General features: G+C 37.4%; 2 pseudogenes; both read right to left on the reverse strand.

The window, feature by feature from the left end:
- Nucleotides 1-45,940: 45,940 nt before the first annotated feature.
- LOC148041807 (5S ribosomal RNA) lies at nt 45,941-46,059 on the reverse strand (annotated as a pseudogene).
- An 842-nt stretch (nt 46,060-46,901) lies between these two features.
- On the reverse strand, nt 46,902-48,389 carry LOC148041808 (25S ribosomal RNA; annotated as a pseudogene).
- Nucleotides 48,390-72,089: the final 23,700 nt, after the last annotated feature.

The raw sequence follows: 72,089 nt of genomic DNA on the forward strand, positions 1-72,089 counted from the left end.
AGAATCAAGAGCATACTTCAATCAGGTAACATTTGAGGTAGTTGGAGTTACACAAGCTAAGAAAAGAGAATCAATAGTTCCAAAAGAAAATTTGCCACCTACAAAAGCTATCAAGTCCAAGCTCCCAATAGAGCCATAGATCAACACAATACAAGATAATATAGAGTAGAATAGTCTAATCCCATAAAAGGATATGGAGACAGAAGAGGTGGATGTACCTCCAGTGATAGATGAAGTGGTGATGCAGCCCTTACTTGAAGAAAGAGAAAAAATGAAAGTGGATATTGCCCCATTTCTTACCAATTGTGGAGAATCCCATGGATCCCATAAAAGAGTATGATTTGGTGAAGGACTTGGATATCTAATTTGACATTCCAACAACTCTAGATGCTCTTGCCTATTTGTAGAAAAAGATTCAAAAGCATTCTCATGTGGACGTGGCCTAAGGATTGCCAACCCTGCAATTGTTACCAAAAACAATAAGGCCTTAGAGCCTATGAAAGAAGTGGATGTGGTCAATGCCTTCTTGGATCCTCACACTCTAAAGATTGGATTCTAGATAGAAGGTTGCTTCATTGCAAGTGCATTGACAGATGGAGGCTCTTTAATGAGCATCACGATGGATGTGATGATGAAATATCTAGGCTTACAAGGCATGTAACTTAGTGTCTCATCAGATTGGCTGATTAGAGTACAATCGATCATTTAGGCATCCTTCCTTACATAAAGACCACAATTTCTAGAAGAGATTACTAGATGAAATACCTAGTGGTAAATCCCCATTCTTATGGAACCTCTTACCCCTTGTTGGGAAGACCATGGATATTGGTAAATCCCCATTCTTATGAAACCCTAACCTTAAGTAAGGAACCTAACAAAGTGGTGTTGAAGCTCTATGGTTTGCAGAAAGGCCATGGATCTACCTCCATAGAAGTCTTCTCAAACTCTCTCAATAAAGCAAAGGATAGAACATAATCTCGAGACAATTCTATCAAACAAAATTTCCCAAAGGAACTTGAAGCACAATCCCTAACAATAGGTACTGAAAGCCATCTCTCATAAGATGCAAAGTCATTGTCAATGGGTAAATTAACTCCTAATGAATGACTTTTGAAATTACCTTAGATAGTGAGATAGAGGCATGGATGTATTGATCTCCTTGTTACATGGCCAAGCCAGAGACAGGACTAGAAGATGAAGTAGAGAACCAGTTCTTCTCTTACAAAGCCCTTACAAAGATAGAGACAGAGTTTGAAGAGGACGATGATAAAAGTAAAGATGTAGATTATGAAAGTGAAGGGGAAGAAGCTATACAACCAAAAGAGAACACCAATGACAAGGAAGTCCTAGAGGCCATAGAAGTTGAAGATCCCATGTAATTGGATAGAATGACTACGGTACCCTTTAGACTGTACTGGTAAATAAATCTCATCATGTGCAAAAGATTTATAATAATTAGATTAAGTAAAATAAGCCTTCCTTTAGTAGTGGCTCTTATTGCCCTAATCTATCCTTCTCGAGAAAGGATGATGATGATGCACCCTGCCAACAAGTACCAATCCTGTAGCCTAAAGATAACTTAGATGGTCCCTATTATGTGACATTCATGATGCATCCTCAGAAGATAAGTTCTAGAGTCAAGATGTAATTAACTCTCAACCAAAATCTAAAACAACCTTGATATCATTTTAACATCCCAAAGAGCTAAATGAGCCCCCACTGAAGGCCAAAGCTAGTTCTAGTGAAGTATCAAATGAAGATACCACTCCCTTGAATGAGTCAGATTTGTACCTAGAAGCAATTCGTGGGATCTTCATTCGAGAAGTGGAAGGTAAAAAGAAGTTGACTTTTATTGATGTAAATAGCATGGAAAGACATCTCAAAGTGGGTAGCAACCTTCCAAAAGAGGAGATGTTAACCCTTCATAACCTATTGAAGGAGAATTTTGATGTCTTTGTTTAGCCTTATGAAGACTTATAGGGGATTGATCTCACTGTATGTCAATATCACATCGACTTAGAGCTTGATGGTAAGCAAATACAACAACATCAAAGATGCATGAATCCCAATTATTTTGCCTTAGTCAAGACAAAGTTGCTGAAGCTCCTAGAAGCTGAATTTATCTACCTAGTGGCCAACAATGAATGGGTTTCACCCATCATGATTGTATATAAGAAGAATGGAAAGCTGCTATGGTTTTAGTAGATATAATCAAGTGTATATTGCAAAAGAAGACGAGGCCAAAACAACATTCACCACAAAATGGGGCACCTTTGCCTATAGAGTAATGCTATTTGGGCTTTATAACACCCATGTTACCTTTCAATGAGTCATGCCACATTCTAAAATCACATGTATGATTTCATTGAGATATATTTAGATGATTTTTATGTTTTTAGTTCGCTCTGCATGAATTGGGGACACCTAGAGCAATGCTTTGATCGATTCCAAGAGTATTTGATCCCCCTCAACCCTAACAAATGCATCTTTGGAGTCTATTTAGGCATTCTATTGGGTCACATTGTCTCTATATAAGGGATAGCGATAGATCCTACCAAGATTGAAAAGATTGTAGCTCTAACAACACCAACTAATCTAAAAATATCAAGAGGGTTTCTTGGCCATGTGGACTACTGTATGTGATTTATCACCCACTTTGCAACTAAGGTGGGCCCTACACAAGATCCTCAAGAAAGTTGCCAAGTTTAATTGGATCGATGACTGCATGAAGCTTTTAATACCTTGAAGTAGTGCCTGATCTAAGCACCCATCATGAGACCTCTTGATTGGACAAAGGAATTTCATCTACACACTAATATATCAATTGAAGGGCTAGGCATAGTTCTATGTTAGAATGGTTCCTCAAAGCTAGACCAACCAATTTATTATACAAGTTGAAAAGTCACTAATAGAGAGCAAAACTATATAGTGACCAAACTCAAGTGCTTTGCAATGGTGTTTGCCTTGGAGAAGTTTTGACATTATTTTCTATCAACATATTTCAAATTTAATGTGGATCATGAGGCTCTATCATTCCTTATGAACAAGATTGATGTCAAAGGAAGAATGATGAGATGATTACTTTTGTTCTAAGAGTTTGGTTTTAAATTGGTCACTAAACCTAGTCGTTCTCATGTCCTAGTTGATAATCTATCATAAATCCCTTAAAATGACGAAGGGGAGCAAGATAATCTAAATCTTCTTGATGCAGCTATGTTTCTAGTCAAGACTATAACACCATGGTATGCAAACATTGCTAACCCCTTGGCTACACAATAGTACCCCCATGGTATCTCTAGTAGAGAGAAAAAGAAGCTTCTATTGGAGTACAAGAAAGGTAAAGACAAAGTATTGCAAAGATGCATAGTAAGAGATGAGATTGGAATCATCCTAAAGGCATGCCATGATGAGCCATATGGTGGACACTTCGCAGGAGAAGTGATAGTGAGGAAAACTCTACTACTCGCACGAGGAAGATTGCTTCATTTGATTGGTATTAGAGCTTAGTCTTTACATCCATATCTAGGGCCATTTTTAGTTAAAAATTTTATGTTAAAAAAGGTATAAGTGATCAAGACCTATGGATAGGACCTCTCCATGACAAACAAAGCTTATGTAGATAACCATGGTATTATGTAACACTATTTGATGAATATCTAGATTAAAAAATGGAAGAATCTCATATTTGGCATCCCATCATTATCTTCCAATAAAATTTGAAGATCATTTTATCAAAATGGAGGCTACATGACTTGGAAGAGACTAAAATCTACCTCTTTCTCATGTTTTTCAAGCTTTTCTATAGGCTTCGATGGTGGATTTTTTTTTCATATCTCTTCTCTGAGTCATCTATGGCATTAATACATCATGTAGAAAGATTCTTTACATCTATCTTATTACTTGAGAGTTGACTATGGAGGCCAGCACACCCAAGGAAATTTGCACTACCTCCTGGGGTTGAATCCCTTGTAGAAAACAATTATGTTTCGACTACTTGATCACAATCCCCTCCCTAACGTTTTGAATACTCTCTAACCAATATTAAAACTTATACTTTATATTCTTGACCTTATTCCTTCTTTCAAAATCCTAGGTTACCAAGGAAGACACAATAATAACCATTGATCTACTTGAATTGTTATTCTTCATCAAGCTCATTCTCAAGGCATTCTACCTTCAAATGGCAAGCCATTTGGCATACATTTGAGCCCTGTTCTCTTAGCATGAACACTCTTCTTCTATAAAATCCTAAATCCTAGTAATGGACAAACATTAAGGCTTCAAGAGGGCTTCAAGGTTTATGAGTACTTCATTTCTTAAGCCAAAGGTTTCTCATAATCAAGAACCATTGAATATGCTTCAAGGATGGCACGATTGAAGGCTTACTTTGCCAAGATTGAAGGCTTACCTTGCCAAGATTGATATCTAGAGCTTAGAGATTTGAAAAAAATAATCCACTTCAGTCGTACTCTTTTATTGAGGTACTTATTTGCATTCTGGAGTATCATGGGATTATGACAAAGCTCTCTATCAATTCTCAAGAAAAATGGATAACTCTGTGGACACATTTTGGACACCAACTAGGCTTGTTATATGAGGCATTTCATGGCAATTTCTCTTTAACCTCTCTTAAATCCTCTTGATGAGCCAATTTTATTGTTGTTAGAGAGATTTATAGTCATCCTTTAGGCTTTTCTTCATGAAAATTCACTGCTAGAATCCATTAAGCATCTCTTAGGATTTCAATCCAATAAGAACTCTCTATATTTCTATTCAAATCCATAGGAATTTTCTTCAAAATTTTTTATATTGTTAATGAACTCAACCTAACCTTGATCTTTAGAGCCCCCCTTTGAATTTATCAAATTAATCATGAGAGGGTAAGTCAATAAGTAGTATCAGTGAATTCATTGAAGTACATTGAGGCAGCCTACCAATCCTTAAAATCTATTTCAATTTATTTCCATTGGAAAAAAGGCTTGTTACCTTTAATTCAACTTCTCTCCCATTCCAAAAAGGCATTTTCATTTTAATTTTTTTTTCTTAGCCTAGCATTGTTGATGCCATGCATACATTCCCATTGAGGAAAAAGATGGATGTTGAATAAGGTAACAGGACAAAAGAGAGATGGCTCTCTATTACTACTAAAGATTTTAAAAGGGTGCAAAGCACCGCCTAGGGGCTCCCACTTTACCCATCCCCTAGTGAACCTACCCAATTATTCACATGTATAGCATGTACATTTGGTTGGAAATGGGTATGGATTGAAAGTTGGGGATGAGAAATCAAAGTAAGGTGTTTTTCTCCCATAGTAAAGCAGGATAAATTTTGTATTTCTCAATTTTGGGGTAGCAATATTGCATATTTTTTAGGTACATAGGCGTGGTTTTGAAGTTACGATGTCATATTTCCAATGATCCATCATAGACCTTTTTTGGATATATAGCTGACGAGATATTTAAGTTTTGTTGTGAGTCACTATCATATATAACACCCTAGACATTATCTACTAATATTGGAATCAAGAGATGATTGAATCTACCTTTTCCCTACATATTAAGCTCCATTGGCTATTACCCTCCTTATTTTTTGTCATATCAAGTGAGATATTGGCCTTTATCTAACATGTTATATGTAGACGTTTGTCTATCCTTCTATGGCATGTAACAAAAGAAAAGTGCAAGGGGAAGAAAATATGAATGAAGAGTTGAAAACATGTTCTCCTAAGCCTAATCCCTTCGAAGCCATGAATCAAGGCTAAGATGGTATAGAAAGGAGCACTTCAAATGGGGAAGGAGGTTCATATATAGCACCTTGTGTTCATCATCCTATGGCTGCACAAATGTATCTCATGGTTCTAACAAGTATTTTTATCTTTCCTAAGATATTAAAAATATAAATAAGGGCATCATCTAGCTAGACCAAACCATAGAGATATTAAATTATCAAGCACTCAATGTATGAATGGTTCAATTCCAATTAAACAACCAAATCAGCTCATGCACTCCATATTTGAGGTTGGAAAACCATCAAGGGTTAAAGACTCAAATCAGTTATTGCCTTCACATATAAGGTTTCCTATGAAGAGTAGACCACAATTCTCCCTAAGGAATCAAGTTCATCATGAGGATCGTCAACACCTTCTAGAGAAGAAGTACATGGCTACAACCCATCTTACACATTGTTCTATCCTTAACCAATGAAAGTATGATGTCAAGTAGACACTCACCATCACCCCATTCATGAATTGAGGCACAAAGATAGACCTTATCATAGTCATCACCCTTTTGGCTAGCCATTTTATGGACAATATTCTTATGGAAAACCATCTTTCTAGAAGCATTTCTATGGATAGCCTTCTTATTATGAGCCAAATTCATACGGACAATTTTGTGGGAATGATTTTTGTGACCAACATTCATATGGATAATCTATGGTGTCAACATTCATTTCGACAAACCTATGAACACAATTTTCATGTCTAATATTAATTTGGATAGTCCATTTCTATGGATAATATCCATATGATCAAGCATACAAAGATGAGATTGTGATCACTAATTTCAAAAGAAAGAATGTTTATGTATGATATTAATTTGGATAGCCCATTTCTATGGATAGCATCCATATGATCAAGCATACAAAGATGAGATCATTATCACCAATTTCAAAAGAAATAATGTTCTTCATGCAAATAATTCCTTAAAACAAAGGCTTACTTTAGTCTTTAGCGAGAAAAAGACTGGATACATGCAAGATGGAGGTCTTCTTCTACATCAAGCAAGATACATACCTACCTTATTTATTATGCAATGAAGCAAGGTACAAATTGCGAATCTAATGTTAAAGCAACATATGGCTGCAAGCAAACTGATTTTATGGACAAAGCATCTTCCAAAGGTTTACAACTTGATAATAAAGATAAATGTAAGGAAAATGAAGGTAGTCTTCAAGAGGCAAAGGACAATAATTTTCAAGTTGAGGCAGCTCCAACCACAATAAAGAAGTGCATGAGTCTATGGGAAAAGATCATGAAGAGTTTAATTATTCTATGTTTTTGTTTGATCCCATTGATATACATGATGTTTTTCATAGTTCTCAATTCAAGAATGATCTTATATTTTCATTTAATCCAAGTGATTATTATATGCATGTGTTTCCATTTGACCTAGACTGTTGGATGTATGCTCATGAGGGGATTCCCATATGATTTGGGTGGTGGCTGAATTTCTTTTCACAATAATAGTCACCTGAGGGGATTCCCATATGATTTGGGTGGTGGCTGAATTTCTTTTCATAATAATAGTCACCACATGGATATTGGCATGCCTTCTATCAAAGATTGTCATGGTTACATTCAAGTTTACTCAACCCTTTGTCATCGAGATATGAATCCTCAAGCTAAAGAAAATTTACAAAGACAAAAGCTCTCATAAAGTAGTGTGGTTACATAGCCTCTCTACTTAGGATGATTTTCTATAAATCTTTTCAACAAATTAAATTTCTATAACTTCATTAGGAATTGACTTTTATAGTATGGATAGATTGCTCTTGGTGTCTACTTGATAAGTACATGTCCTTTGTGCAAATCGAGCTCTCTAACAAAAGTTATGGATCTTTGATCAAAGCAACCCTATTTTTCGTGTGCAAAAACTATTTAGGAATGTGGATCATCACTTCTACTCCTATTCATTGTAGAGTTACTTTCATGGCATATGATTAGTAAAGCTTCTTAATAATCATTGTCAATTAGTAAAGTTTCAATTAGCATGATATTTTATTGTACTTTGTACTATATTGCAAGTTCTAAGGATAAAGAGTAGGGAGGGCTTGTAATGTAGATATTTTAGGGCATGCTATATACACTAAACCTAGACCATTAGGGTCTAGTATTAAATGTGGTAATTTAGCATTGTGCACATATTTTGATCAATTGGAGTATTTTAGTAAGTTTCTCCCTTTATGGAGCTCTTCAGGTTCTTGGATCCTCCCATCTAACATGAGGATGAGTTTTCATGTCCATCCAGCATGAAGGTGAATATTCATGCATGAGTTATTGGCCCCCTTGATCCTTTGTCTTGCCATCTCTGATATTCGATCATGAATTTATTTTGGACATCAAATAATACTAGATGTTGCTACTATAGTGTCCCTAGTTGTTTTCTTGCTATGGCTATGGTTTCATGAATTTATTTTGGACATCAAATAATACTAGATGTTGCTACTATAGTGTCCCTGGTTTATTTCTTGCTATGGCTATGGTTTCTTGATATTCATGCTTGGTATTAAGGCTCTTTTTTAGTTAGAAGATTGCTTCATTTCACTTTACATTAAATTAGAGGAAAAATATAGGGCCTAGGTTATAGATAGAATCTATTTTAAGAATGAGTGTATGGAAACCTTCTACAAAAAATATATCTCTTTTGAATAATAATAACATAGGATTATTAGGATCCACAATCATATGATCATGAACCTCAAGGCTGTATACAATCCTTTAATTACATCATGAAAGGGCATGCAAGTTAGTAGCAACCATAACAATTCGTATTAGAGGGACTTATACATAATAGGTCATAATCATTCAATTCACCATAAGATAAAAGTCTTGGAAACTCCTAGAGTAGGCTTGATACAAGGGGAAGAGACTTAGGGCTAGTGCATAGGAAGTTGTGAGTTTTCTCATGTGGACAATGATTTTTCATAAAGGAGTGATAAAAGATGGCTCAAAGATTCACCTAATTTTCCCAAGTTGACAAGGATGGTTGATAGATGTATAAGATTATGTGTATTCAACCCCACCTAATGATTGTAGGAAGCATCATTATTGAAGATGGGGATCATACAATTGTATCTTGTGCATGCATGGATGTACTGCCATCAAATATAGGAATTATGCAATGGTATTGTATGGATAGTTGGAACAATAAGATGTATTTAAGTACAATACTTTTGTTTGACTAGGGATCATACAAATGATATCTTGTGCATGCATGGATGTACTGCCATCAAATATAGGAATTATGCAATGGTATTGTATGGATAGTTGGAACAATAAGATGTATTTAAGTACAATACTTTTGTTTGACTAGGGATCATACAAATGATATCAGTTTGATCATATTTGTAAATGAAAGATTGTTATATTGGAATTACTAGTTGGTATGGCTATTGTAGATGTGGTTGAAGAGGGATATCATGGATTTGGAATGTTTGAATAAAGAAGAATTATGATTGCCATTGTGCTCTCCTCTAACTCTTGCTAAGGTTGGCTTTATCACCCAACTAGATATTACTACCTAGAGTATGAGATCACCACCTAGGACAATGATGTCAAATGTAAGAGGAAGGTTCTCTCTTATGGTAGCATGGGGCCAAATGGGGGTTTGCGATCATATTAATGTTAACCCCAAGTTGGTCCTATAATGAGAGAATAAATCCTCAAAGAAATGGTTTATGAGATCTGAAGAGACCTTGACTCTAAATAAGGATAAGTGTAAGGGACCTAGAAAGGGGTTGACGTATCCAATGATGGGATATTAGGGCTTGGATAGAGGCTAGATAAATTAATCCACTCATATAATGGGATAATTAATGAAGAATTTTTTATGTTCCTCATAGCATGGTAGAACCTTAATTAAATAGCTAAAAATAATAGATATGTGGGTAAAAATTGGATGGATAGCCATCATAATGGTACTATTCTATCGACAAGTGAACCACATAAGTTGGGTGCTTTCTTATAGGAAGGGTTGATGAATCTTGACAATCTAAATATTGTTGAGATTCGAGCTCTACATAAGCTAGCATCCACTACGCTCTAGAAATAAACAAAAGACAATAGAAGACATATAAAACACCATACAGAACATCATAAAACCTTATAACTCAAACCTAAACCAATCCAATCCATGAAAAAACATTCAACATATATTCAACCACACTCAAACCTAACAATTCACAATCTCAACCTCTTGAACAAAAAGACAACAGACACCAATCAAGCATAACATAACCAAACAAACATACCAAACAACCTAACATAATATCATAAATCAATCAAAAATCAACCTGAGCTTCTAAAAAAATTTAACTCATCCCCAAACACTTTAAAAAATCATCAATTCAACCATAAAATTAATCATTCAACACCTTTAAAAAACAAAAAATATCCAATCATTTTATTCATCAACATGCATGTATAGTAAGAACCATAAAGAACAATACTGAGTCTTCATATGATTCACTTCTTCTTTAACGAAAATTATCTATATATGCACAATATAGGAACACTTGTAGTGATCTCTCAATTTTTGGATAAAAAATGGTTTCAAAGACTCAAAAAAACATTGAGAAATTTAGATATTTGTACACTTTGCCTTGAATTTCATATATTATTGTTAGCAATAAAATTACCAATAGAAAATTCTAGATTACCAACTAAAAGAAGTTAGTACCTCTAAGGACTACATTCATTGGAAATGTATTACCTACAAAGTAACAAAATATAAAAAGTAAGAAGCCACCACAAAAAAGTGTGATGATACCATTGCCTAGTGGTTTGACACCACAAGAGAGTGATGCAGAAATATTAAAAGCAATATTCTAATTTTTGAAAGTGATGTTGGCAACACAAAGAAGTGAAGAACACCTTCAAAAGATCAAGAAATGGTAGGGGGTGACGTTCAAAAATAGTGGTCTGTGAGTAGGTATCTAAGAGTGGTGAGGTGTTCAAGAGTGAGCACATTTTAGTGTGACAAATACTACTTTTTAGTGTTTACGAAATAGTTAACCTACTTAAAAATTACTTCAAACTGGGATTCAAATACTATTTAAAAAAGATTGCATATTTTTACTTCAACGTGGCAATTTAACTATATAAAAGTACTCAACACCAATCATTGGAAAGAGATGACCAATCAAGAGAATGACATGACTAAGAATGAGCAATCAAGTGCTAGAAAATGTGATTTACCACTCATGAGTGGAAAAAAACCACTTGTGAGTGGTTTTCTATCACTTTGACATGGTGATGATCACTTCAAAGTGTTAATTTACCACATTTTACTTATTGTGATTGCTTTTTTATGGTAGCATACAAAGTAAAGGTGCTTGCCATAAACAAGGAATCTGCCTCCACAAACAAGTAGTGATCATAAATAGATAATATGTTATCATGTGATTTTAGCCTCCAATAAATATTTATAAGTGGCTTTCATTGGTTAGTGGTAAGAAGATTTATTGGAAGTGGTCTGCATCACTTTGAAGTGACAGAGAACCACTTGGAAATGATGGTGCATTGCTTGTTTGTGGTAGGGATCTAGTTGTAAGTGGTAGAGAACCACTTGGAAGGAGGAAAACCACTTGGAAATGGTGGTGCACTACTTGTTTCTGGTAGGGATCTAGTTGTAAGTGGTAGGAAACTACTTTCAAATGGTAGCACACCACATGTAAGTGGTAACACTTGCACAGTGGACATCAAGCTTTTGTAAATGGTAGCAGAGCACTTGAAAGTGATGATGGACCTTTTATAAGTAGTAAAAAACCTCTCAAGATTAGTATGCAGTAAAAAGGGGTATGCAACACTTTTAAGTTGTAAGGCTCCTCCAAAAGTTGGACTAGATGTTCTATATATGAACAACTAATGAGTCTTTTATTATACACATTGTTTTTGTTAAAGGACACCCCTATCTCATCCATCCAAAAATGAAAAACTAACTCTTAGATAGTTTGAGTGATGTGAGTTCTCTATCCATGTTATCTATGATACATAAATATAGGAAACAAACCATTATCTTCACTTTCCATTGGCAAGTGATATTTCATTGTATTTAGGTTTCTTTTGTGGATTCACATAAATTTGGCAACTTGTGGTACATTGATGCCAATATTTTGTTCCCCACTTTCTCCATTGATTAACATCGAGATTACTCATTTCTTCACAAAAAGCTCATTTGAAGATCTTGGGATCCTCACATGATTTGAAGTATTGTGGATATTTCTCAATATAAATGCTTCCAACTTTTTTGATTTACTCTACATAGCATGGAAGAAGGGATAAAAAAGAACTTGATCAAAGTTTTCCTTCCTAGCACAAACATCTGTTTCAATGGTTAAGTTCTCAAAGTAGTTTATCATAGATTGATATATCCTATGTTTCTTTTGTTCATCTAGTACCCCTTATTGCATTACATTACAAAGTTGATCATTTCTACTTATTATTCCACTTTTGAGAAGCCCAATATTTCCTTGTTTTTCTACACTAAAGTTTAGTCTCTCTAATGGAGAGCTCGTAGATTCCATTGTTGCAAGCGACCTTCTTGAATATAAAAAAGATAGACCATTAGTAGATGCTCAATTTTCATCGAAATATGAAAATTTCTTGCACTAATTTGCAATAATACTCACTATATGTATAGGAGATAGCTGTATCCCAAGGAGGATGTAGAACAGGAGTTGAGAGAGTGCATTGGTAGACTACATTAGAGTGTGTGTATGTGTGTCACTTGTGGTGCTTTCATAGGCTTCTCACATGTCAAGATTTTACATTATATATATATATATAATGAGTGTGTGTGAGATTCCAGGAGGCATATTCCATAGTGGATTTTGTGAGTTTTTTATTTCACAGTGGATTCCATGAGGTTTTTTGGTGGATTATGTAAAACTATATTTATTTGCCAGGGCTCGTACACAAGGTGGATTCCTTGTGTGAGAAGTTGACAGGGACGTCTGTCCCTTTCGGGTGTCAAATTAATTTAATGTGCACGTGGGTGATTCCGAAAAATACATATTTAAATTAATGGACATTTATGAGTTTAGAGTACACTTATATAAAATTAAGGTTAGGACAGAGTTCCAACCTATTTTATTATTTTGTAGGTGAAAATTGCTAGGTATTCACTTTTGTTGATTTAATTTTATTATTTTCTAAAAATTGTGAATGATTTAGTTAATGTGTACAGCAGGCAGCGGGTGCATTAGAAAGCATCGAGCGATGGTGTGTATTCAGATTACCTTGAAGAATTATCTTTTTTTTAATGGACATGCGTCTTATCATTAAAGATATGGTGCTAATATTTATTTAGGTACGGTTATTTATTAAAGCACTTGACAAATATTTATTTATTTTTGTATGCACATAGGTGCTTGGTTCAAATATTTCATTATTGAACATTGTATTTGGACACAGTCCGATTTTGGGGATGCCCAATCGCTTTATTCTTTATTTGGGAAAAAGTAAACACAAAAACCAAAGCATGCTAATGGTAAATTGGGCTATTTTTTAGCTTAAAGATTAATAAATGTATAAATACATGCCTTGTGAAGCACTCACACAAGGCATGAGGGAAGATTATATCCAATTTATCTTTTTGTCTCATGTCGTGCAAATCTTTCTTCTTGCTTTATGAAATTTTATAGAGTTCTTTGTTCTTGGGGACCTTCCAACATTCACTATGCACGCATACAACATTCGATTTGCGCACCAGTGGTGTCAGAGTGAAGCTGAGATCAAAGGCTTCCAATCGCTTACCATCTAACACAAAGGCAAAGCTCTTAGAACGAACGAGCTCTACAAGCAGTCTCGCGACAAACTGTCAATACCAGCGTGTTCCTGGCAGTGAAGAACCTCCTGTTGTGTTATCAGATCACGAAGGACCACTCTCAAGAGAGGTGGAGGACCACTCGAGAAGCTCCTTCATAAATACATTTTTTTCCCTCTCTCTCAAACACAAACTATAAGTCTTATATCAATTGTTAAAGCTTAAGCTGTAAGTTTATAAAGCCGAAGATCCAAAATTCAATTGTCGATGGCGGTAGCATGCACTAAAGGACGCTAAATCTGACGATGACATCCTCTTGTCTTGCGCGCTGCCAACGATTCCTTAAAGTTATTATTTTCTAAAGCTTAAAGACTTCATTCTTTAATCTCTTTCTCAATGGATGTTCACACTGAGCTCTTTCCGAATCAATCCTGAAAACTTCAACAAGCCCCTGTTCACACCTGCACCTTGATAGAGTTGATTTCCAGTAAGCAAACTGACATACACAGACTATTTCTTGCTTGGAAGAAGACCATCATCAATTACCATACCTGCAAAAGAAGCAAGATTGCAAAAATTTATATTTTTTTAAAAAAAGTAAGCATTGTAAATCCAAATTTGAGCTACGCTCATCCCTCTAATGAGATTTCAAGTGTGTAAGGTTGTTTGAGATTTTACAGGATGTCCTATCAAAACATGGAAGATTTTATAGCTGAAGGTGATTTGCCGGAACCAACCATGGAGCAAAAATTGGACGTGATTATGATGCAACTTCAAAAGGAGCGAAGAGCACGTCAAAATTTGCAAGCATAACTAGCTACACTTCAACGATCCTTTGTTGATTAAGATGGAGTGTAACCCAAAGATGTTATTCGACGTATGATTGCTGCAACACTCGAAGCACAGTCCCTCAAGAAAGAAGCCAAGATAAGTAAAAGAAAATTCAAATTTCCTACTTTTAATAGGTAATGTGACAAAAAAACTATTCTCGCTTTTATCAATCAGTTTGATGATTATTTCCATGAAGAGCAGTATGCTGAAAAAGATAAACTTAAATGCATCACTAACCATCTAGCAAACATAGCATCGTTATGGTGGACTGTTGTCCGCAAGAGTATTGATTGTCCTACTACTTGGGGAGGCTTTTTAAAAGAAATTTTTGAAGAATTTTCTTTCACCTCAATTCCATGAAAAAGCAATCAAACAGTAGGATCTTCTGCAACAAAGAGATCATGAATCCATACCGCAATACATTGAACATTTCTGGAGTGCCTTATTGCAACTTTGAATGCTTGAAGATGTTCCTAAGGCGATCCACAAGCGCAAGTATATGTCTGATTTACTTAGTCACTTCTATGCGAAAGTGAACATATTTAAGCCAAAGACTTTGAAAGATGCAATTTCTTTAGCGCATAATGCTGAAGACCAAATTCGTAGACGAGAAAAGTGACTGCAACAATTTTTGACTAATGGTAACTTTGGTGCAAATCAATTCAATTCTTTCGAAGATTCAATCAAAATCACTTTGTTCCTTCTTCTTTTTAGAAACCCTAGACTCAACCCCCTGCTTCACTATTAAACACAAATTCAAACCCTATGCCTTCTCTCCAACTAAATCCCAACATACCCAAATTTTCAACCATTGCCAATAATGTTTCCAAGGCAAAACCTATAGTTTACTATAAGTGTCAACAACTTGGACACTTATAGCAATAAATTGTCAATCCAAGAAGCTAGATATTCATATCAATTACTTGGGAGCAACTGAAGATGAAGACATGAAGATATGGCAGATTTTATTGAAGATGATGAAGATATCAATGATGCTTCAGATACTTTGCCAGATATACCAAATTCACATTCATGATTAATGATGAAATATTTTATGCATGGTCAAGAAAAGATTGTTTTGCATAATGATGGAAGCACACATGATTTTATTTTTGTAAAGTTGGTAAAAGAATTGAATTTACCTATTATTCCAACTCATTATCGCATAAAGGTTGCATTCTTAGGCATTAGATACAATGGTACACAAGAAGTCCATGATTTAGAAATTAAAATTGGCGATTATGTTGAGCGTTGAAATTTCTTGATTGTGCCTTTATAAGCTAGTGATATTATTTTAGGAATGCCTTGGAGTCACAAATATAATCCTGATATAGATTATTCCACACATTCCATGAAAATTCATTCTAACGGAAAACAAATCACATTACATGGATCACACACCTTTGATCATTTTTCCTTGCTTAGTCACACACATGCTAAATGTGCATTGAGAAAAGGTAGCAAATCATACTTAGTATGGGTGAATGAAATTGAAGCTAAGAAAAATCAGATGCATCCTAGGCACACACAATTTTGTTTCACAATTTAAAGATTTTTTTGATGCTAATTCACCCTGGTTTACCACCTACACGTCTTGAAGACCATAAAATAGACTTAATCCCAAGTTCTTAACCACCATGTAAAGCACTTATAAACACAATTAGATTGAAAACAAAAAGAAATTCAAGCACAAGTTGAAGAACTGTTAAATTGAGGACTCATTAAGCCTAGTAGTTCTCCTTTTGGTGCACCTATCCTATTAGTTAAGAAGAAAAATAATACCTATATGATGTGCATTGACTATCGTGTTCTAAATAAGATCACTGTTAAGAATAGATATCCAATCCCTAAGATAGACGACCTCATGGATAAACTACAAGGAGCTACTATTTTTAGTAAGATAGATCTCAAATCTAGATATCATGAAGTACGATTGGATATACCTGACATTTTCAAAACTACATTTAGAACTCAATTTGGTCATTATGAATTCCTTGTTATGCTTTTTGGTTTGACTAATGCACCAACTATATTTAGTAGTATAATGAATCATATATTTTTGAAATATCAGAATTGTGTAATTTTTTTCTTTGATGTTATATTAGTTTTTAGTAAGAATGAGAATGAGCATTATGAACATCTATTTTTAGTTTTTAAATTGTTGAAAGAGAATCAATTATATGCTAACCCTGACAAGAGTGAAATTTTTCAAACTCAAATTGAATATTTAGGTCACATTGATTCTTTTGATGGTATTTGTGTTGATCTTAAAAAGATAGAGGCAAATTTGAATTGGCCGATCCCTAAAAATGTGTATGAGTTACGTTCTTTCTTAGGTCTTCTTAGCTTTTATAGAAAATTTGTGAGAAATTTTTCATTACTTACATTACCTTTGACAAAATTGTTAAAAAAAGGTGTTGTATATCATTGGTCTGATAACCAACAAAAGTCTTTTGAATTATTGAAACATGCTTTAACAGATGCACCTGTTTTGCAATTACCTGACTTTAATCGACCATTCTTTTTTGTAGTTACTGATGCTAGCGGGTCAGGAATAGGAGCTGTCCTTATGTAAGATTGGCATCCCATAGCCTAATCTAGTTGTAAACTTAAATCCTCTAAACTAAAGTGTTCTACCTATGATAAAGAATTATTAGCTGTAGTTCAAGTCTTACATCAATGGAAACACTATCTTATGGGATCCGAATTTATGATTAAATCTGACCAACAAAGTATCAAACATCTCCTTACTCAGTCACAAAATTTTGAGTGTCATATTAAATGGGTTGCTTTCATTCAAAGTTTTCATCCACTTATCCAATATCAACCAAGAAGAGAGAATGTTGTTGCTGATGCATTGAGTAGAAGACTAAGTATCTATAGTATTTTCATTTTATCTTTTGATTCTCTTATTCCTATGAAGGATATCTATGACCATGACCCCAGTTTTTAAGCTAATTGAAACAAATTAGTTGCTAATAATTGGATTCCAATTGATTCTTTGTCTTATTATGATGGATTTATATTTTATGAGAAAATATTGTGTGTCACTGTTCCATTTAGATAATTGTATTACACGAAATTCATTGTTCCCCATATCAAGGCAATATAGGCATTATTTCAACTTTAAGAACGTTGATTGAAGATTTTTACTGGTCACAAATGGAATCTAATGTTTCTAACTTTATTTCTGAGTATTTAATTTCTCAAAGAGTCAAGTGACACCATGGTAAGAAATATGGTTTGTTAACGCATTTACAAATTCCTGAACAACCATGGGAATATATTTCAATGGATTTTATAACTGGTTTGCCTAACACACAAGCTAATCATGATATGATTTGGACTATACTAGATCCATTTAGCAAATAAGCATATTTTCTACCATGCAAAAAAACATTAACTATATCTCAAGTTGCACAATTGTTTTTGAAGACTGTTTTCACTAACCATGGTTGTCAAAAGTTATTATTTCAGATCGTGATTCTAGATTCTATAACAATTTTTAGACTACTTTGTTTGCTAATTTATGTACTAAGATTGATTTCTCATCTACATTTCATCCTAAAACCAATGGACAAACATAAGCTAACAACAGTACAATTCTAGATCTTTTATGTGCATACATAATTTCAAAACCACAACTTCAATTATTAAGACAGAGTTTCAACCTATTTTATTATTTTGTAGCTGAAGATAGCTAGGTATTCACTTTTGTCAGTCTAATTTTATTATTTTCTAACAATTGTGAATGCTTTAATTGATGTGTAGAGCAGGCAGCGTGCCTTTTGGGAAGCATCAGGTGATGGCATGTATTCAGATTACCTTAAAAATTTTCATTTGTTTAATGGATGTGCGCCTTATCATTAAAGACGTGGCACTAATATTTATTTAGGCACACTTATTTATTAAAACACTTGATAAATATTTATTATTTTATATGTGCATAGATACTTGGTTTAAATATTTTCATTATTGGACATTGTATTTGGACATAGTCCAATTTTGGGGATGCCCAACTACTTTATTCTTTATTTGAGCAAAAGCAAACACAAAAGCCAAAGCACACTAATTGTAAATTGGGCTATTTTTTAGCTTGGAGATTAATAAATTTATAAATACATGCCTTGTAAAGTACTCACATTGGGGGAGGTTGTACCCAATTTGTCTTTTTGTCTCATATTGTGCAAATCTTTCTTCTTGCTTTTTGAGCTTTTGTAGAGTTCTTTGTTCTTTGGGACCTTCTCGCGTTCACTATGTGTGCATACAACATTCGATTTGCGCACCAGCACATGCACACACTTAAGTGTGTACAAGATAACTCTCAAGAAAACCCACTACATCTTAAAGCACGAGGAGGAAGGGAGAGAAATATAGAGAGAGAGAGACACACACACTGTGTGTGTGTGTGTGTGTGTGTGATTTCAAACCATCAGACATTATTCATTATGAGCTTGTAACTACCAATCTCTTTCTCCATTAGCTACTATAACTAGGTCTAGATTACTAGATTTATCTTTTAAATTAGATTTAATATTGAGATTCTCTTTGTTGGTATACATACTTTCAAATGCCTACTTTTAAGTGACAAAAAACAATGTTCTAGATATTGCTTTCCAAGCACCTATACATGCTTTCACCTTTAGACTTTCATAAACACATTATGTGAACATAGGAGTTAAAGCAAGTAATACACTTAGCAAGACTTGAACCACAACATCACAATTATAAGCCATTTCAGTTTCGAGGCCACCACCTTTGATACTTTGGAAAGTATTTCTCTATATGTTACACGTTAATTACATTTGGAAACATGATCCCTTTTAACATATGACAATCATCTTTGAGCTTTTTCACATCGCATAATATATAATTCACAAAGCTACATTGCACACTTGATGAGAGGTAGCAAATGTTTATCCCTATAGTTTTGTTGAGAAAAAACAAAGACTCAACACAAACGGGACATGGATGGAACTTTTCTTACTTTATGAGCTTCTCCATGCTCTCATGGTATCCTACCTCTCACCTAGGATGCTTCTCACTCATTCTCTCTCAAGCTCAAGAAATCCAACCTCTAGTTATTATCGAGCAAGAAACCAAGCAAGCCAAATTATAATCTAGATGCTTACCAATTTCATTACTTCCTCGATTAAATCCAAATAGTGGGATAAGAGCCAATGCTCCTCAATCCTTGTGTAGCTACCAATAGCCTTTGTTCTCCAAACTCCAAGCTCCTATAAACAAGAAGAAGGAAGAATGAAAATGAGGAGAGAAGCTCCTCTTCTTTCAAAATTACTCACTCAAACTCCCTCCCTCATATGCTCTCACTCTCTCTCAAGATATGGTGGGTGGAGAAGAGGAGAAGAAGAAGGGAGAGAGTGGACTCCAATAGCTAGTACACACAAGAATACATTCTTCCATTCATTTTATGATAGATTTATATAGTCTCTATTTGGGTGGGCATTCTTAATCCGCTTGTCCCTCTCTTCTACTTAATTATTCCTTCTCTTTAGCTAAGGCCCTTGGGCTTATTTTTAGGATTTTTCTATTCTGTTCTGATACAATTTTCAAGAAGAGAGCTTTGGATTAAAAAGCAGAGTTAGATTCACTTACCATGGTCCCTTGTTTCTTGTTTCTTACTACGTGCCTCTATATCTTGATTTGCTCTGTAATTTCCTTGTTGTCTTCTTTGTTTTTTTGTTGTTGCTTTTACTATTGCTCTATAAATAGGTTGTCATTCATTTGTGTGCACTTTAGGGCATGACCCAAGTTTTCATGGATAAATTATGCATAATCTATATAGCATGTGTAAGATTGAATTGCATATATGCCCTATAAAGCTTTTGTAAATAATAAATCAATACTTTTTACATGATAACATTTTTCTAATTTATGTATAATATTTTAAATAAAAATAATTCATCAATACGTAGCCCATTCATTCATTTCTTTTGATATAAATGAGTGGAAAACCTAGGCAACTTCAACTAAAAGTAGATTATCTCAGTTAACAATACATATTATGTGCATATATAGTTGTAAATACAAACAACATGTACCTATCATGAAAATGATACAAGTAACATTTTGCATGCTTGTCAAATAAAGGAACTTGGTTGTCATGAATTATAGCTATAGATATAAACATCATGGGCATATCATGAAAATGATACAAGTAACATTTTGCATGCTTGCCAAATAAAGGCACTTGGTTGTCATAATTTATAGTAAAAAAGATGATAATGTCACACTTGAGTAGCTAATCTAGTTACTTCCATGCATGCATCCATGCATCGCTCTCATTTATTGTGGCATTGTATTAAATCAATAGTTTTATTACATATTATCATTGCAAGATTCCTTGGCTTTCAACAACTTTTAGAGGCCTAGTTGATTATGTACATTCTCTTGTCATGAAAAATCTACACTTCTAGGCACTTTAAATTGATACAATGAACTTGCATTTCTAATGTCTAAAATGAAGCTATATCCAAGGAAGTTGACTATGTTTCAAAATTCATCTTATTCTATAAATTTTTGTACTTGAAGGAATATACATTTATTTCTAGGCACACTACTTTGTTACAATGAACTTGCCCGCATTTACAAGTTTTTCATATGGCATGTCTCTTGGTGTATCCATATTGTAATGTCCAAGGCCCCTTGCTATTCTCATAAGGAATTGCACCAAGAGCACATACCATTAACCAAATCCCTTTTTAAAGTTTCTAAACGAATTGCATCAATCTCACTCCATTCTAGTTGTAGCATAAAACAAATGTTGTTGATTTGAACTCTTGGGCAAGTTTTAAATTCAATTGTGCTTGTGATGGCTAGCATTAAAAAAAAAAAGGTAAATTATTCAAGACATTAAATTTTCACACATCTTATCAATGAATTGTATTCAAGCTAAGTGTAACTTTTGGTCTGTGCTCATATAAAATTGATTTTGATGACTACTAAAATTCCCTATTGTTAAAGATTAGATAAAAGGGCAAGTGCAACTACTAAAACATTTTTTTAATGCATTCCTTTTGTAACATCATCTTTACCATTGGAGAGGACAACAAAGACACTACTTTATTATAGTGCTTAAACAATGTTACACTGTTGGTCGAATAGCTATAGTAATCATCTTCCATGTGCATTGGAGTTTGGGATGTAGTGTTTTCAAAATACAAATGTAGAAATACCTTTGATAGCATCTTCCATGTTTATTGGAGTCTAGGTTGTAGCGTTTTTGAAAATGTGTATTGGAGTCTAGGTTGTCACTTTTTTGAAATGATTTGTAAATAAGATTCATAGATTGGTTGTGCATTGTTTTCTTGCACATAATACTCATCACATTGATCTTGCTTTAATAGGCTTGTGATTCTTCAAGTGCCAAAGTCCCTCTATTTTCCCACTAAGAATTCAAAATCTTGTCACATTGGTCATATTGACATAAAAAAATATGATTTAACATTAACGCTCCACATACCCTTGCCTTTAGATATTTGTGTTATGAGGATTCTCCTCACTTTTCTCTTTCTACATACCCTTGCCTTTAGATATTTGTGTTGTAAGGATTTTCCTCACTTTTCTCTTTCTACATGTGTTTTGAATGACCAATCATCATAGCCATTTTTCATAAGTGAACTTTCAATCATCACTAGCCATTATTCATAAGTGAAATTTTGATCCAATTGATTGATTCACAAGAGAGAGAGAGAGAGAGAGAGAGAGAGAGAGAGAGAGAGAGAGAGAGAGAGAGAGAGAGAGAGAGAGAGAGAGAGAGAGAGAGAGAGAGAGAGAGAGAGAGAGAGAGAGAGAGAGAGAGATTCTTGTGTTGTCATGATTGTTTTATTATTGTATGTATTCACTTAAGCATATAGTGAGCCTTGACCTTGGAGTTGTTAGATCATAAATTGAACCAGTTCTGTAAATTGGTAGACATTTCCATTCATAGATTTTTTATTCCAAATTAAAACGTTTTTTATTAAAATACTTTTTTTTCAAGAAGTCACTATTAGACATGGAAGACATCTTTGATTCTCTCTCTCTCTCTCTCTCTCTCTCTCTTTCTCTCTCCATGCTCACATAGCTAGTTCAAAGTGTGAACTTTCTATTTAGAATGCATAAATCTTAGTCATGATTAGATATGGGCATTGCCAAGGCCAAAATAAACCCATTCCAATTAAAATTCTCATAATCAATTACTCCATGCATTTGTGTAAATCCCAATTGTGTATTTGAATTATTCTTGGTGAAAAAAAAGATTTTGTTGAGTATCTCTCTCTCTCTCTCTCTCTCTCTCTCTCTCTCTCTCTCAACATGTACTCACATTTCAAACCTTTGTTTCTTATGCAAAAGTAATTCTTAAGTACAATCAATACTTTGTCTTTTACAAAAATAAATATTCACTCTCTTTCTATTCCTTTCGTTATTCCTTCTACCACATGTACACATATTTCTATGCAATTATGCATGAACATTCTTTGTTTTTGAGGTCTCACCATAGGTAGGTAGGTAGGTAGGTAGGCAAGCAAGCAGGCAGACAAGTAGATTAGTGGTAAGTAGGTAGATAGATAGATCGATAGATAAGTAGATAAATAGATACATTCTGTCAAGAATCATGTGGTGGGGAGACTTGCTTGAGCTATTGTGCCAAGCACATAATATACACAAAAGAGGAAGCTCACTTAAGAATACAATAATGGAGGCCAAAATGTTTTCTTGCTGGTTTTTTTCTTCTTTTTCCACACACTATATAATGTATACAAAAAGTATAGATAATATACAACATAAAGGAAAGTGGCCTACTAAGTCAAACAGTGCATAACTAACTATACTAATCGATTGGTGCTATATCTATATCAACTATAGGTAGGTGTAACAAACTTAATATAATAAGTGATAAGTCAATGGATATATGAGGATCATAATGACCATTGACATGCTAAGTATAGATGTGCAGACCCATCTAGCTAGGCAATCTATCATCAATGTCCACATGTGTTGAGCTTGTCATCTCAACACTCCCGCTCAAGCTTAACTCTCTCTTCAACTCCAAGTAAGCTTTGAAACTTTCAAAGTTTCTCTACACCCAATGCCTTTGTGAAAATGTCAACTATTTGATCCTATATGCTGACATATACCAAGTCAAGCTCTCTTGCAAGTATATTCTCTCTGACAAAGTGGTAGTGCACCTTAATATGTTTTGTCCTAGCATGGAATACATGGTAGGATCCTGCACATGTTGTCACAATGAATGACAACAAGACCATTCTCCTACACATCCAAATCACCCAATAACTTTTGCAGCCATACAACATGATATGTTGCTATAGCAACACCTCTATACTCAACCTCTATGCTCAACCTCTGTACTTGATAAGACAACTGTAGGTTGCTTTTTGCTACTCCATGTAACTGCTATATAATTGCTGTATTACAAAGGGAAAACATGAATCCACTAGTAGATCTTCTGTGTAACATGCTACCAATCCAATCTGCATCTCTGTATCCAAGTACTTGTATATTCTTATCTGCCTCATAAAAAGGTCCATAATGTAAAGTGGACTTCACGTACCTCAATATGCATCTAATTGCATCCAAATGAAGCTTTCTAAGCATCTGCATAAAGTAACCACTAATAATATAGCTTAAGTTTGGCCTTGTGATAGTCATGTAAATCAGATTCCCTACTATCTTCGCGAACATAGTAGGGTCGTCTATCTCATCCCCAACGTGAGCACTCAACTTTACATCTTACTCCAATGGTATTGAAAGACGCTTACATATTTTTATACCATACTTGGATAACATATCCAAGACATACTACCTTTGGAATAGCCATATACCACCATCACATTTGATCACCTCAATACCAAGAAAATATCTCAACTCACCCAAATCCTTCATCTCAAACTTCTTCTTCAAGAAGTTCTTAACTTTAGCAATCCCATTGTCTCTATTATATCTATAATAATCAAATCATCCATATAGATGACTAAAATGAGTGTGCATCTCTCTTTCTCACATAAAGTGAGTGATCAACATCAGAAATATAAAAGCCAATATTGACAAGATACTCTCCAATCTTGTTAGACCATCTTTGGATGCTTGCTTTAGTCCATAGAGTACATTCTTTAACCTGCACACATACGTGGGATACTTTGAATCCTTATAACCTATTGGTTGCTCTATATACACCTCTTCTTGCAATTCACAGTGCAAGAATGCATTTTTAACATCCATTTGCTGCAAACTCCAACATTTGGATATTGCCAAAGCAATCACACATCTAACAGTTGCCATCCTATCAACTTGACTGAATATCTCTTCATAATCTATACCATATACTTAAGCATAAGCTTTTGCAACCAGCCATCTCCTCATCCATTTGTTGCATCCTAATGAGCATGAACAATAGCATCCTCAAAAGAAGTGGGCTCAAATCTTTAACTACTTTCACCAAATAAGCATAATGGTGAGCTATGTAACCTTCAAAAAGAAATCTTTTAATAGGGTATCTGACATTGCTAGGCATGCATACCACTAGATCACTCAGTGGAGCTTTTACATTACTATGTGTTGTGTATACACCTAGTGTCCTAACTGAAGAAATGCCAAGATTATCATTTAAACTCTTTGAACCACTAGAATCTCCATCAAATCCCAAATGACTAGTGGAAGCATCATTACTATCTAACACTTTCTTCTTTCCTTTGTCTTTACCTATAACCCTTGTAAATCCACCTGAAGTTGTGGGGTTACTCCTTAGTCTTTGAACCATTAGAATCTCCATCAAATCCCAAATGACTAGTGGAAGCATCATTACTAACTAACACTTTCTTCTTTCCTTTGTCTTTACCTATAACCCTTGTAAATCCACCTAAAGTTGTGGGGTTACTCCTTAGTCTCCCAAACTAAGGGCTAACTGTAGATATAGGAGAAGATGATTTTTCTAGTCCACTAAGGCTCTATGATTCTTGCTTTTCTTTCTACACATAGCTATCATGATCATTATCATCATCCAATACATCACTAGTAGATACATGTATCAACTGCTTATCTCATAAAAAATAACATCCTTGCTTACTCTGAACTCACTTGTGACATAGTTATAGCAATGATACCTTTTGATCAAGCTTCTTTTGCAGCTCATGTGGCACATGAACATATACAATACAACCAAACACTTTCAAGTGTAATATATTGGGTTTCTTGTATGTAAAGCATTCTTTAGGAGTCATACTATGAATTGCAATAGTGAGAGTTTTATTTATAATATAGACAACAATATATGAACAACTTCAGACCAAAAATATTTTGGTATATTCTTTTCAACCATCACTGCCAATGCAACTTCTGCAATATGTCTATTTTTTCTTTCTACAATCCCATTTTGTTATGGGATATACCATGAGATCTCAAGGAGCTACCAAACTTGTTAGAGAGATACTCTTCCTCTCCATCTGATCTCAAGCACTTAACTTTCAAGCCCATTTTTATTTTAACAATCTCCTTAAAAGATTTAAAATGCTTAAATACATTACTATTTTTCTTCATAAAGTATAAATATGACAAAGTATTCATTGCCACCAAGAGATATATTTTGTGTATGGCCCCAAACATTTGTATACACAATACCAACAACTATATTTTTACTCACATCTCTATCATGTGAAAAGGGTTGTCTTGCTTACTTGCCAAACTGACATGCTTTACATACTTTATGAAGTTCTACAACTCTAAAAGCAAGCAATCCTGTAGCCAATCCTTTAGACTGCATTAAATTTACCCTTTGTATATTTGCACGTCCAATACGTTTATGTCATATTTCGATGTCTGCAACCATTCCTTTTCCTTTAGTATATATAATAGCATTCATTGCAAGAATTCCAACATCTAAAGTAAACATGTGACCAACTCTCCTTCCTTTTGCGACCAACCTATACTTATCATTGAAGTCTTCTACAAAACATCCTTTTGTATTAAATCAAACCTGCAACCCTTACTCTACCATTTGGCCAACATACACTAGATTACATATGATCAAATATATTATACAAAATTAAGCATTTTACTTAAGTTTAGAAAGATGACATGTCAGATCCTCTTCAAGAGGCCATGTTATGGGACGTACTGGTGATAATTAGCAAAATAGTTAAATCAATAATTTGGTAATGCAAGTTTCAAAAGACTGTGAAAACTTGCATTACCAAATTATTGATTTAACTATTTTGCTAATTATCACCAATACATCCCATAACATGGCCTCTTAAAGAGGATCTGCCATGTCCCCTTCCTAAACTTAAGTAAAATGCTTGTACTTATTCACCATTTCTTTCAAATGAGTCACCCCACATATTAATCTCTTCGGTAATCATGAGAGAGACTAACTCATCAAAGTCTAGAAATGGCTCCCATAAATATACGGAAGTGACAAATGATTTTCAAGCCTTCTCATTATTAAGGCCACCCAAGGTAGATGAACCCAAATCATCATCATTATGCATTGCATCAATTATTACGAAAGTGTATTATTAAGGCCACCCAAAGTAGATGAACTGAAATTAATTGATTGCCACTATATCTATGCCAATTGTAAGTAGGTGTAACAAACTAAACATAATAAGTGGTAAGTCAGTGACCATATGAGGATCATAATGACTACCGACGTACTAAATATAGATATATGGACCCATCCAGCTAGGTGGTCCATCATCAATGTCTACACATGTTGAGGTTGTTATCTCAATAAATTCCTCATAGCCAAAAGCACATAAGTGATCATAACTACTAGACCATAGCTTATCTAGAGTTTTGCTATGTAATGGCTTCGAAGGAGACTTCTTGATCAAATGGACTTGATTTTACAAATTCATCTCTCAAACCCATTAGTGAGACCAATGTTAGAGAGCATACTAAGGACCCTTTTCTAAATGGTCCTATTCATCTCCTCAACCTTAGCATTTTGAGCTATATTAACTCTCTTTTCATAACACAACTTTCATAAAAGTTAATAAAGGCATGAGAAGTGTATTCACTACCATTGTAAATTCTTAAGTACTTAAATTTTTTGCATGATTGAGTATCTTCTACAAATGCCAATAAATTTTTAAATGGATCTAACACATCACTCTTCTTACAAAGAGGGTAAGCCCAAACCTTCCTACTGTCATTATTTATGAAAGGTTAAAAATACAAATATTTATCCAATGAGATCATGGAAATTCAAATGCTAAGTACTCTAAACATAGAAGGTAATTAAAATGCTACAAATCTTTCATTCTAGTAAACTAACATGTGTCTCAAATGATGATACCATACATAAATTATTTAGTGATAGATTTAATATGGTCTTTAATCCCATATAATGCAAAGGATACAAAATACCAAATTTAGGCCCTTTGGCAACAACAAGAGACTCTCTGTAAAATTTTCACCCATGAATTCCAAAGAGCACCTTGTAACCATAGACACTAAGTCATCTTGTACTTATCAAACTCTTAGCCAAGTTTAGAACATGCCATACATTTTGCAAGATAAAAGAAGACCCAATTAGGGAGTGACAAGTGTATATCCCCAATACCAACAATGCCACATGAATAGTTGTTACCAAGAAAGACACATCCTCTTCTTGTAGAATCATAAGTAGTGAGACAATCTCTATATGGAGTGACATGGAATGATACTATAGAATCCAAAAGCTAATTCTATGAGAGGCCATTATTCGTGGCAAACAAGAATGCATCACCAAAAGTGGATATATATAAGACACCGCTATCATCATTACTACATTCATGAATCTTGTCTATCTTCCTTGCCCTTCTCTTTATTTTTTCCATAATCTTCATTTTAGTTTTTTGCCTTCTGCTTATTCTTCCACTTGTTAATAATTATTTTTTATATATCCTTTCTTATTACAAAAGAATCATTCCACATGCTTCTTACTATGATACTTACTACTTGACTTGCCTCTTTCACAAGAGTTGCCGCTAGCATTTGACCTTCATCTCACAATGAGTTCACTAGAACTTTTGGCCCCACATTGCTCTTTTTAATCACCTTTTCAACAAGAAAATTTCTCTTAACATTAGCACTCATAAGACCACTTGCATGTACAAAGTTACTAGTGGTTGTCTTGAAAGTGTCCCAACTCTCTACTCTCAAGCAAGGTGACAAAAAAGAAACATAGCCTTAATTGAATCATGGAAGATTATCGATATTATGTGATATCAAGTGACTGAAAATTGTATCAAAATCATTGAGATGGTTGGATGTAGAAGTTCTCCCCTCCATATGGAGATCAATGATTTTCTTTAACTAGAATACCTATGAAGCAACATTTCCTTTCCATACAGAGCACGTACATTTTTCTATACACCACATGCACTACCTACCATTTTTTTTACATGAAATACATGGACTTTGAGAGTGTCAACATGATAGTGGAACATGCCAACTCATCCATTTCTCTGAACATTCAATGCATTAGAGATTTGCTCTTTCCCATAAGAAAATTTAGTGCCACATAATTTTAAAAAATTAAATAGTGCATTTTCAAAAGTGGATGGAGATGCCATAATGAGTGCAATATATCTTGCAAACAAAAATATATTTTGTAAGCTCAAAAGAGACCAATTGATTACCTAGTTGGAGTGCCCCACAAAGCTAAACAATGGATAAAATAGCATTGATAACACAAAATTGAGACAAACACATACCAAGAAACCAAGATATGGTCAATTGTAACCAAAACACTACAAAGTCAAATGCTCATGAGAATGGCAAAGACAATGCCAAATTTGGCCTAGTTTAAAATTGAGCCTAATTGGGTTATGTGTTGACCGAAAGGAAACCTCTTCAAAGATGGTTTTTAAATCCTTTAGATGATGTTTCAAAATACATTATTAAGGAAACATGATGTGCCTTGATAATGAAATGGTTTCACTTTCAAAATGTGGATACATTTGTACTGCTCTATGAGTCTACAACTATATCATTGTGTGTGGAATAATAAAAGAGGACAAGATGGTGTGAAGGTACTTTAAGAAAAGTCAACATTAAATAATCAACTATTGTATCTCAATAGGGAGTGTATAAAGATATAAAGAATGAAGCAAAAGATGGTGACTATGAGTTCTCAATCTTGCCCATGTATCTCTATCATTTCTCTTTTAGTATATTCATTTGGTGTGAGTGTGGGAGCATGGTTGGAGTGTGGAGCACAAGGGGTTGAGGTCAGCAATGAGGTCTATTTAAAGCTATCCAAGATCAAAACATAACTCATAATGGAGCAAATCCAAGCAAGAGATTTGGCAACTTCATACAGCTTTATACGAGGTAGTTTCAGATTCCAACATAGTTTAGTTGTAGTAGGTTGAGGCTTGTGCAATGAGTGCTAGAATTCATAGTTTGGTGTTGGCCATTAGTCGACATTGCTATGCATTTTTGGGATGCCATTGATGCTCAATTTTGAAAGAAAGGAAACAAGTCTTCTTTTTGAGCTACGTAAAGGTTGGGAATGGATACGTATTTGGAGCCATATGTGGATAGTGTGAGATATTCCTTTTAGAGCTATCATTGTGTTGAAACCTGAAAGGCTAAGGTCCTAAGAACTACAAAAATAAGCATCCATTCAAGAACTAGTATAGCTTGGTGAGCTCTTAGTAATTGAAAAGGATTTAGAGGTGGTTGACAAGGCTACTAAGGAGAAGTCTTTAGAGGTTCACCAAGGAGCTCTAACTAGGGTGGCATTACCAAAATTACATAAATTCTAACTAAAATTGTGGCATAAAATCCAACTAAGGAGGGTGACACATCACCAAGAAAGGCAGTGTGAATTCCATTGATAAGGTGTTGATAATTCATATGCTCCAATAGGCAATGTTTCTCATTCTGCAATGCTCTCAATACTAGCATAGTATTTTAGAAAACATAAGTATTTATATATTTTAAGGTTGTGGTTTCTATGGTTTAGATAAATTGGTTCATTGTTTACATGCACACTTTGGAGGTGGCTTTGATTAATGAAATTTGACCACTATTCGAACAAAGTTTAAAAAATCTTTTTAGGGCTTTTGGTATTATTTTTGGAGGCTAAAAATAATTTCATGATGATAGCGTTTTCATTATGTACTTAACTATAGTGAATCATAAGCACAAATTTTGAACCATATTTATTGAGAACTATTGATATGCATTTGTTATATTTTCCTGTCATATATTTTGTAGGTACTCTTACTACACATTAGGCTTAATTTTGGCCATACTAAGCTTAGATGTTACATCATGTATGTGTTAGATATGATCAATGTCCCACCCTCATTAGGTGCCACCAATGATCCATGGTGCTCAAAGTTGTAAGGCCCCCATTATGAGGAGAAGCCAAATGTGAGCCTGAACATTGGTTCAGTCCTAACTTGTATATTAGATGAGGTCTATGTGACCGGATGGCAAAAAGGTGACCGTTGTGGGTCTAATCTTTGGATTAGATGGAGTGGTTAAGCTGGTAGCAACTCGAGGCACATTGCATTGAGTTGCGGGGTAAGGGAGTTAAAAGGGACCCCTATTTTGGGGTTCGGGGTAAAGGGAATACCCTGGCCGACTAGTGGAGGCTTATATGGTAGGTCGGTCAGGCCGACCTAACGGCCTTCGCGGGCTATAAAAGCTAAACTCCTTCTTCATAGCCATCCATCATTCATATCTCACCCAGTCAGAGTTGTTGTTCTAGCTAGCCTTAAGCTCTTCACCTATCTTCTATCTAGATCGCCATCTAAGCTTCACACAGTGGAAGCGCACGGGTGGACAGAGCCATCTTTGTATCAGTTGTTTGGAGCTAAAGAATTTACTGATTCTCCTCTTATCTGTTGTATACTCTCTATCTCTTTCTCAGATTTTGTTCGTTGCGTTGTGTAATTTTTTACATGGTATCAGAGCCCAGGGGGTTCTAGAGATCGGAGAGTGTGCAAGAGGCAAAGGCTTCAACAGCAAAGAGAAACTATGTCAACTTCCGGAAGCGGTTCTGGCGCATCAAGAAGCGGTGCAGGAGGTGGTGCTGTTGTACCAGCTATTCAAATACTGAGGATTCGTCCACCAACCTTCAGCGAAGGCAAGTTAGATGGTATAAACTACACCTTATGGAAGTTCAAAATTACAACTATCCTTGATTCTTATGAGCTTCTGGAGACTGTGCTGGGGACTGACGCAAAACCACAGCCTACCCCTGACGCATCAAATTCTAGTGTGATGATTCCTCCGAATGCAGATCTTCTACGAGCTTGGAAACGAAGGAATGTAGATGCATTGTGTGCCTTAGTTACAAGCTATTCTGACAGTGTTCTGACTTTGATTCAGCATACAACCAAAGCGTCAGAGGCTTGGAATGTACTAAGGAGTCAGTATGAAACACGAAACCAAACAAGGATTCAAAACTTGGAGAATCAACTAGCAGTGGAGAAGTTTGCTGAAGGAGAGATGGTCGAAGCACTCATCACTCGGATTAAGAATCTGTGCGATTATATGGCTGGCGTTGGGATACAAAAGGCTAGCGAAGAGCTAGCTCGGAGGTGTCTTCGGATTTGTCCACAAAAGTTTGATGGACTAGTAACTACCCTTAATACTCAGGTGAGACCTCAAGCTTTGACTTTTGAGGAGTTTTGTGCATTATTGATGGAGGAGGAGTTGAGGCTGAAAGCCCAAGAAGGAAGCAACAATGGAGATTCTGCATTCTCTGCCAATGCAAAAGGCAAAGGTGGTTCCTCCACCAAAAATGATGGTGACAAAAAGAAGAAGGGCAGCAAGAAGAAGTTTCAAGGAGAGTGCTTCTACTGTAAGAACAAATGACATGCAATTGCAGATTGTCGTGTCAAGAAGGCAGATGAAAAGAATGGTACCCTTAAAAGTAAAGGGAAAGAGACAGCCAATACGACTGAAGCAGAGTTGGAATTATTCATGGCAACCATTGAGGAAGTGTGCTCCTCGGCGCAAGAAGAATCTACCACTGACTCATGGGTGTTGGATAGTGGGGCCTCCCGTCACATGACCAACAAGAAATGTGTATACAGTTCTATGCAACCTCTATAAGAATCCATCACTGTGACGGTTGGAAATGATGCTAAATGCCCTACTGTGGGCATAGGTACTATTTCATTTGTTGTTGCAAATGGTGAAGTCAAAAATCTTTCAAATGTGTTGTATGTTCCCGAAATCAGGAGAAATATATTATCAGTTGTTGCCATAACTGATATTGGTCATGAAGTGAGGTTCAAGAAGACAGGTGCAGAAATTCTTGGTAGTGTTGGCACAATTGTTGGCAAAGGAGAAAGAAGAAACAACCTGTATGAGCTAAGTGCTCTTACAGCCACCGCTGGAGTGGGCACAAGTAAGCTTTGGCATGAAAGGTTTGGACACATCGGATTTGCAGTGTTGAAGGAGATGCAAAAGCAAGGTATGGTTGCTCACCTACCTACAATAACTGAATTGAAGGAACCATGTGAAGCTTGTATGATGGGCAAGCAACATAGAAAGGCATTTCCACAAAAAAGCAAGAATAGAGCACAAGCTCCTCTAGAGTTGGTGCATGCTGACTTGTGTGGTAAGATGCCTACACAGGCCTTGGGGGGATCTTCTTATTTTATGTTGATTTTCGACAATTATAGTAGGAAGATGTGGGTGTACTTCCTTCATGATAAGGCTCAAGCTTTTGGTAAGTTTAAATAATGGCTAAAACTTGTTGAGAATGAAACAGGCAAAAAATGTATATTCTTGGGTTATAGTGATGAGTAGAAGGCTTACAAATTATATGACCAAGAGGCAAAGAAGATAATCGCGAGCCATGATGTGGTATTCAAGGAGGAGCCGCATACAGTGGAGGAGGAGAAGGCAAGTTCTTCCACTTTATCATCAAGCGAAGAAGTAGTCCACTATGAACGTGTCCCGAGAGCTGTCCCTATTCTTAAGGAGGAGGAAGCATCATCTTCAGATGATGAGGAAAAAGTTCGCCAACCTGACATCACCCCACTAGAAAAGCCATTGCCGCATTGGGTGAAACAGCTCTATGACCACAATAATCCTATGCTTGCATCTGTTGAGGAGAAGGCAGACGGACCAAGGAGGTCTCAGAGAATAGAGGAGCAAAGGAGGGCTTCTGTTCACATAGTCAATATGGCCTTGATGGTTGAGATTATGAGAGAAGTAAAGGAGCCAACTGACTTAGAAGAAGCACTTGCAGATCCATCATTGAAGGCTGCTATGCAAGCGGAGTATGACATCATAATGAAGAATGACACTTGGGAGCTAGTGGATCGACCAGCAAAGCGGAAGGTTATTGGCACCAAGTGGATCTGGAAGGTAAAGTACAAGGCTGATGGTACCTTAGAAAAGTTCAATGCTAGACTGGTTGCCCAAGGATTTTCACAAGTTGAAGGGTTTGATATTCAAGAGTCATTTGCCCCAACTACTAGAATGACCACTATTTGCATGGTACTTGCAATGGTTGCCCACACGAAGTGGCTAGTGTACCAAATGGATGTTAAGTCAGCGTTCTTAAATGGTGACCTCAAGGAGGAGGTGTATGTGGCTCAGTCACCAAGGTTTGAGGCCCCCCATTCTGAGAACAAAGTGTGTAAGCTGAAGAAGGCATTGTATGGGCTGAAACAAGCCCCCAGAGCGTGGTACTAGTGGATAGATAAGTTCTTTTTAAACCTAAACTTCAAAAGATGTGCCTCATATGCTAACTTGTATGTTTACAGGGATGGTAAAAAGTGTGTAGTGATTGTCCTATATGTGGACGACCTTCTTATTACAGGTGACTATGAAGATATGATCAACCAAACTCGAAAGGCTTTGAGTTCTGAGTTTGAAATGACAGACTTGGGCTTGCTACATTATTGTTTGGGGATTGAAGTCTGGCAAGAGCCAGGAAAGATCTTCATCTCTCAGAAGAAGTATGCATGGGAGATCTTGAAGGCACTTGGCATGACCGAGTGCAAGGAGATAGCTACACCTATGGAGGTGAATGCAAAGTTATCCGTCGAGGATACATCAGCACTATAGTAGACATTGGGAGGTATAGGAGGTTGGTTAGCAGTCTAATCTACTTGTGTAACACTAGACCAGATATAAGTTTTTTTGTTGGTGTTTTGAGCAGGTTCTCAAACAAACCTCATGAGAGTCATTGGAAGGCTGGGATGCGGGTGCTTAGATACTTGAAGGAAACTCTTGACTATGGTATCACATACAGTTTCAGAACTTCTCTTGTAGGGAACTGTGACTCAGATTGGGCAGGAGACAGTGATTCCAGGAAGTCAGTTTCTAGTTATTGTTTCTCTTTGGGTTCATGAAATTTCTCTTGGATTAGTAAGAAGTAGCCAACAGTGGCATTGTCTTCTACCGAAGCAGAGTACAAGGCAGCTTGTTTTGTTGCATGTAAAGCAATATGGTTGAGAAGGATTCTATGTCATATGGGAGTGCAGGATGAAGAACCAACTGTGCTGAGATGTCACAATCAGAGTTGCATCGCCATTGCCAAAAATCCAGTGTTTCATGCATGCACCAAACATATAGAGATCCAGTATCACTATGTGCATGATTTGATGGAGGATGGGATAGTGGAACTGGTCTACTATCTAACAAAGGAGAATGGAGAAGATATCTTCACCAAAGCACTTATGAAGTATCTGCTTCAAGTTCATCTTCAGAGACTCGACATTGGGCCGAGGAGATAGTTCACCTATGGGTGGACATTGAGGGGGGGTGTTAGATATGATCAATGCCCCACCCTCATTAGGTGCCACCAATGATCCATGGTGCTCAAAGTTGTGAGGCCCCCATTATGAGGAGAAGCCAAATGTGAGCCCGAACGTTGGTTGAGTCCTGACTTGTATATCAGATGAGGTCTATGTGATCGAATGGCAAAAAGGTGACCGTTGTGGATCTAATCTTTGGGTTAGACAGAGTGGTTAAGCTGGTAGCAACTTGAGGCGCATTGCATCAAGTTGCAGGGTAAGGGAATTAAAAGGGGCCCCTATTTTGGGGTCTAGGGGCCGTGGAAGCGATGGTAAAGGGAATATTCCCTAGCTGACTAGTGGAGGGGAATATTCCCTAGCCAGCTAGTGGAATATTCCCTAGCCGACTAGTGGAGGCTTATATGGTAGGTCGGTCAGGCCGACCTAACGGCCTTCGCGGGCTATAAAAGCTAAACCCCTTCATAGCCATCCATCATTCATCTTTCACCCAGTCAAAGTTGTTGTTCCAGCTAGCCTTAAGCTCTTCACCTATCTTCTATCTAGATCGCCATCTAAGCTTCACACAGTGGAAGCACACGGGTGGACAGAGCCATCTTTGTATCAGTTGTTTGAAGCTAAAGAATTTACTGATTCTCCTCTTATACTCCCTATCTCTTTCTCAGATTCTGTTCGCTGCGCTGTGTAATTTTTTATAGTATGTGTAGTGAAAATGTTGATGTCATTTTTCCCTCATGAGTGAGAAAATTTATATATGTATTTTGTTTTGAGATGTCAAGCTCTACATGAGGTGGCATCAACTACACACCTTGGTGATGTGCTAAGATATTACTTATTGACATGTTAGGTGACTGATAGGAGGATACACTAGTGATTCTACAACTTGACTATACCCATGTAGTTCACTCTTGGTTATGGCATATTTATTGTGCTATCTTTTATGTCCTTAGCAAATTCACACTTAGTGACTACATATACATATGTGTGGTACTTTCATATTAGTCTTTTATTATGTTATAGACTTAGTTTTTTTATATGGAAGTAGAAAAAGAAGAATATTTCAGCCCTATCTCTCTATGTGCTCAAGTCTCTATTGCCTCTGTGTAAGTACTCTTGGTCTCTTCACCTCTCTCCTCTCCTGTTTGTTTTCATGGTATCGGAGCCATCCCATGGCTACGCGGATTGAAGGGTGAGGTAAAGATGTTGGAGCATGAAAGTAAGAAAGTAAGCAATCCGTATAAGAAGCACTTCCACCTTGCTCAATTTGCCTTGGGTCATAACCATAGGAGGCTTTTGATGCTCCAATTGGAGTGAAACTTGGTGAGTAGAAATAACAGTGTATACTGAGTTGCATGCTCCTACTGCACGTTGTGAAATTGGTATCAGAGCAAGGATCACTATCACCCTGAGAGAAATAAGGTAGTTAGTGATGTGTAAGGTAGCTCGTGTGAGGTTGTGAGGAGTGTGTACCATGTTAAGCCGTGTTTGAGCATATTCCTTTTGTCCTGTAAATCCTAATGGCTTCTTCCAAGTCTAGTGGTACTATTTTTAGCTTCGCCTTTAAAACCTTGTCTGAGCATTATAAATCACTTGCAAACTCAATCGTTATTTGTAATGAAGTAACTTATCAATATGAGAGTTAAAGCCTATTTCAAGTATAAAACTTTGTAAATACTTGAGCCTAGAGAAAGAGGACTTAGGTTTTAGTATAAAAGACAAGAAGTGCTAATGTAGTATCATTCTTTGGCATTATCAAAAATTCCATCCTTCTTGTTTCTCACAATTTTCTTGTACTTGGATGACAATCCATGGCTACATTGTGCTATGGTAATGGAAGTTGTTCCATTGCATGGCCATGTTGGAATCTTAGTTTAGTTCATTTCTTGTCATCTGTAGCTTAGAGTATTTTTGATTTCGTGTTCATTTCCATTGTAAGATTAGTCCTTCTTTACATTGGTATCAGAGTCATATTTAGATCTAACCAATAGATCATTTTCAATCTTAGATATAGTATCTGCAGTTAGAACAGGTAACTGTGGTTACAAATCTTGGTTGTTGTGTCAAGTCTAACTGCAAGACTTTCACAGTTACCCATGGCTATAGTTGAAGACATTATGGAGATTCTTGGCAAAAGAATGGTGGTCTTCTTGCTATTTTAAACAAGTCAACATTAAATTAAAGCCATGTTTAGAGCCTTTCTTATCAAAAGATAAGGGGATTGGAGTTCGAGACAGCTATAGTAGCTTCTCTTCTGAGATCCAAGGTTTCTCACTTTCCTTTCTCCTCATTGTCGAAGCTTCCATGGAGTTTCTTTGACATGATCTTCTTTGCATGACCTAATCTCTCTCTATGACCTATAAAGCATCATTTCTTGTATCTCAACGAGAAAAGGGAGAACCATTTTGCAAGTCAAAATTCAAGGGGGCCGGGGCTTCTAACTTCCTTGTAATTGTCATCTAAAGCCTCGCCATCAAGCCTTGAAGTTTCAGAGTAGTAGTAGGCATAATTGAGAATTGAAGGGAATCCATTATACTGAAGGTAGGTTTGACGGAAGCTCAAATTCATTTTACCAAGGATTTGTTCTTTGTGGTAGCACCTAAGTTCAAGCAGGCAAGTTTGACAGAGCAGCTCAGAAGTTCATTTTACCAATGATTTGCTTTCAATGGTAGCACATAAGCTTCAAGCATAGTTTATCATTTCTCAAGGCATTATTTTCACTAGTGTGATCTGCGCTGACATGGATCCCAGCATGATCTGTGTTGATATTCTTTGGACCCCAGCGTGGTTGGCATTGATATTCTCTAGAGTGCTCTTACCACCACTCCATCATCTTGAACACAGAAAAAAAGATAGAAGGTATTAGACCAATCTGTGCAATCTGCAATGCGGGAAGAAGCATTCACAAGTTCTGGTCCTGAAGCATGGGACATTTGCAATGTCCTCAATTTTTTTGTGATTCCCTGTTGAACAAATCATCATCTATTTGGTCTATATCTTTCCTTTTCCATGATGCTGCTTGAAGCATACTTGCCAGAGCCAGATCATTCCTCATGTTGTTGGCAACTCTTTCTCTTTGTTTTGCAAGGACAATTTAATCAGTCAATAACAACCACCATATGTTCATGGAACATGAAATAATGGTATTCAAAGACAATTCTTTTGGTCCAAACTTTTATGGACAACAACACAATAATGGCCAATCTCATCAATATGAGCGGAAATACAAGGAGAAAATAACAATTTCTAATTTCAAGGGTGAAAATCCATCCCCTACCAAATTAGAAGAATAGTTTGACAAGCTTGAGATGTATTTTTCTTTGTATCCTAAACCAGAGAATGCCAAGGTAAAATTTGCAACCCTACATGTGGAAGAATATGCACACACTTGGTAGCAGTGCATGTCAAGGATTGGTAATGAATTCTTAACATGGGATGCATTAAAGCAAGTTTTTGTGTCTCCTATTGAAAAAGATGTTGAGATATCGAGCTCCACTCGTGATATGCCAGGGTGACCGTTGTGCATTTATGTCACCGACTTGTCAGTTAGAGTTCTTTTTGGCTTACACAACTAAGAAGAGGAAAACTGATTTCAACCTCCACCTCTGTGTGTATTCCCCCATTGTGCAAGCAAGAAAGCTACAAGTGAGACTCCTTCCTTCTCTCCCACAATCTTGACATGGTATCAGAGCCTTGTTCGTGGTAAGGAGCTCAAGAAAGCAAGCCAAGTTCGTGGTGTTCTGGTAAGAAGACCAGTGTTGCTTTCATTTTTCTGTTTTGGAAGCAAGTCTCTGCAGGTAGCAAAGCCGAAAAGTGCAAGAGTGCATTGTCTCAGATTGAGACGCCCTTTGCGGTGTAGCAGGAGGGCAGTGTATGTTGCGGGCGAGGGATTTAGCCCTCGGTTGCTCTCTTTTTTTTATTTGAGGCCATTTCGGGGCTTGTTTTGGAGGCGAAAGTTTTTTGCACGCACTCAGGAAAAGGCCCTATTTTATGCTGTGTGACCACTGTTCTACAGGTCGGTGAAAAGTTACCACAGAAATTGCATCGTATGCTTGTGTGCAGAGACATTGGGAGTTACAAAATCATCCTTGTTTCCTATTTATGCAAAATCGTGACTAGGAAGTGACTGTGTGGTTAAATACCACTTTCGCTAGTTTTGCAGATTTGCCCTTGTGAGGGTAAAGCTGTGTTTTTTGCAGTGACAGAATTTTTTGCAGTGTTCTGTAATGGCGTATGATTCTCTTTCACAGATTGTGACTGAAAAGCTTGACAAGAACAACTTTCAAGCATGGAAGTTTAGAATGACGAATTTCCTTATGGGAAAAGGATATTGGAAATTTGTTGCAGGAAATGAAGAAGAACCAGTTCTTCTTGATGTTCCCAATCAACAGCAAATGCAGGCATTTAAAGCATGGCATGAGAGAGCCAAGAAAGTTATGTACTGGCTATCTATCAGCATTTCAGACTCTATGATTGTGCATATTCAAGATGCAAGTACGCCAAAGGAGGCATGGGATACTTTGTCAAAAATGTATAGCACAAATACGCAAGCTAGGAAAATGCAGCTCAAGCAAGAGTTGCACAATGTGCAAAGAGAAAATATGAGCATCAATGACTACCACATGAAGGTGAAGAAGATTGCAGATGCACTTGCTTCCATTGGGTCGCCAGTGGAAGATGATGATTTAGTTTCTGTGACCTTGAATGGTCTAGGAAAGGATTATGCACAGTTCCGAATATCCATCTCCGTCCGTGAAAGATTTCCTGATTTTGAGGAGTTGATTGCTCTTCTAATTTCTGAGGAGCAGAGAAATGGTGGTGCATCTTCTTCAGGAGGAACTTCAAAAGAAGCTGTCTTCTACTCAAATGCTGGAAGAGGTAGAGGCAGAGGTAGAGGAGGCCGATTTGGAGGCCGTGGTGGTAGAAATCAAAATATGCAGCAAACTCAAGAAAACCAATTCTATGGAGGAGGACGTGGTAACTCTAGAGGTAGGGGGAGCCAAAGAGGTCGTGGCGGATGACAAAGAGGCCAAAATGCAAACAATAATGTTGAATGCTACTACTGTGGTAAAATGGGTCATATGGCTAAAGACTGCTATAAAAAGCAAAATGACATCATGAATGGGAAATTGCAACAAGGGAATTATGCATCTTCTAGTAGACAGGGTTGACAGAAATGAGCATTTGTTTATGGTGCAGCACATGAACAATTCTGTGACAAGTGCAGAAGAAAGCAACGATGCATGGTATGTCGACTCAGGTGCATCAAACCACATGACAAGTCATGCAGAATGGATGGGGATGCAAGGAAAATGGAAAAACCAGGATTTGTGGAGACTGATGATGATACTGCACATCCTATTGTGCAGATTGGAAAAATTCCTTTGTCTATGCAGGATGGGAAAAAGAAATACCTGTCCAATGTATTTCATGTCCCGAATATCACCAAGAATCTGGTTTCTATTGGTCAAATGGTTGAGCAGGGCTTGCAGGTCAGATTTAATCCTCATGGATGCTTTGTTGAGGATATGAAAAATAAAGGTCACTTGATAGCAAAAGGAAAGAAGAAGGGCAGAATGTTTACGTTAGATGCAGACATGCCTGAATTGAGTGCAGCAATGTTTGCACATGGGACCGGTGTAGTTGCAGATATTGATATCTGGCATAAACGCATTGGTCATGTTAATGTACAACGACTTAAATCAATGCAGGCCCAAAATATTGTTGCAGGATTGCCTAAATTCAAGGTTACAGAAATGCATAAGATATGTGAAGCCTGTCAATTTAGAAAACAAGCAAGGAAACCATTTCCTAGACATGTTCAAGAGAGTAAGAAGCCATTGGAATTAATCCACTCTGATGTGTGGACTACTAAAGCTGCATCTCTTGGAGGCTGTCATTATTTTGTCACTTTTATTGATGACTATAGTAGAAAAGTTTGGGTGTATTTTATGAAAAAGAAAAGTGAAGTTTTTGGGCATTTCAAAACTCTTAAAGCTATGGTTGAAAAAGAAAAGGGCCTGCAAATAAAATGCCTAAGGTCATATGGAGGGGGAGAGTACCTCTCAAATGAGTTTGCAAGGTTCTTGCAGGAGCATGGCATAAAGCAGAAATATTCATGTAGTCATACCCCACAACAAAATGGAATTGCAGAAAGGAAAAACATGCATATTGGAGAGGTATCTCGTGCCATGCTCAACGAAAAAGACTTGCTAGATTTTTACTGGGCTGAAGCAGTTGCTATAGCAGTCTACATAATGAACAGGACTCCCACTGCAGCAATACATGGGATGATTCCAAAGGAGAGGTATACTGGTAGAAAACCAGATATTTCTCATTTAAAGATTTTTGGTTGCATTGCCTATGTTCATGTGCCAGATGAGTTGAGATCCAAGTTGGATCCAAAAGCTGAGAAGTGCATCTTTATTGGTTACTCTCTGCAGAGCAGAAAGGGTATAGATGCTATAACCCTTCTACTCGTAAGTTTACAGCGAGCAGAGATGTTGTTTTTGATGAGATGAGTAGTTGGTATAAACCAATAAATGTGATTGATGATGTAGATGCACAAAATGGTAATGCTGCACAGAATTCATAGCAGCAGTCACAAAATATTAGTGGACCTGGAGCGTCCTCTAGCAGTGGTTCACATTCTTCGCCATGGACAGGCAGATTGAGATTAGGAGAATCTTCTCAAAGCAATGCAGATAGTGGTATTCAGGTATCACGAAAAGGAAAAGAGAAGGTAGATCGTTTGATGTGAATGCAGGTCACTCTTATGTGGATAGTGAATCCAGTGGCTCAGAACAGAGCATTGATGATGAGTTGGGTATTCCTTCTATTGTTACACCTGGAGTAAGGAAGACCAGGGATGTTTTGAGAGCACCTAGGAGTGAACCTTCTTTGCACAAGTCTATCAGAGCTAGGTATCCTGTGGATAGGCTGAAATATGATGGATTTACAGCCATTCACTATGCCTATATGGTCAAAGTGATACAGGAACCAAAACCCACTTCTTTTGAGCAAGCCATGGGAAAAGAAAAATGGGAGAAAGCCATGGATGAAGAAATGGATGCCTTGGAAGCAAATGCTACATGGGAATTGGTACCTTTGCCTAAAGATAAGAATGCAATTGGTTGTAAGTGGGTTTATAAGGTGAAGCACAATGCAGATGGTTCTGTGAATAGATACAAGGCAAGATTAGTAGTCAAGGGGTATGCACAAACATATGGAATTGATTATGAAGAAACATTCAGACCGGTTGCAAGGATGGCAACCGTAAGAGCAATCATTGCTATGGCTACATCAAAGGAATGGTCTTTACATCAGATGGATGTAAAGAATTCCTTCTTGCATGGTGATTTGTAAGAAGAGGTCTATATGGAGCAGCCACTAGGTTATGTACATGCTGTTCATCCTGAGTTTGTTTGCAGGTTGAAGAAAGCATTGTATGGCTTGAAGCAAGCACCTAGAGCATGGTCTGACAAGATAGGACAATATCTTGTCACTATTGGCTTTCAGATTTCCAAGGCAGATTTCTCACTTTATGTGAGAAAAATAGAGAAAGGTATTATACTACTTGTCATTTATATTGATGATTTGATTATGACAGGTGACAGTGATGAAGATATCCTTCATGTGAAAATGCTATTGAAGCATAAGTTTGAGATGAAGGATTTGGGAGAGCTGCGTTATTTCTTGGGCATTGAGGTGATTAGATCACCAAGTGGGATACAGCTCTTGCAGAGGCAGTATGGATTGGACATGCTGCCCAAATATGGGATGACAGGCTGTAAGCCTATTTCAATTCCTTTGGAGCAGAATGTGAAGCTGAGCACAGATGCAAGTGAGCTTCTAGAAGACCCTACTATGTACAGATGCATAGTAGAAAGTTTGATTTATATGACTATTACCATGCCAGATTTGAGCTATTCTGTTGGATTGGTAAGTCAGTTTATGCAGGCTCCAAGGAAACCACATTTGGATGCGGCTAGATGCATACTTAGATATGTGAAGTCCACATTGTAGTATGGACTATTTTATGAGACTGGGGTTTAGATACAGTTGCATGGATACACTGATGCTGATTGGGCTGGTAGTATTTCTGATAGACGATCTACTAGTGGATATGTGTTCTCTTTTGGGAGTGTTGCAGTCACTTGGAGCAACAAGAAACAGCCTACAGTTGCCTTGTCGAGCATAGAGGCTGAGTACAAGGGCACAGCAATGGCTGCATGTGAGGTAGCTTGGTTGCATAAGCTACTTTATGATATGCATCAGCCCTACAGATGGGCCAGTTTTCATTTATTGTGACAACATGAGTAGTATACACTTGGCCGATAACCCAGTCTATCATGCTAGAACAAAGCACATTGAGGTGCATTATCACTATGTGCGGGAGAGGGTTTTACTAGGTCTTATTGATCTAGTTTATGTCAGCATAGAGGATCAGGTAGCTGACATATTCACGAAGGCATTGGGTGCAGAGAAGCTGTGCAAGTTCAGAGACCTGCTTGGTGTGCAGGAATTGGGATTGAGCTCGAGGGGGAGTGTTGAGATATCGAGCTCCACTCGTGATATGCCAGGGTGACCGTTGTGCATTTATGTCACCAACTTGTCAGTTGCAGATGCGGTTGGTACAGCGCCCATGAATAATAGCTAGATGACAGCTATCCTTATCTACTCTAGTTCGTTGCTCAGTTAGTATGCCACCTTAGTTAGTTGAGTTTGGTTTTGAGACCCATATATAGGGTTCTTCTATTTCTATGTACTAGAGTTATTTTTGGCTTACACAACTAAGAAGAGAAAAACTGATTTTAGCCTCCACCTCTGTGTGTATTCCCCTATTGTGCAAGCAAGAAAGCTACAAGTGAGACTCCTTCCTTCTCTCCCACAATCTTGACAAAAGAGAAGTTAGAGAAGAAGTGGTATGCTCTTGAGCAAAGGGGATTATCGGTTAGAGATTATTCTAACCAGTTTCTTAATCTCTCCATGTATGTAGATGGAGTATCTGACAATGCCAAGCTGAATAAGTATATATTTGGGCTTGAATCTTCTCTATCGTCAGAAGTGGAAGCTATGAAACCATCCTCTTTACAAGCTGCCATACAACTAGCTAAAAGATATGGTAAAAAATACAAGAGTTTTCAGCAAAGAACATGGCAACATTTTCAATCAAACCAGTCCACTAGAACATCTGCAAACTATGAACAGTCAAAGACTGAATTTTAGCAAGGAGGGAAACCAACAAATACCTACAACAAGATCCCTACATTCCCTACTATTTATGGACTAAAACAGGGCAATAATTTTAGGTTTAATGCTGAAAATAGATCAGATGAAAAGAGGACTGAAACTAGTGGCAAAAACTCACCTCCTATGCAAGGAAAGCATGTGTCTAATGACAAGTTGAAGAACATTTATGCGAAAGGTCTATGCTTAAAATGTGGGGAGAAATGGTCTCCCGATCACAAGACAAAATGCAAAGCCAAGAATGTCAAAATGACCATGATCTTTGAAGAGGAATCGAATGTTGAGGAAAATGAAGGGAATCTATCTCAGCTTGATTGCTTACCCACTCTTGAGGAGACACATGACCATGATGAGGATTGCCATGAAGAATTCTATGACCCTATGGATGGTTTTCCATTCGACCTGGGTGGTTGTTTTATGGATGATTCTTTGAAAATTTTGGATTCATTGAAGCTTTGTTCCATCTCCTGTGATTCTTGGAATGGTTCCAAAGGGGACAATACATTATGCCTTAAATGCTACATTAATGGAAAAATTGCTCATATTCTTATTGATACCGGGAGTACACATAGCTTTGTTAATGCACGATCTCTTGATGGGCTGAAGTTGTATACACAAGAAATGCCTTCATCATTAAGAATCCAAGTGGCAAATGGAGCTTATGAGAGCAGTAATCGGATTTGTTCCAATGTTCCCATCACTTCTTCATCATCTTGTATCACTTTGGTGAATCTTATTGCCTTGGAGATGGGTCCCATTAATGTCATACTTGGCTGCAATTGGCTGAAAAGTATTGGTCACTTTACCATGGATTTGAATAGGCTGAAAATGGAATTTCAATGGCATGGACAACAAGTTACTCTTCAAGGAATTGAGAAGAAGAAGCTAGAGATTAGCACCAAGAAGATTAAGAGAGTGATTAATGCAAAGGCATATATGTTTACCCTTCTCTTGTTAAAGATTGATGAGGATCAACTCTCTTCTAATCAGCCCTTTACTCCTTCAAAAGATATGGATCCTTGTCTTTGTAAATTGTTGGAAGAGTATGATGATTTATTTCAGCCACCTACCTCTCTTCCTTCAAAGTGTGAAGTGGATCACCCCATCGACTTGCTTCCAAATACCAAGCGTATAAATAAACCTCCATATCACCTTTCAAAGGTAGAAAGAGAAGAAGTTGAGCGCCAAGCAAAGGAGCTACTTGAAATGGGTCTTATACAACCAAGTCAATCTCCATTTGCTTCTCAGAAGGAACCCCCCATGACATGGCACCACCCAACCCCCCCACGACATGGCACACCCTCCCTCCTCAGAAAACCCCACTCCAGTGACCCCCCTCCCCCCCCACAACATGGCACACCATCCGCTCTCAAAAAACCTCGCATCATGAGAAGGGGGTATCATGTCAAAGCGAGGCACATGGAGGGACCGTGCATGACGTACACAAAGACAAATGCGATGAGGAGAGGAGGCATCGTGTCATGGCAAAGCGAGGGGGTTTCCTCCCACGATGTCAGCATGGAGAGTCAAGACATGATCTGAGGCGATTGCCATGCCATGGTCTCGAAACAAGCATGCAAAAGGGTGTAGTACCAGGACTTCCCAGGAGGTCACCCATCCCACTACTGTTCTAGCCCAAGCGTGCTTAACTGCGGAGTTCTGATGGGATCCGATGTATTAGCATTGGTATGACCACACCACAAACACAAAGGAATTCCAAAGAGCTCTTGTATACTCACAAAGTGGCATGAGAGAGCTCAAGAGAGAGGCATGGTGGCATGCCTTGCCATTCATTCCATAGAGGACGCGACTCAATGCGAACCGTTAACCCCGCGCACATGGAGGCAACACACAAAAGATTGAATGTCGTTGTGTGCCATTTCTAACACGAAGGGCAAGCATCCATGTGAAGAGCACCCCATGCACACATAGGCGATGATGTAGAAAAGGTCAAGTCGCAGAATACGTGGCATGGAGGACACGTGCCCACAGCATGCCACAAGGTGGTGGGGGAGAGGGGGCATGCCACGACATGCCATTCATACCATGGAGGACCTGTGTCCATGCGAGCAATAAACCCCATGCACATAAGATTGAGTCATAGAATCCATGCCATGGACAAACTTGGAATGCCATTGGGTACCCTTTATGACGTCGAGGGTGAGTATCCACGTGAAGAGAACCTCACACACATAAAGGCAATGAGGTATAAAAGATTAAGTCATAGAATCCACGTCGTGGAGGGCACATGTCCATGTGAAGAGAACCCCACGCACATGGAGGCGACGCACAGAAGATCCAAGTCGTAGAGTCCATGCCATGGCGAGCGGACTTGAAATGTCATGGTGGATATCGACAAGGCAAGACAAGTGCAAAAACTGCACTAGCACCAACGAACTAAGGCAGGGAAGAGAAGGTGATCAAATCGCCCACATGAGCTAGGCTAAATTGGGTACATGGTATCTGCGAGGACTTGGGGGTGTGCCATGACACACAAGGGCCAAGGCCAAGAAAAACCCATCAAACCGAGCGGAAGGGGGACAAATCGGTGTGGCGGCGGCAGGCTGAATTTCGTAGTAGCAAGGCTACTCTGCCACTTACAATACCCAGACACATATTTAAGTCATCTCCAAAGGATTCATCTCCCCGATCAATCGGAATTTCCATTCAGAGTCCTTGAGGCGACCACTTCCGACACCTCGAGAGAGACTCTCGACATATGCTCTCGGAGACGCACAAGCACCCCTACTATCAGTCGGGTAACAAATGGGGAGGTAGAAAGTGCCACATCTAGCATGGATTTTGACTTAGAGGCATTCATCCATAATCCTACACATGGTAGCTTTGCGCCACTGACTTTTCAACCAAGTGCAATGACCAATTATGTGAATCAATGGTTCCTCTCGTACTAAGTTGAATTCCTATTATGTCACCGCTCATCAGTAGGGTAAAACTAACATGTCTCACAACAGTCTAAACCCAGCTCACATTCCCTATTGGTGGGTGAACAACCCAACACTTGGCGAATTCCGCTTCGCAATGATAGGAAAGGCTGACATCGAAGGATCAAAAAGCAATGTCGCTATGAACGCTTGGTTGCCACAAGCCAGTTATCCTTGTGGTGACACCTCTAGCTTCAAATTACGAAACACTAAAGGATCGATAGGCCATGCTTTCATAGTTTGTATTCGTACTGAAAATCAAAATCAAATGAACTTTTACCCTTTTGTTCCACACGAGATTTATGTTCTCATTGAGCTCATCTTAGGACACCTGCGTAATCTTTTAACAGATGTGTCGCCCTAGCCAAACTCCCCACCTAACAATATCTTCTGCCTGGATCAGTACGCGAGCGTACCTTAAGACCAAAAGCAGGGGCCGAGCCCCGCCTCCACCTCACGGAGTAAGTAAAATAATGTTAAAAGTAGTGGTATTTCACTTGCGCCAAAGAATCCCACTTATTCTACACCTCTCAAGTCATTTTACAAAGTCGGACTAGAGTGACTAGAGTCAAGCTCAACAAGTCTTCTTTTCCCGGTAATTCTTCCAAGCCCATTCCCTTGGCTATGATTTTGTTGGATAGTAGATAGGGACATTGAGAATCTCATTAATCCATTCATGTGTGTCACTAATTAGATGATGAGGCATTTGGCTACCTTAAGAGAGTCATAGTTACTCCCGCCGTATACCAGCACTTGGTTGAATTTCTTTACTTTGACATTTAGAGCACTGGGCAGAAATCACATTGCATCAACATTTGCATGGACTATCACAATGCATTGTTTTAATTAAACAGTTGGATTCCCCTTGTCCGTACCAGTTTTGAGACGGTTGTTCACCCCCTAGGGAGGGCCGCCCCCATCACTCGATCGGCACGCGGAGGTCCGCCCTTGCCGCTGGGCACCTTGGGCAAACCCTCGATAGCCTCCGAGGTCAAGAAGTAGACCCCTAAACCCAGCCCTTAGAGCCAATCCTTTTCCCAAATTTACGAATCTGTTTTGCCGACTTCCCTTACCTACATTGTTTTATCAACCAGAGGCTATTCACCTTGGAGACCTGATGCGGTTATGAGTACGATCGAGCATGATCGGCATTCGCCCCTCCAGATTTTCAAGGGCCGTCGGGGGCGCACCGGACATAGTGAGATGTGCGGTGCTTTACCAACCCCGCTGTCTTAATCGGTGTGAGATAAGGGTTCCTTTTATTTCTCTTCAAGTGACGTGAGCAATGGGGTGAGAGACTATTCTATTATTCGCACATGAGTGGTTATTGAGTTGAGTGATATATTCTTCGTCATTAAGGATTTATTGACTCTTCATCAATAATGCTATCTCCCTAGATGCTTTTGCATGGTTTCTGCCATATTGGATGTGTGTTGTGGTGAGTTTTGGTACCTCTTGGAGACAACTTCGACACCTAATCCATCAATGACAGTCCACCTTGATCATTTAAACGGGCTGAGTATTTTTAACACTATCTCTTACATTGATATATATATAGGTTACGTTTTAAGTGTGAGGATGCAAGGGTTTGATTCATAGTCAAATGCTAGGCCTTGCTAATGAGACAAATTGGTTAGTTAAGGTTTTAAGTGTGGGGATGCATCCCTACACATCTCATCTGTATACACTCATGAACACACCACTATATGATCTATAAACGATGTAATGTCTTCTCTATGCCCTATTGGGGTCCCTTTCCCACCCAATCATCCTATTCCACCCCATACATGGGGTCTTTTCTTGCCCATTTAGCCCTTTCCCTCGTTTTGTAGTTCTTTCATGTGAATGCACCTTGCATTCATTGAAACTGACATCTAACCATACAATCATGTTTGTCCCTTTGAATCTGATACTTTTCCTTTTTACTGCTCTTTGTTCCGAGCAAAGGTTCCTCAATTATTATTTTTTGAAGAATTTAATGTGAATCAAACATGTTTTCATGCGAACATGTCTTTGTCATGCTAGACCTATAGTTTGACCTTATAGCCCTAATCCCTCCCTACCCTTGAAACTTTTTCCTTTTTACAGCCCATCATTCCGACACATGGCTTGTTTGTTATTAAATTTTATGTGTTTGCATTTAGTTTTTAACATGTTCTTTCTTATTTTTCCATGTGAACATGTTTTCTTCTCATTGAAATATTGTGCTACTTGGATAGCCTTACATTGCATATCCAACTGGATATTTTTTCTTTTGTTTCCCCTTCATTTCGAAATATAAATTTCGTATTATTAAATTTTTATATGTATTTTTTGTCATTTTCTCTATGTAAATGTGCTCTTTTGCCACTAAAAGTGCATTTTGACATGACAACCCTGTTGAACACCTCTCCCTTCATACTTTTTCTTTTCGTTGCACTCTGTTTTGACTAACAAAACTTTTCGAATTAATTTTTTGTTCACTTGTTGCATGCATTTTTACTATTTTTCCAACCAAACACTTTTTATTTTTATTGCACTTGATTTTGGTGAATAGAATTTCTATTATTAAATTTTTATCAAGTTTTCAAGAGTATTTTTTAATAATTTTTCCATGTGGATACCCATTTTTCATGCTAGGCGCATCATTCATGCTGTCCATTATGTTTCCCTTGTGGTCTTGCCTACTTTTTTCTTTTTGCTACACATCAATCTGATGCCTAGATCTTTTCAAACTATTTTTTTTGTGAACTTTTTGCCTCATTACCCCTACATGTCTGCAAGACCACTCGATCTTTGCCTCGAAATGTGTCCCATCGGTTTCGAAGTCTTGTGGTTGCTTGGCTTGTGCTCCTCCCCTTTCCATCCACTCTTGGCAATGCAAAATTTTTAACCCTACCCCACCTACGCTTGTGGGTGGGACACAAGGAGGGGAGTTTCAATTTCTCCATTTATTTAATAAAAAAGTAACAACAACAACAAAAAACTACCCCTCCCCCACCCATTCGTGTGCCTCCTCTCTCTTTCTTGTTCTTTCTTTCTTTCTTGTTCTTCTTCTTCTCTCTCCTCACCCTTCCTTTCTTTAAAATCAACAACAATAAGAAAAAAACTATGCCTCCCCTAGCCGTCCATGTCTCTCCTTCCCTCCCCTCTATTTCTTCTTCTTCTTGATCTCTCTCCTCCCCCCTTCTTTCTGTCTCCCCATCTCCTCCACCTTTCTTCTCCTCTCCCTCTTCCTCCCCCCTTCTTCACTCCTCTTCTCCTCCCTTCTTACTACCCCTCCGGCCTCTATCCTCCTTTCCCCCCTTTACCCCGTTGCCTACCCCTTCCCTAGTGCCTCCCCACCCCCACCCCCAATCCCTCCTGCCTACCCCACCTCCCCATCCTACCCCTTGCTCTCCACCCTGACCCCATCCCACCAAGCACCTAACCCTCCCCCCTTCCCAACCTGCCAACCCACCCCCCATCCTACCCTCCTACCTACCCTACCCAGTGCCTAACCATCCCACCCCACCCCCATCCCTACCCATCCCCAACCCTACCCCCCCTAGCCTCCCATCTCCCCCAGCCTGCCCAACCTCCCTCACCACCTCTTCCTCTCTCCCTACCCTCTCCTCCTCCCCCACCCCTTCCCAAACCCCCATTCCTACCCAAACCCCCGTCACTTCCCCTCTCCTAAACAACACACACCCCTTTTCTACCTCCTATTCCTCTGTTGACCCGAACCCTTGGGAGTAGAAATTAAATAACAATTCACAACCACCACCTTCATACCGTCCTACCCCCCTTGTGTGGCTCCCAATCCCATATGGCGATATACATGCCATCACATGTGTTTTTCTTTTTGTCTTGTTAAGTGTTGTTCGCTCATGGATTTTCGTGTTCGTGCATAAGTGGTTGACTTACTATTGTTCTTGCGTACGGGTGCACATGTCATCTTGATTGTGATGCGGATCTTGCAAGGCTATTGTTCACATGTAGTATAATGGGTCAAGTACATGCCTTTTTATATTCAATTTTTTAAAAAAATTAAAATTTTTAAAAAATAAACTTAAAGTTTCACAAAAGAAATTAGAAAATCATTACACACAATGTTGAAATTTTGGAATATCTAATTTTCATTAAAAACTATCAAAATTTTAAAAATCTAAAATAATATCAACTAAAAAGTTAAAAACCCTTAAAATTCATGAAATTTTGAAAATATAGCAAAAAATTTGCCAAAATTTTTAGACCACTTCATGATATATCATTTTTACATTTCGAGTGGAAAAATAAAAAATAAAAAAATATGTGTTAAAAAAAATTCCAAAACAAATTAAAACAAATCGAACCAATCCACACATAAAACCATAAATGTCCCAATATTACTTATTTAATAGAAATACATATACAAAAAAAACCATTGATTGACCACACCCCATAATTTCTCTTTTCCATTGGTTTTATTTATTTTTCAAATTAAAAAACAAAATCCAATAAATTGAGAAAAAATCAATAAAAATAAAAAATAAATCATGAAAATTATGGGTTGTATTTTTTATTTTTTTCTCCTTATGCTATCAATTTTCAGCTTAGTTGGATTATATTTTGTGATTATTTCATGGTCATAGTTTCCTCTGCATTATTTGATTTTTCGTGTACTCATTCAAATTATGGTGCATTCACACACCCTACATTTATTAAAATTTTTCCTTTCTTTTTGGTGCACAAAAAACCACATTTAACTACTAAAATAAACCCAACCGATTACTTTTTTCACACGCATTCATATTCAACACATACCATTGAAATAAAATACAATAAACTCACCATTCACACTACACGCACTTCATGTGCTAAATCCACATATCATGATTTTTAATAGAATAAACCAGTTATTACTCTTGCACGCACTAGCAAAAAAGTGCTCCACTCATAATAATTTGTAAAAATGAATATGCATTTAGAGACCCTTAAAGTCAAGTTCGAAGTCCGAGGATTGTTTAATGTACCGTGAACACGTGATAATTTTTTTAAATGGATAAAAGAATCTATTATTTTCTTTTTTAAGGTTGATCATCTAATAAAACGATTCATCCATTGATAATAATTTGTTAAATTCACTTGCCATTAAATTTGAATATATCTACACTACACATATATGACCTCATTAATAATGCAAAAGCTACATGGGTATAAGGGTGACATAATTTTTTAATCAATCCCTGTTGTTATGTCTTAGTTCTATTGTGTCAGTGTGGTGACGTTTGTTGTATTTTTAGTATCTTCATGGTTACATTCATGTGGTATGAGGGGTATAGTTCGTATATATTTTTTATTTTCTTGCTTGATACGGGGACCAAGGTACTTGTATGTTTGTATCTTACGAAGTTTCAATCGCACGTGTGGGTAGGTCATGCTAAATTTTTTCTAGGATGTGGTTTGCTTAGGGTGGTCTTTCATGTTGTGTATGAGCTAATACTTTGTCGAAATCTTATTGGTTTTTTGTTCTACTAGTTTGCAAGCCTTCTTTATATCTTTTTGTATGGTGTGCATTTCATTCTCATTTGAATGGCATCTCAAACTCCTCTCCTAGTCCAATATGTTCCTTTGGTCAATCAACTATTCTTAATTATTGGAATCGGACCTTATTACTAAGGCCAACCTATCCCATTTTGTAGCTCTCTCATTGCCACTCATTTTTTATGATCCTACCTTGTGTGATGAATTCTTAACTTCTTATAGTAAGCATTTTGGTTCTATTTGTTGGTACTACTATCCTGATGACACCTTGAGGATTGGGAAAGGCTTTGTCTATTCCCTAACATGGAAACCTTTCCAGCCACCCACTAGCTCTTTTTCAATGTCAACATTATGAAGCTCTTGCAGAGACAAACCAAGGATGTATTGGATGCTAAATGGGTCATCACTATATCCGATGTTTTGTGTTTCCATGATCTCTAATCCCTTTTGGAAACAATTGTGTCAAATCCTTCAAGACAAGTTCGTGCTTGCTAAGACACCATCTACTTACATGTCCAAGAATGTAATAAAGCATAAATGCCTTAGCCTAGGGTTTAGTATAAAAGGTGGAGATATAACATGTGAGGGATCTTTTTTTCATTTGAAGAATATAAGATTTGAGGTTTCCATTCTTCCACCATCTAAGAGGGTGCATACCATGTCCCACCTTAGCATGAGGTGAATATTCATGTTGCAACATTCATCTTTGATTCTTAGCCTTGCATGGGAATATAATTTCATGCCTAGCCACCTTGGTTATGGTTTCTTGGAACATATGGTGTATTTCTTGTATTTCTACTTATTTTGCTTGCTGTGAGCATTAGCTATTTCACATTGGTATAAGAGCATGTATTTTGATCCATGGAAAGAGCTATTTTCTTGGAAAAATTTAGTCACAGGGATGGGTGACATGTAATTGGAGTACAAGATTTAGTTACAGTGGTTGACACAATTTAAAACCATGACTAGTTAGGTCTCTACAGTAAGCCATGACTAAATTTGATAGTCTTAAAGAATGTCTAAAGAAATAATGGTAGATTTATGGTCATTTTGGTGGTTCATGGTCAATTTGGGACTATTTTGAAGGATCATGGACTTAATTGAAACCTAAAAAGGGTTTAGAGAGGTTAAATCGTGGTTACTTTTTGGAGTAAGCTTCTCTTTTCTCTTTTCAAGTTTCTTGCTAAAACATGCCATGGAGATCTCTTCTCATTTCTCTCTACCATGGTCATATCTCTTCGAGCCACCTACAAGAGATGATTCCCAATACCCTGGCAACTTATTGACTACCTATTTGATGGATCTTCATCAAGTTTATGATCATGTGGAGCAAAAGAAGGAGCTAGACAGTTTGCACCATTTTTTTGCTAATTCATGCATGGTTATTTAGCAATCTCCTTCATCACTAAGCTTCTCCTTCATTTGTTGGATCATTGGTAGCCCTGACATGAAGTACCTACATCTATTGCTTGATCTTTTACTCTCCTTCAATCTTAAAGCTTTCTTCACAACCCTAGCTGTGGCTGAAAATGGACAACATGAAGATTCCTTCAATTTCTTGAAGATTTGGCTTCTTATTGATGCCTTTTAGTTTCCAAAGGTCAAGGGGAAGCATCTACAACACACACTAGGTATACATTGAGGATTCAAGCAAGATTGGAGCATCCTCTTCTCTTGATTTGGGGCAAACAGGGCAGCCACTTGATTCTTTCAAAATTTTTGTTATTTGAAGATTGAAATCATGGGGCTTTTGGTTCTTGATGCCTCCCAAGGCTTCTAGGCATTGGATTTTTCCAAAATTTGAAAATCTTGCTTCAACATTGAAATAATGGAGCTTGATTTTGATGTTGCAAGTATATGGATAGCTTATGCAAGTTCAAGTACTTCAATGGGAGAGCTCCTTTTCAAGGTTTGAAGTCTTCTACACTTTTGGAAGGTTCATCATTGATTCCCCTTCAATTTTCAGTCACATTTGGAGCTCATAAGGATCATCTTCATCAAGCTTATGGTCATAGGAGCTTTCTTGGAGAAGAATTGGAGTTTTTGAGCCGAATATTCATCTTGGGAATTAAAAATTGAAGGTATTCTTGGCCACTTCAAGCTCCATGGAGTTCAAGCTTTTCAAGTCTCATATGGTTGTTGGAGCTTCCATGATCACCTACCTTCAACAATGAAAGTGGTGCTACTATATTTTGCTCTTAATTCCCTTTAATTCCAATTGCTTAAGCCATCCATTTGTTGAAAAAGGGAGAATTAAGAGCAATCCTATTTTTAAATTAACAACTAAGTGCATATAGACCCAACTTAGGGCTGAATGTGGCTATGATAAATTTTCTTCATTCTGTCCACTTAAAATTGGTAGCCAATTGATGTAATCTTTCTCATTTGCTAGAATTTTATACCTCACCTTGACTTTGGTTGCTTGAATGTGATTGATTGCAATATGGCTGAATGTAAAAGTCAGATAGTAAGTGGAATTAATTGTATGCAGTGAATCATTGCAAAAAAGGGGCAATACCTATTTTTATCCTTTTCCATTTTGATCAATTTCCTACTTCCACTTGCATATCATTAAAGGGATGAAATAATTCTTTTTAGCCTATTGTATATCATCAATTTTTTCTTAGCCTTAGCATGTACTTTGCCATGTCTATACCTACAAGAAAAAGTGGATGCTAGGCAAATTGGTAAGACAAAAGTGAGGTGACCCTCCCCTACTGACAAGGATCCTAAAGGGGAGCATAAATCGGCTTGAGAGGGAAATTTGCACACCCCTCAAGTCATGGATCCCACATATTTTTTTCAATTTAGGTGTAGGTATATCTCTTGAGCCAAGAATTAATAGTGATATTTCATTAAGATCAGTAATTCACAGATGTTACAGACATTCAACATCAAGAGAACATGGTCATTTAGCCCTCTTGATTACTACAAGTGACAAGGTAATTATTGATCATTTTCCATAGTTACCAATCAATTACATGTGTTTCTTGGATACCTACAAGTGCGCTAGAGTCCAACATAGGTCTACTAAGTGTTTGGGTGTCCACAAGTAGTCCAAGAGACAATTTAGGGTGAAATAGGGCATTCACAAGGTATTTACAAGATGCAAGAATTCACAGGATAGGTACACAATTTTAGCTACAGAATTTTCTATCATGATCTGATCTAAGAGCTTGATATCTTGATTCAAAGAAGAGATGTCAAGATTTGATTTGAACTAAAAATTTTAGTAATTGGATATTTGGAGAAAAAGTTATAATAGTTTTTCTAACATCTAGCATAGTGGGGCTGCACCTAGACAAGATGACAGGGGTGCATTATTTGAGGTCATTACACCTATTACCCCTCTTGCAACGTGATATCTTTAAAAATCTAAAATATCCCTACTATATGAGCTTCCTTTGGATCAAGGAATAATTGATATTGGTGCAATATTAAGCAAGATATTGTCAGTTTTCTCTAGAACAGTTATCTTTGACAGCAACTATTCCTAATTGCCAAAAACAAAAGGAAAGACCAAGTGATGGAAACCATTCATGAGGATATCAGAGAGTATGTCAATGATCAAAATAACACCAATAAATCCCATAATCAAGACCAACAAGATGAAGGTTAACGTGTTGGTAATGCTCATAGTGTACGACTTGGCAATGATGAGAATAAATTGTTTCATGAACCTTTTGAAGACTCCATACTTTCAAAACAGATGCGTATGATGAATATTTGTTGAGAATCTACCAATCACACCCTATGTATGCCCCTTTGTATGGAACAACTAGGATAGGAAGATGCATACCATTCTAAGAAGAGAGACAAAATCCCATATGCACAGTGGATGTTAAAGTGCTACCAAAGAACTCTATATAATGATGTACTTGAACTATCACTTTCATATGATGATAATGCAATAGTACTTGTCTCTTTCTATCAAGTGTCAGTGTCATTGTCAGAACTACACAAGAATGTCTTTATGAGTCCAAGTCTCAATCTTGGAACCTAATTCACTTGTGTAATAACAGTTTTCTTCTTTGTCAATGTCATCATGAGTTCTCTCTTCATCTTCCATCCTCCATAGCTTCCGCAGTTTGCCATGCTCTAGATCCCGCATCTCTAACATGGTATCAGAGCTCAGCTGAGCATAGCTTAGCTCTCCTCTACTCTCTCTCAGCTCATCTTAACCTCAGGTCAACTCAAGACCAGCTCATGGTTCCATTTCTCACCTTTTTTCTCCATTTGACCTTGTGGCAGCTATAGCCACCTTGCACCTATCTTGCTTCAAGCTCTTAGATCTCTTCAACTAGACAAGATCTTGACAAGATTTCTTTTAGAGAAGTGTGGCTCTACTCTTGGAGCTCCTCTTTGTCACCTTAGAGCTCAACATTAGGCTGTTTCAAGCTCAGCATTGTGATTCTTCACAGTTGCTGCCTTGTGTGTTTGCCATAGCCAGCAGGACCCAGTCACATCGGAGCCTTTGGATCTCTTCAATCAGGCCTTCTCAGCTGAAGCCTCCTTCATGGCATATCTTCTTGCCCTCCAAGCGCTCCATCCTAGCACTTCAAAGCTTGAGATTGGATCTTCTATGTCCCAGCATTGCATGAAGAGCTGCTCACTGCCAAAAAAAAGGCGCAGAGATGGTCGTATAGTCGATGTGATCAGCACGCTGTGCACATCAACCTGTGATCATAGGGCTTCTCAAGCACCGTATGTAAGCTCTCTCTCCACCAAAGGGTTTGCCAAAATATCATCTCTACATGTTGTTGCAACAGGAAAATCAGAAGGGTCTATTTAACCCTAAACCTACTCCATAGCCTTGAGCTCCAAAGCTTCAAGTTCTAAGTTTCTCAAGTTAACCAAGTCATTGATTGTCAAATCTACTTAGTGCCTCTTTCAAATCAGCAAAGGGAAGGGAGAAATCAAGCAGCTCAAGCTCCTTTTCTGCTTCATTTTCTTACTCTTTTCACTCTACTGAGGTTCTACCACTTGGTTTGAGTTGCCACTCTGATTTGAGCTCCCAGCTCAGCTTCCAACAAAGATTCAAGTGTTTTACCAGCAAGATTTTACCATCTAGGAGGGGACTTGAGCAACATGATCAAGCATCAGCATCAGACTCATTTAAAAAAAAGTATCTATTGATACTTATCAAGTGTTATTTGACACTAATCTTCTTGTATCCTTTGATACACTTAAGTACAACACTCTTACTGATTTATCTCAGATTTGAAGTTGATTCTTGGTCATATCAATGACAATCAAGAAGATTTCTATGTGGATACACTTCATGAAGAGTAACATGACTTGTGTTGCTTATTTACATGACATAGAAGATGTTCTTACTCTACCTACAGAAGGAAATGGGGTTGCCTACACCAAAGAGAAATCAGTGAATCCATTTGAAGATTTTGAAGACATGTCTACCACTTTTCTTGAGGGGGACAACTGGAAGAGCAAACTCAAAAATGCTGCAAGCAAAGTCAATAAAGGAGTAGACCAATAAGATCATGAAGAAGAGAAGAAAGAAAAGAAGATTCTCCATGTTGACAAAGAAATAGCAGATGTTGAAAAAGACCACAATGGCTTATCGGTCCTTGTCTCTCATTTTTTGTTTTAAAAGCATTGTACCTGCCTTAATGTTCCTTTCATAAGCTTGTAAAAACTCCTCATGTAGCCTTGTACTACAGCCTCTGTACACTTTGTGAGGCCCCTGTTACAGCCTCTGGATGTCCACCATGTTTATGGTACCCACACTTAGCCTTGTTTGTGATGACAGTCTCTAGTGTTTTGCCATGTTTGTGGTATGCCCACACTTTGCAGGAGTTGCTCTCACTAAAGCCTCTATACACTTTGTACTTTTAGGTCGTGATTGAGGAGGGGTGTTGAGAATCTTCCAACCACACCCTATGTATATCCCTTTGTATGGAACAGCTAGGCTAGGAAGATGCAGTCCATTCTAAGAAGAGAGACAAAATCCCATATGCACGTGGATGTTAAAGTGCTACCAAAGAACTCTATATAATGATGTACTTGAACTATCACTTTCATATGATGATAATGCAATAGTACTTGTCTCTTTCTATCAAGTGTCTGTGTCACTGTCAGTGCTACACAAGAATGTCTTTATGAGTCAAAGTCTCAATCTTGGAACCTAATTCACTTGTGTAATAACAGTTGTCTTCTTTGTCAATGTCATCATGAGTTCTCTCTTCATCTTCCATCCTCCATAGCTTCCACAAATTGCCATGCTCTAGATCCCACATCTCTAACAATATTGAGATTCATGACACTCATGAACAACTCCATAATTCATTGGGAAAGATGGAGAAAACATTCAATGAAGTAAATGAGAGTCTTCAGCAATTGGTCAAGTTTATGTAGAATGGATTTGAAAATGCGGTAGCAAAGTCTATGAAAAGTGGATTTGAAGATGTATTAGTAGCCACTAAAGACTTGAAAACTCAAACTACACCTTCTATGCCAAAAGTACCCACTTCTCATATTGGAAATACTTTAGCCCAGCCAACTAATATGAAAGGAAAAGGAATTGATCAGCCAATAATGTCAACCTTTAAGAAAGGAGAGGCATCAACATTGAAGAGTGCCTATTGTCAACCACCAATACCATCAAAACATCATACCCATCCACAATTCAATTCAAGACATGAGGCCACTTATGAAGGGGAGGAGAACTTAGGAGAAGATGAGAATGAAGAGTTTCATGGATGTGACCCATTCTACAAATCCTTTCCTTTCTAATCTACCATCAAGCAAAAAGAATCAGAGATGCATGATATAAATGGAAGATTTGAGAAAAGAGGGTCATTCCATGGTATCACTGAAAGAGAACTCATTTTATGGTCAGCCCACTAGTGGACAACCTCATTCTTTTAGATCAGGTCAACCAAATCAAGGTGGTGATGCTTTTAGACAAATTCTTTTGAAAGAGGTTCAACATACAGAGAGTCTTGGAGACAATCATCTTCTGGGCAGTACTCTAACAATTTTCAGCCAACCTATAATGAGAGGGAGTACAAAGAGAAGATCACCATTTCCAACTTCAAGGGGAATAATGCATCTCCAATGGAGTGGGAAGAATGGATAAATAAATTAGAGATGTACTTCACACTTTTTCCTCACCAAGATGAAGCTAAGATCTATTTTGCAACACCCCATCTTGAGGGCTACACACATATACGGTGGAGATACATGCAAAGAGTTGATCAAACTTTTGCTTCTTGGGAGGATTTTAAGAAGGCAATGGTAGAGGTGTTTGTCTCTCCAATGAAAAAAGAAAGATTGCAAAGAAGATGATATGGTCTTCAACAAAGGGGCATGTCTGTTCCTGATTATTCCAATATGTTTCTCAATCTCTCTATGTACATTGAAGGAATTAATGATTTGGCCAAGTTAAACAAATACATCTTTGGTCTAAGTTCATCCCTCTCTTTGGAAATAGGTGCAATGCAGCCCAATACAATTCATGAAGCCATTTTATATGCTGAAAGGTATGGCAAGAAATATAGAAGATACTCAATGGGGGTTCAGCCAAAAAGTGTAGGGTATTCCTCACTAAATCAGTCTTCTAAGTTTGGAACTCATTTCAGCCAGCTAAGGGATGTGTGTAGACAAGATAGCAAGGGAATTAATACCTACAACATTAATTACAGCAAGGTGCCTACTTATCCAATGGTTTATGGATCAAAACCAAGTGTTGGTGGTGGTTCTAGACCAATGGCTGAAGTTAAACAAAACTTTACAAGGGTTAAAAATGCACAAAAGGGATCTCAAAATAGCACTGATAGCAAAGTCCTTTCTGATTATTAAATTAGGGACATGCGGCCAAAGATTTATGCTTCAAGTGCGGAGAAAAGTGGACACAAGACCATAGGCTAAAATGTAAATCCAAAAATAGCAAGCTCAAATTTTTTATCATTGATAAGCCAGATAAAGATGAAGGTAAAGAGAAAAATGTGTTTCATTTGGAAGCAAACCCTATGGTTGAAGACATACATGAGGAGGATGATGGAACTAATGATGAGTTCTATGATAATGTGGACAATTTTCCCTTTGATCTGGGTGGTTCTTTATGTTCAATTTCTCATGATTCATGGACCGGTTATAAGGAAGAAAGTACCCTTAGACTTGAGGAGCTAATCAATGGGAAAGTGGTTCATCTTTTGATAGACACATGTAGCATCCATAGCTTCATAAATACCAAATCTTTGCATTGGCTAAATTTGCTTCCTCAATAAATGCAAGTGCCATTGAAGATCCAAGTTACCAATGGAGCTTATGAGTCAAGTAATGAAGTGTATCTACGCACTTCTATCACCTTATCTCCTTCATGTACCATACAAGTGTACTTGATTACTTTAGAAATGGACCTATAGATGTTGTCATTGGCTGTAATTGGTTAAAGTCCATTGGAAAATTTTCATTAGACTTGGAAAATATAAAAATGGAGTTCAAATGAAATGGACATCATATAGAATTGAAGGGTATTGGTAAAAAATGGTTGGAACTCATATCCTTGAAGAAGCTATGAAAAGAAATCAATACAAGATCATGTATCTTTACTCTTTTGCTTGTAAAAGTAGATGAAGAGCAGCCATCAAATCAACCATCTTTTTCTTCAAAGAAAAAGAATCCAAGGTTAGAAGAGCTATTGGAAAAATACAAATATTTGTTTCAGTCATCATCATCTTTGCCTCCAAAGAGAGAGGTTGATTACCCTATCAACTTGCTGCCTAATATAAAACCCATCAACAAACCTCCCTATCACTTGTCAAAGTTTGAAAGGGAAGAGTTGGAGCGAAAAGTCAAAGAGTTGCTACAAATAGATTTAATTCAGTCAAGTCAATCTCTATTTGCCTCTTCTGTGCTCTTGATTAAGAATAAGGATGGATTTTTTGTCATGTGAATTGATTATAGGGAGTCAAACAAGTCCACAGTGAAGAATAGATACCTGATTCCATGCATTGATAACCTTTTGGATGAGCTCAAAGATGCAAAGGATTGATCTTTGTTCGGGTTATCACTAAATTAGAATGAAGGAAGGAGATGAGTATAAAATAGCCTTTAGGACTAAAAGAGGGTTATACCACTTCTTGGTCACCCCATTTGGGTTTTTAAATGTGTTCGCTCCTTTTCAAGATCTCATAAATAAAATATTGCAACTCTTCTTATTCAAAACAGTCTTGGTATTCTTTGATGATATCTTCATTTATAGCAAATCAAAGGAGTAATATTTGATGCATGTACGAGAGGTCTTTGACATATTAAGAAGGCACATACTCTTTGCTAAAATGTCAAAGTGTTTTTTCATGGAAGATGAAGTGAAATACTTGGGTCACATTGTAGGAGAGCAAGGCATTCGAGTGCATCCCAACAAAGTGAAATGTGTCAAAGAGTTCTACTCCTACGAATTCTACTTCTTTGAGGGGTTTCCTTGGATTGTCTTCCTTCTATAGGAGGTTTATAAAAAATTACCTCACGTGGCAGCTCCTTTGACCAGTAGGCTAAAGAAAGAGGCTTTCTTTTGGGACTTCATAGCCGACAAGAGTTTTAATGAGCTGAAATCTCTCTTAGTTTTGGCACCTATTCTTGTATGTCCAGACTTCTCTAAGGAATTCATTATATGTACGGATGCCAGTGGAAGAGGAGTTGGGACTATTTTATATTAGGACCGTGGAGTTATACCTTATGAAAGTTGCAAGCTTGATAATAAGGAGTGTCAACTACATGTCTATGAACAAGAGATGTTGGTAATTTTTCATGCTATTAAAAATTGGCATCATTATATATATGGCAATCATTTCAAGGTTAAAAGCGATCATTGTGTACTGAAATATTTTCTTTTCCAACCAAATTTGTCCCCTAAACAAAGGAGGTGGCTAGCTATTTTACAAAGCTATGATTTTGAAATATCCTATATGGCTAAAAAAGATAATATTATAGTGGATGCTTTATCAAGAATGTGGGTATGTTCCATCTCTACAATTTCAATCGTACATAAGGATTGGATGTATGATATCCAAGAAGAGTATTTACTTGATGAGCAAGTATCAAAGACGATGAAGGAATTTCAACAAGGAAAAGGAGAAAAGTAACCCAATTTCAAATGGCACAATGGTCTTTTATGGTATCATGGTAAAGTCTACTTGACATCACAATCTTCTTTCAAGGACCGTATCTTTGCCTTTCGGGAGACACCATGGATTGTTCAAAACATTTGGAGGGATTGTCAAATTTGATACTTGAAACATTTAGGAAGATCTCATATGGAATTCCTAAATGTTCAAAACATTTGGAGGGATTGTCAAATTTGATACTTGAAACATTTAGGGATTGTCACAAGTAGAAGGGATTATGTTATGCAATGTTTCGAGAGGCAAGAAAACCCACTAGTTACATGGTGGAATGGGATGAGAGCTATTTCTATTTGAGGGGTAGGGAAACCCATATGTGGTTGGAATGGGATGAGAGCTATCTCTGTTTAAGAGGCATGGAAAGTGCACTAGTTGATTGGATGGCTTATCTTCTAATGAGGCAAACACATAGGTGCCAACTAGGATGTTAGTGCCATACAAAATTGAACACAAGTTATTTTATTTTTCTTAACATTGGAATTTCTTTTTTGCCAATAGTCTTTCCACTTCTTTCATATCCAACTCATTGAATTCATAATTCATACCATTATAGAGAGGAAGAAAGCTAGTTCTAAAATATTTAAACCTCATCCACTTTAGAAACTCCATGGATCATAATGGAAATACTAACTTTTGAGTATCTTAGTTTGTATAAGTTGTGAATATAACACAATCTACCAATTTCTAGTGGGTTACTAATTTAATATACAAAAGGTTATCAGTGTACTAAGCATCCCACATATCTTGCTACATAGAGTCAGCATGGAGATTCCAACTCTTGTTCTTCATATGAAACTTTATTGGCCAAGACACTTGGAGATCTTTCACAATCTCCAAATTGATGTTATCTAGTAGTTCTTGAATGAATGTCAAATCTGACCCCTTTTACTTTAGTAAACTTATGGATTTTTACCATTTTTATAAATATAATCTCATAAATTTTACTAAATATAATACCCTTTCTTTTGAGCTCATGTGGTATCTTACATGTTCTAAGGTGGACCCCTTGGGCAATGTGCTAAGCAACATTGGGTTGGGGATCCCAACTTCTTGAACCACCATTTTCTGTAGCACGTACATGTGTTACAAGTAGGGAACCATAAGATACATATCCAATCATTCTAAAATCCAAAATTAGACATAATCATGGAAACATTTTTTAACATATGTTTCTTAACATATTCAATGCATAGGATAGTATCCCTTCATCAATTCTCATATCCTTTCATAAAAGAAAACCATGATTTTATTATGTTTCTTAATAGTAAATTTGAGTAATTATAATGATACACAATTCATGAAGCAAAAGACTCATGCTTCTTGCTTTTCTAATATTGTGAGCATCTTTCTTTGACTACAATGAAGTAACTACATAAGTTGATGAATTTATGATAAAACCCAATTATCCTCCATGGGCCAACAATCCTTATTAGGGGGTATGACTACAACTTGAGATTGCCATGTGATGGCGAGTTGTATGGGTTGGATGGGAACTTCACCACTAGCAACCCCTTCATTGTGCATGGGAGCCCATACATAATCTCTACCTCACTTAGGAGCCATGGAATAATGTAAGCAAAATTTGGCAGAGCTTCCACACCATGTGGGAAAGATAGAGAGGAGCTTTGGGGATTCTAGCAAGGGCTCTATGTGATTATAGAAGAGAGAGGGGGGACAACATCTTTGTTGCACATAGTAGGATGGAGGCTCTACAAGAGTTATGTGTTTTTAAGGTGTCCCCCTCCCCCCCATTTATATAGTAGCACTTTTTTGCAAGCACATGCAAGAATGGTGGCTAGTTCATTTTATATTACAAATTAAAAATGTGTGTTTATAGCGCATGAAGCACATGTAATATGAATGGTGGGTTTATTTTATTTTATTTAAAATGATGTGTGTTAAGTGGGGATACGTGTGAAAAAGTGATTAGCTAGTTTCTCTTAACAATTAAATGTGGTTTTATGGTGTACCCAAAAGAAAATTAAATTTTGATACCTATAGGGTGTGTAAATGCACTCTAATTTAAATGAGTATACGAAAATCAACTAATGGGAGGAAACCACAGCCTCAAATCAATCCAAAATATAGTCTCACCAAGTTAAAAATTTACAGCTTGACGAAAATATACAAAAAATATCACATGTAAATTTTTTATTTGGATTTTTTAGATTTAAAAAATATTTAATTTTATTTATTTTTGGATATTATTATTATGTAACAACAACAAAAAGGTTGAAAAAGAGTTATGGAATTTATTTTGGATTTTTTTCAAAATTTAAGTAAATTTTCAACTAGTTTTTTGAATTTTTATAGAATTTTAATGAAATTTTAAGGTTTTTATTAGGTTTTCCAGTGTTTTCTATTTTTATTTGCAAATTTTAACTCATATTTGTGAGCAAAAATTTTAGTGTATTTTTGGAAATTTTGGCTATTTTTTGGAAAATTTTCAACTTTTATTTTGAATTTTTATTTTGGTTCAGAGTTAGTTTCGGGTGGTGTTTGTTGCATAAACAAGGGGAACGGGAACTTGGAAGCAAAGGGGTTGTGTGTGGGGGGGTAGGGGAGGGTGCTAGGGCAGGGAGATGGTGCCATGTAGGGGAGTGGTGGTGGGGAGGAAGGGCCCGGGTAAAGTGGTGGTGGTGGGGTTGGAAGAGGTGACAAGGTGAGAAAGGGAGTGGAGGAGGAGAATGCAGTGGAGGAGGTAGAGAAAAAAGGGCAGGGGAGGCAGACGAGAAGGAGAAGGGTGAAGAGGCAGTGGGGTCAGGCGGAGTGATGGTAGGACTGCAGAGGGGAATCTTGGGAAGATTGGAGGTGGGCCAAGTGGACGCAAGTGGGCATGACAGCAAAGGTGACACGAGAGGAGGTGGCACGGGTGGGCAACCAACGACAAGGAGGTGCTAGCCATAGGGACAAGACTAGGAGGGGGGGACTAGGGTAAAGCGGTGTAGGAACGGGGGAGAGAAGGGGTGGCAGGGCTTGGGGTGGGGGGGTGGGAGGTAGGGAAATGGGGGGGTAGGCAGAGGGAAGGAAGGAGTTAGATGGGGAGGAAGGAGATGGAGGGAGGTGGGGAGAGGGAGACAAAGATGGGGAGAGAGAAAGGAGAAGAAGGAGAGAGAAGAAGGAGGGAGAGAGGAACCAATGGGGAGGGAGGTTGTTTTCTTTTATTAAAAAATTAACGGGTTTTAAAAAAAAAGATAGGTGAAAATTTTTGTGGCATTGTGAATGAACAAAAAGGGGGGCGCATGGGTGGATTTGCCACAAGATATTGGACCTGACAGCATGCATTTTGAGGCAAAAATCAAGCAGCCACACGGACATGCGACAAAATATCTAGGCCTTTGATTGACGTGCAACAAAAGGGAAAAGTGGTAGGACAATAGGGGGAACAAGATAGACAACATGAAAAACATGCATTCATGTGGGAAAAACTGTAAAAATCCACATAAAGAGCACAACATAAATTAATTCGAGAAGATCCATCGATCAAAACATAGTATAGCAAAAAGGAAAAATGTCAAGGAAGTGGACAGGACTATCTAATCAAAATGTCTTTCAATGGCAAGAGGGTGCATTTGCATGGAAAAAATATAAAAAATATGTTTGAAATTAAGAAAAAAAAAAGGAAAAATATCCACTAGAAAGTAGCTTAGGGTTATTTGAGCAATACACCATTTTGACAAGAATGGAGTGTATTCACGTGGAAAATTAATAAAAATCATATAATAAAAGACCCATAAATTCACAAAAATGAATAACGGCCAACCTGTGCATTGGAAGGACAAGTTGTAAAAAGAAAAAATGTCTGGGAGAAGGGAAATATTAAACCTATTAAGCTAAACTATAGTTCGAGCGTGAGAAATGTGTGTTTGCATGGAAACATGTCTAATTTAAAGATAATTGTTTAAAAACAAATAACTAAGGAACTATTGCTCAAAACAGAGGGTAGTAAAAAGAAAAAGTGTTGAGTTCAACAAGATGAATATGATTGTAATGTTAGATTTTAATTTCGGTGAACGTAGGGTGCATTCACATGAAAAAAGGGCATAATAAGGAAAAAGACTAAATGGGCAAGGAAAAACCCCAGGGATGGGGTAAAATAGGATGGTTGGCTAGGAAAGAGACCCAATAAAGCATAGAGAAGGCATCACATTGTCTAAATATCATATAGTAGTGTGTTCATGAGGATATGTATAGACGAGATAAATAGGGATGCATACCCATACTTAAAACCTTAATGCATAGGTTTGGCTTGACCATGAACCGAATCTTTGCATCCCCACACTTAAGACATGACATATATACATAAACGCAAGAGACATGGTTAGAAATACTTGTCCCATTTAGATGGCTGAGGGGAGATCGTAGTCAACATGCTAGGGGTCAGAGTCATTCGCAAGAGATACCATTGCTTGCCACATCACTCGTCCAGCATGGCACTGACTATGCAACAACACCTAGGGAGGTTAATAGAGTACCATTAAGCTATCAATGATGAGAAATATGCAACTTAGATCAACAAGAGTTCATGTGAGAATGATAGATTAGTCTCTCGCCCCACAGCTCACATCACTCAGAGAGGAAGAAAAGAAAATCCCTATCTTACACTCAGTTGAGAAATCAACCAGGAAAATGACACAAAGGGAGTATGCCAGTGTGCACAATTGATGTTGCATCAGTGCATCCCAACCCATTTGGCATAGGTGCAAGAAGGTAGGCCAGGGAGGCTTGCAATGCAATGCACAGAGTAGAGTGACATGATATGTGGTGAGATATAACAAAGACCCATTGTCCCGTGTGTGCATAGAGAAATAGAAATATACATGACACAAGTTTGGAATATCCCTCAATCCTCACCGCTCAGAGTTGATTGAAAGAAAAACCAATCACACTCATCTCCCCTTTTGTCTCTCATGCTCCATTGATAGATAGAAGAGGGAAACCCATACTCACATCCCCATCCAGTTAGGATAAAAGCACACATAACATAGGGTTTGTCAATGAAAAGTGACTTCATCTTATTGATGATGTCAAATAGTGTTTGCCCATGAAGAGGCATGCCTGGGGAGATAGCAGATAGATTAGGAACTTGAATTGCATGTAAAAGAGGCCATCTACTGTGGGGATTAGATGCAACTGTCAAAGCATAGGATACAACACACCAAGGGAGGCAACTTTGGAATTGCATCCTGGGGATTTCAACTAAGGAATCAACTGTTTTGGATTGCGGGGTGTTGCAACCTTTTCCATAGCTAGCTTCTCGTCCAAGGGTGTTTGCCACCTTTTCTTGGAGTGGGGCCTTGAGGAGGTTAGTGATAAATATATATATGTGTCATATGGGTTCAACAAAAAAACTTTTAAAATACCATTTTTAGATATTTTTTACATATCGAAAGATCCAATATAAAGGGGTTACTTACAGAATGAATAGAAAAGGGTTATGTTTTATTAAGAAACAATTCATAGATAAGGATATTTATAAATAGTCCTTGAATGCACGTGATATAGAGGGTATACATATAGTGAATTACTCGGAAGTAGGGCATGTTATGATAGAAAATTTCTTTAATTTCTTTCATAATAGTTTATTATTATTATTTTATTATTCTCTCTTTTTTTCTTTTCTTTTCTCTACTCTTGAGGATATTACCACTTATTCTTGAAGAGCAGGTCAACATAACAGGGACCGAAGTCCTTTTCTCTCATGACTTTTTTTTTCTCTTTTTTTTCTTTAGGTAAATGGCAAAACACCATACATCAAAACAAACCTCACCACATCAGCTGGATTGAATAGAAGAATAACCAAATACATGCAAGAGGTGGAGACAAGGGGCTAAAAGAATGAGACCACATTGTCACAATGGGAATGATGAAAATCAAAAGAAAGACTATCAGCTCTATGATTGTCAAGATTCCTAGGGAGTGTAATACTTCTTCAAACATTAACCATTAATTAGGAAGGGATTGTCAGAGGCATTAACAATTTGCACTTGGACAGAGTCGTTAGGGTTGACATTGAGTACCTTGTAGGGGGACCATCCAGCACTGTTGGAGATTTCTAGGAAACTTGCCAAAGTGTGAATCATAGGCGAGGACTAGGTCACCTTCCTTGAATTCTTTGTGCTTTATGAAGTTGCTATGTTAAGCCTTTTGTCAAGCTTGTGTGGATTTTCATACACTATAAGGCCATCCTGCGAGTCTCGTCCAATCATTTCAAATGGAGGAGGTAGTAATACAAGGACTCAAAATCTTCCAAGTGCTTGTGATAGCCACTCGCAAAGTGGATAGTTCTAACTCGATGGGAAAGATGGCTTCTATGTCGTACACCAGCACTGGAAAGGTGTTTAGCATGTAGAAGCATTATGGGAGGTTTAATATGCCTAGGAGCCTCTATAAGTCAATGGTCCTAGTTATAGTAATGTGCAATAATTGCCCTCATCTTAGGAATGAGCAAAGGATCATATTGGTAACTTCGACTTGGCCATTGGCTCTGGGGTAGTAGATTGTGGACTTGCGGTAGCCAAATCTTATAAAGCTCTATTAGCTCTTCCATAATCTTATATTAGAAAGTGAGTGCCTCCGTCACTAACTATCTCTAAGGGACTACCAAAGCGGGTGATGATATTCTTGTATAGAAGTAGGGCTATGCTATTTCCATCATCTTGTTTGAGAGCCTTACCTTCACATCACTTTATCACATAATCCGTACATACTAAGATGTATCGGTTCTACTTCCTTCTGGTTGAAGGATAGATTGGGCCCATGAAGTCAATGCCCCACTTCTCAAACAGTATTAGGGAAAGGATAGGTTGTAGAGGCATGGCATTAGATTTGGTAGGCTTTCCCATCCATTGACAAATCACAATGCTTGCAACAATAGTAGGCATCTTTATGTAGTGTAGGCCACAAGTATCCTACAAGCAGAGCCTTTTTGGTTATTGCTTCTCTAGCAAAGTGTTTACCACATGGCTCATCATGGCATACTCTTAGCACGATCTCGATCTCATCTTTCACAACACATCTTTGCAACACTTCTCTTTGCCTCTCTTATACAAAGTACCACTTAGCAGAAGATAAGAGTTCGATTCCAATAAAAGCTTATTCTTCTTTTTGCTACTAGAGATGCCAAGGAGGTATTATTGTGTGGCCAAGAGATTGGCAATGTCTATATACCATGGGATTACCATTTCGGCTAAAAATAGGGAAGCATCAAGGAGGTCTAGATCATCCTGTTCCTCTTCTTCAAATCGAGGGACCTGTGATAGATAATCGGCCAAAACATGGGAGTAGCTAGGCTTTGTAACTACTTCAAAATTTAACTTTTGGAATTAGTGTAACCATCTCATCATTCGGCCTTTAACGTTTTTCTTATTCATAAAAAAGAGTAGCGCCTCATGATCCACATAAAACTTAAAGTGCATCGACAACAAGTAGTATCAAAACTTCTCCAAAGCAAACACCATCACCTGGCACTCTAACTCTATCACTATCTAGTTTCCCTCTTGATCAGTGACCTTATGGCTTGTATAGTAGATAGGATTGTCAAGCTTAGAGGAGCCTTTCTAGCATAAGACCACAGCTGAGCCGTCGACAGATGCATCAACATGTACGTGAAACTCTTTTGTCTAATTAGGAGGTTGCAAGTTAGGTGCTTCAATTAGATGCTACTTCAGAGTATTAAAGGTATCTTCACAACTAGTTATCCAATTAAAATCAGTATCTTTTCTCAAGAGCTTACACAAGGGAGCTTCCTTTGTTGCAAATGGTTAATGAATCACCTATAGTAACCCACATGTTTGAGAAATCCCCTCAACTGTTTGAGGTTGATTCTATTAGAGCTGCAATCTTCTCAATCTTGGCAGGGTCTATTGCTATTCCTTATGGAGAGACAATGTGACTCAGAAAAACTCCTAAAGACACTTTGAAGATGCATTTGTCAGGGTTGAGGGAGATCCTATACTCCCGGCATCAATCAAAGCATTGTTCCAAGTGTCCCTAGTGCTAATAGATTAAACTATAAATAAAGAAGTCATCCATGTATAACTCAATAAAATCATGCAAGTGATTTTAAAATGTAGCCATCATCACTCTTTGAAAGGTGGCAAGGGTGTTATAGAGCCCAAACAACATCTCCTTTTGCTATCTAGACTTGGTTGTACCCATTGAATCCATCTAGTAGGGAATAGAGCTCATGTCCAACCATTATGTCTAATAGTTGGTCTGTGAAAGAGATAGAAAAATTATCATTCTTGTCTTGAGTTCAACTTCTGAAAGTCCACATATATTCATAACTTTTCATTCTTCTTGGACACTACCATGATGGATGAGACCCATTCACTATTGACCACTGGATATACCAACTCAGTTTCTAAGAGCTTTTACAACTCTGCTTTCACCAGGGCTAAGTAATTTGGGTTCATGAGCCTCTGTCTTTGCCTTACCAGGCTTGGTATTGGGCTCAAGGTCGATATGATGTTGACACACTGTGGGGTCAATCCCCTTCAAGTATTTATATGACCATGTAAACACATCCAAGTTCTCCTTCAATAGGTCACGTAAGATCAATAGCTCCTCTTCTAGGAGATTGGTACCCACCTTCAAGTGATGTTCAATGCCATTTGTATCCATAAACGTTATTTGCTTTTTAGTAGGTCACACAAGGCCAATAGCTCCTCTTCTAGGAGACTAGTACCCATCTTCAAGTGACATTCAATGCCATCTACATCCATAAAAGTTGATTCTTTTTTACTTTTCACTTCAGGATGAAGGTCCCACAGATTGCTTTTGGGTATAGATCTGACTCCTTCAAGGGAGTGGCCTCCTTATCTGATATTGTGTTGGAAGCAACTTTTTCCTTCAATGGTAGCTCAATTGGATCTTTGGGATGCTGAAATGGTATTATGGCTATTTTGGATTTTGTGGGAGAGTTAATTACTTCTTAGCTTGAGAACTCATCTTTTGAGGACACCTTTAGGAATGTCATATAATAGGAACCATCTTAGCTATGTTTGGGTTGTAGAACTATTACTTGTTGGCAAGGTGCATCATTATCATCCTTTCTTGAGAAGTGTAGATTAGGGTAACGATAGTCACTATTAAAAGAAGGCTTATTTTTCTTAATCCACTTCTTAAAATCCTTTGCATATGATGAGATTCATTTAC

The sequence above is a fragment of the Lygodium microphyllum genome, chromosome 1 (assembly GCF_053477565.2).
Source record: "Lygodium microphyllum isolate KBCC chromosome 1, Lygodium_microphyllum_v1.1.10, whole genome shotgun sequence".
NCBI classification, from domain to species: domain Eukaryota; kingdom Viridiplantae; phylum Streptophyta; class Polypodiopsida; order Schizaeales; family Lygodiaceae; genus Lygodium; species Lygodium microphyllum.